This window comes from Schistocerca americana, unplaced genomic scaffold (genome assembly GCF_021461395.2).
Source record: "Schistocerca americana isolate TAMUIC-IGC-003095 unplaced genomic scaffold, iqSchAmer2.1 HiC_scaffold_41, whole genome shotgun sequence".
In the NCBI taxonomy this organism is placed as follows: Eukaryota; Metazoa; Arthropoda; class Insecta; order Orthoptera; family Acrididae; genus Schistocerca; species Schistocerca americana.
Genome location: NW_025726137.1, coordinates 1571312 through 1643400, shown reverse-complemented (window position 1 = coordinate 1643400; position 72089 = coordinate 1571312).

The following is a 72089-nucleotide window of genomic DNA, read 5'->3' as shown; positions in this document are numbered from 1 at the left end:
ATAGGTTTTCTGCAATCCTTGGACCTTCCCATTGACGATGAAACACAAAAATTGCATCTGAATTCTGTACAAAATGCACAATGCCGACTTAAGTACAAGAAGACTGACTTTTCTTAGTGTCTAGGTGTTGAGCTCTTCCTGTGAGACCAGTTTTATACTCCGATGCTTCACATCTGGTTTACTGTGTCCCTTGGACCTTTACATTTACGATGAAACACAGAAATTGGATCTGAATTAAATACAAAAGGCATAATGCCGACTTAAGGACTACAAGACTGAGTCATCTTACCGTCTAAGTTTTGAGCCTTACCTGTGAGACCAGTTTTAGATTCCGATGCTTCACTTCAGGTTCACTATATCCCTTGGACCTTCACTTTGACGATGAAACACAGAAAATGCATCCGAATTAAGTACAAAAGGCACAATGCCGACTTAAGTACAGGAGGACTGAGTCTACTTAACGTCTATGTTCTGAGCCTTTACTGTGAGACCAGTTTACGATTCCATTGCTTCTCTTCAGGTTTACTGTATCCCTAGGACCTTCACATTGACGATGAAACACAAAAATTGCAGCGGAATTAATTATAAAAGGCCGACTTAAGTACAAGAAAACTGACTTTTCTTAGTGTATATGTTTGAGCCTTTCCTGTGTCACCAGTTTTAGATTCCGATCCACAACTGCTGGTTTACAGTTCTTTTGGACCTTCACATTGACGATGACACACAGTATTTGCATCGGAATTTAATACAAAAGGCACAATGCCGACTTAAGTACAAGAAGACTGAGTCTTCTGACTGTCTATGTTGTGAGCCATCCCTGTGAGACCAGTTATAGATTCGGATGCTTCACTTCAGGTTTACTGTATCCCTTGGACCTTCACTTTGACGATGAAGCACAGTAATTGCATCGGAATTAAATACAAAAGGCACAATGCCGACTTAAGTACAAGATGATTGACTTTTCTTAGTGTCTATGTTTTGAGCATTTCCTGTGAGACCAGTTTTAGATTCCGATGCTTAACTTCAGGTTTACTGTATCCCTCGGATCTTAACTTTGACGAAGAAACACAGAAATTGCATCTGAATCAAATACAAAAGGCACAATGTCGACTTAAGTACGAGAAGACAGAGTCTTCTTACTGTCTATGTCGTGAGCATTTCCTGTGAGACCAGTTGTAGATTTCGATGCTTCACTTCAGGTTTACTGTATCCTTTGGAAATTCGCTTTGACGATGAAACACAGAAATTGAATCGGAATTAAATAGAAATGGCAGAATGCCAGCATAAGTACAAGAAGATTGAGTCCTCCTACTGTCTATATTTTGAGCCTTTCCTGTGTCACCAGTTTTAGTTTCCAAAGCTTTACTTCAGGTTTACTGTATTCCTTGGACCTTCACTTTGACGATGAAAAACAAAAATTGCATCGGAATTAGATACAAAAGGCACAATGCCGACTTAAGAACAAGAAGACTAAGTCATCTTACTGTCTATGTTTTGAGCCTTCCCTATGAGACCAGTTTTAGATTCCGATGCTTCACTTCAGATTTACTGTATCCTTTGGACCTTCCCTTTGACGATGAAACGCAGAAGGTTTACATGTAGTGGCATATTGCTCCTGCAGGACAGACCACAGTAATAATTAAAGGGTGGAAAGAAAGAAAGTAGGTCGAGCAGCTGGCAGCAGTAACTATGAGTCTCTTAAGGTAGCCAAATACCTCGTCACTCGGCGAAATTTATTTGAAAACTCGAGGAAATCGTCGTTGAAGTAACTCAGACGACGGTAACATGGACAGGTGGTGGCGTATCGCATCTGCAGGACACCACAGTACGAATTAAAGACAGGACAGATTCAAAGAAGGGGGAGCAGCTGGCTGCAGTAACAATGACGCTTATAAGGTAGCCAAATGCCTCGTCATCCGGCGAGGTACATTTGCTAACTCGAGAGACTCGTAGTGGCAGTAACAGAGACGACGTTAACGTGGACATATAGTGGCACATCGGTTCTGTAGGTCAGCCATAGCAAGATTGATAGAGAGAAAGGGCTTAGAAAAGTGGGAGCAGCAGGCAGGGGTACTATGACTCCCTTAAGGTAGCCAAATGCCTCGTCACTATGTAAAATTTTTTTTGAAAACTCGAGGATATTTTCGTTAAGGTAGCTCTGACAACGTTAAGGTTTACATGTAGTGGCATATTGCTCCTGAAGGACTGACCACAGTAATAATTAAAGAGTGGAAAGAAAGAAAGTAGGTCGAGCAGCTGGCAGCAGTAACTATGACTCTCTTAAGGTAGCCAAATGCCTCGTCACTCGGCGAAATTTATTTGAAAACTCGAGGAAATCGTCGTTGGAGTAACTCAGACAACGGTAACATGGACAGGTGGTGGCGTATCGCTTCTGCAGGACACCACAGTACGAATTAAAGAGAGGAAAGATTCAAAGAAGGGGGAGCAGCTGGCTGCAGTCACTATGACTCTCTTAAGGTAGCCAAATGCCTCGTCATCCGGCGGGGTACATTTGCTAACTCGAGAGACTCGTAGTGGGAGTAACAGTGACGACGTTAACGCGGACATATAGTGGCACATCGGTTCCGTAGGACAGGCCATAGCAAGAATGATAGAGAGAATGGGCTTAGAAAAGTGGGAGCAGCAGGCAGGAGTACTATGACTCTCATCAGGTAGCCAAATGCCTCGTCACCATGTGAAATTTTTTTTGAAAACTCGAGGATATCTTCGATAAGGTAGCTCAGACAACGTGAAGGTTTACATGTAGTGGCATATTGCTCCTGCAGGACTGACCACAGAAATAATTAAAGAGTGGAAAGAAAGAAAGTAGGTCGAGCAGCTATCAGCAGTAACTATGACTCTCTTAAGGTAGCCAAATGCCTCGTCACTCGGCGAAATTTATTTGAAAACTCGAGGAAATCGTCGTTGAAGTAACTCAGACAACGGTAACATGGACAGGTGGTGGCGTATCGCTTCTGCAAAACACCACAGTACAAATTAAAGAGAGGAAAGATTCAAAGAAGTGGGAGCAGCTGGCTGCAGTAACTATGACTCTCTTAAGGTAGCCAAATGCCTCGTCATCCGGCGACGTACATTTGCTAACTCGAGAGACTCGTAGTGGGAGTAACAGTGACGACGTTAACGTGGACATATAGTGGCACATCGGTTCCGTAGGACAGGCCATAGCAAGAATGATAGAGAGAATGGGCTTAGAAAAGTGGGAGCAGCAGGCAGGAGTACCATGACTCTCTTAAGGTTGCCAAATGCCTCGTCACCATGTGAAATTTTTTTTGAAAACTCGAGGATATCTTCGATAAGGTAGCTCAGACAGCGTTAAGGTTTACATGTAGTGGCATATTGCTCCTGCAGGACTGACCACAGAAATAATTAAAGAGTGGAAAGAAAGAAAGTAGGTCGAGCAGCTGGCAGCAGTAACTATGACTCTCTTAAGGTAGCCAAATGCCTCGTCACTCGGCGAAATTTATTTGAAAACTCGAGGAAATCGTCGTTGAAGTAACTCAGACAACGGTAACATGGACAGGTGGTGGCGTATCGCTTCTGCAAAACACCACAGTACGAATTAAAGAGAGGAAAGATTCAAAGAAGGGGGAGCAGCTGGCTGCAGTAATTATGACTCTCTTAAGGTAGCCAAATGCCTCGTCATCCGGCGACGTACATTTGCTAACTCAAGAGACTCGTAGTGGGAGTAACAGTGACGACGTTAACGTGGACATATAGTGGCACATCGGTTCCGTAGGACAGGCCATAGCAAGAATGATAGAGAGAATGGGCTTAGAAAAGTGGGAGCAGCAGGCAGGAGTACCATGACTCTCTTAAGGTAGCCAAATGCCTCGTCACCATGTGAAATTTTTTTTGAAAACTCGAGGATATCTTCGATAAGGTAGCTCAGACAGCGTTAAGGTTTACATGTAGTGGCATATTGCCCCTGCAGGACTGACCACAGTAATAATTAAAGAGTGGAAAGAAAGAAAGTAGGTCGAGCAGCTGGCAGCAGTAACTATGACTCTCTTAAGGTAGTCTAATGCCTCGTCACTCGGCGAAATTTATTTGAAAACTCGAGGAAATCGTTGTTGAAGTAACTCAGACAACAGTAACATGGACAGGTGGTGGCGTATCGCTTCTGCAGGACTGACCACAGTACGAATTAAAGACAGGAAAGATTCAAAGAAGGGGGAGCAGCTGGCTGCAGTAACTATGACGCTTATAAGGTAGCCAAATGCCTCGTCATCCGGCGAGGTACATTTGCTAACTCGAGAGACTCGTAGAGGGAGTAACAGAGACGACGTTAACCTGGACATATAGTGGCACATCGGTCCTGTAGGACAGCCATAGCAAGAATGATAGAGAGAAAGGGCTTAAAAAAGTGGGAGCAGCAGGCAGGGGTACTATGACTCTCTTAAGGCAGCCAAATGCCTATTCACCATGTGAAATTTTTTTTGAAAACTCGAGAATATCTTCGTTAAGGTAGCTCTGACAACGTTAAGGTTTACATGTAGTGGCATATTGCTCCTGCAGGACTGACCACAGTAATAATTAATGAGTGGAAAGAATGAAAGTAGGTCGAGCAGCTGGCGGCAGTAACTATGACTCTCTTAAGGTAGCCAAATGCCTCGTCACTCGGCGAGATTTATTTGAAAACTCAAGGAAATTAACGCTGAATAAATCAGACAACGGTAACATGCACAGGTGGTGGCGTATCGCTCTGCAGGACTGACCACAGTACGATTTAAAGGGAGGAAAGATTCAAAGAAGGGGGAGCAGCTGGCTGCAGTAACTATGACTCTCTTAAGGAAGCCAAATGCCTCGTCACCCGGCGAGGTACATTTGCTAACTCGAGAGAATCGTAGTGGGAGTAACAGTGACGACGTTAACGTGGACATATAGTGGCACATCGGTTCTGTAGGACAGCCATAGCAAGAATGATAGAGAGAATGGGCTTAGAAAAGTGCGAGCAGCAGGCAGGGGTACTATGACTCTCTTAAGGCAGCCAAATGCCTCGTCACCATGTGAAAATTTTTTTGAAAACTCGAGAATATCTCCGTTAAGGTAGCTCAGTCAACGTTAAGGTTTACATGTAGTGGCATATTGCTCCTGCAGGACTGACCACAGTAATAATTAATGAGTGGAAAGAATGAAAGTAGGTCGAGCAGCTGGCAGCAGTAACTATGACTCTCTTAAGGTAGCCAAATGCCTCGTCACTCGGCGAAATTTATTTGAAAACTCGAGGAAATCGTCGTCGAAGTAACTCAGACAACGGTAACATATGCGGGTGGTGGCGTATCGCTTCTGCAGGACACCAAGGTACGAATTAAAGAGAGGAAAGATTCAAAGAAGGGGGAGCAGCTGGCTGCAGTAACTATGACTCTCTTAAGGTAGCCAAATGCCTCGTCACTCGGCGAAATTTATTTGAAAACTCGAGGAAATCGTCGTTGAAGTAACTCAGACAGTGGTAACATGGACAGGTGGTGGCGTATCGCATCTGCAGGACACCACAGTACGAATTAAAGACAGGACAGATTCAAAGAAGGGGGAGCAGCTGGCTGCAGTAAGTATGACGCTTATAAGGTAGCCAAATGCCTCGTCATCCGGCGAGGTACATTTGCTAACTCGAGAGACTCGTAGTGGGAGTAACAGTGACGACGTTAACGTGGACATATGGTGGCACATCGGTTCCGTAGGACAGGCCATAGCAAGAATGATAGAGAGAATGGGCTTAGAAAAGTGGGAGCAGCAGGCAGGAGTACCATGACTCTCTTAAGGTTGCCAAATGCCTCGTCACCATGTGAAATTTTTTTTGAAAACTCGAGGATATCTTCGATAAGGTAGCTCAGACAGCGTTAAGGTTTACATGTAGTGGCATATTGCTCCTGCAGGACTGACCACAGAAATAATTAAAGAGTGGAAAGAAAGAAAGTAGGTCGAGCAGCTGGCAGCAGTAACTATGACTCTCTTAAGGTAGCCAAATGCCTCGTCACTCGGCGAAATTTATTTGAAAACTCGAGGAAATCGTCGTTGAAGTAACTCAGACAACGGTAACATGGACAGGTGGTGGCGTATCGCTTCTGCAAAACACCACAGTACGAATTAAAGAGAGGAAAGATTCAAAGAAGGGGGAGCAGCTGGCTGCAGTAGCTATGACTCTCTTAAGGTAGCCAAATGCCTCGTCATCCGGCGACGTACATTTGCTAACTCGAGAGACTCGTAGTGGGAGTAACAGTGACGACGTTAACGTGGACATATAGTGGCACATCGGTTCCGTAGGACAGGCCATAGCAAGAATGATAGAGAGAATGGGCTTAGAAAAGTGGGAGCAGCAGGCAGGAGTACCATGACTCTCTTAAGGTAGCCAAATGCCTCGTCACCATGTGAAATTTTTTTTGAAAACTCGAGGATATCTTCGATAAGGTAGCTCAGACAGCGTTAAGGTTTACATGTAGTGGCATATTGCTCCTGCAGGACTGACCACAGTAATAATTAAAGAGTGGAAAGAAAGAAAGTAGGTCGAGCAGCTGGCAGCAGTAACTATGACTCTCTTAAGGCAGCCAAATGCCTCGTCACTCGGCGAAATTTATTTGAAAACTCGAGGAAATCGTCGTTGAAGTAACTCAGACAACGTGTAACATGGACAGGTGGTGGCGTATCGCTTCTGCAAAACACCACAGTACGAATTAAAGAGAGGAAAGATTCAAAGAAGGGGGAGCAGCTGGCTGCAGTAACTATGACTCTCTTAAGGTAGCCAAATGCCTCGTCATCCGGCGAGGTACATTTGCTAACTCGAGAGACTCGTAGAGGGAGTAACAGAGACGACGTTAACCTGGACATATAGTGGCACATCGGTCCTGTAGGACAGCCATAGCAAGAATGATAGAGAGAAAGGGCTTAAAAAAGTGGGAGCAGCAGGCAGGGGTACTATGACTCTCTTAAGGCAGCCAAATGCCTATTCACCATGTGAAATTTTTTTTGAAAACTCGAGAATATCTTCGATAAGTTAGCTCTGACAACGTTAAGGTTTACATGTAGTGGCATATTGCTCCTGCAGGACTGACCACAGTAATAATTAATGAGTGGAAAGAATGAAAGTAGGTCGAGCAGCTGGCGGCAGTAACTATGACTCTCTTAAGGTAGCCAAATGCCTCGTCACTCGGCGAGATTTATTTGAAAACTCAAGGAAATTGTCGCTGAATAAATCAGACAACGGTAACATGCACAGGTGGTGGCGTATCGCTCTGCAGGACTGACCACAGTACGATTTAAAGGGAGGAAAGATTCAAAGCAGGGGGAGCAGCTGGCTGCAGTAACTATGACTCTCTTAAGGAAGCCAAATGCCTCGTCACCCGGCGAGGTACATTTGCTAACTCGAGAGAATCGTAGTGGGAGTAACAGTGACGACGTTAACGTGGACATATAGTGGCACATCGGTTCTGTAGGACAGCCATAGCAAGAATGATAGAGAGAATGGGCTTAGAAAAGTGCGAGCAGCAGGCAGGGGTACTATGACTCTCTTAAGGCAGCCAAATGCCTCGTCACCATGTGAAAATTTTTTTGAAAACTCGAGAATATCTTCGTTAAGGTAGCTCAGTCAACGTTAAGGTTTACATGTAGTGGCATATTGCTCCTGCAGGACTGACCACAGTAATAATTAATGAGTGGAAAGAATGAAAGTAGGTCGAGCAGCTGGCAGCAGTAACTATGACTCTCTTAAGGTAGCCAAATGCCTCGTCACTCGGCGAAATTTATTTGAAAACTCGAGGAAATCGTCGTCGAAGTAACTCAGACAACGGTAACATATGCGGGTGGTGGCGTATCGCTTCTGCAGGACACCAAGGTACGAATTAAAGAGAGGAAAGATTCAAAGAAGGGGGAGCAGCTGGCTGCAGTAACTATGACTCTCTTAAGGTAGCCAAATGCCTCGTCACTCGGCGAAATTTATTTGAAAACTCGAGGAAATCGTCGTTGAAGTAACTCAGACAGTGGTAACATGGACAGGTGGTGGCGTATCGCATCTGCAGGACACCACAGTACGAATTAAAGACAGGACAGATTCAAAGAAGGGGGAGCAGCTGGCTGCAGTAAGTATGACGCTTATAAGGTAGCCAAATGCCTCGTCATCCGGCGAGGTACATTTGCTAACTCGAGAGACTCGTAGTGGGAGTAACAGTGACGACGTTAACGTGGACATATGGTGGCACATCGGTTCCGTAGGACAGGCCATAGCAAGAATGATAGAGAGAATGGGCTTAGAAAAGTGGGAGCAGCAGGCAGGAGTACCATGACTCTCTTAAGGTTGCCAAATGCCTCGTCACCATGTGAAATTTTTTTTGAAAACTCGAGGATATCTTCGATAAGGTAGCTCAGACAGCGTTAAGGTTTACATGTAGTGGCATATTGCTCCTGCAGGACTGACCACAGAAATAATTAAAGAGTGGAAAGAAAGAAAGTAGGTCGAGCAGCTGGCAGCAGTAACTATGACTCTCTTAAGGTAGCCAAATGCCTCGTCACTCGGCGAAATTTATTTGAAAACTCGAGGAAATCGTCGTTGAAGTAACTCAGACAACGGTAACATGGACAGGTGGTGGCGTATCGCTTCTGCAAAACACCACAGTACGAATTAAAGAGAGGAAAGATTCAAAGAAGGGGGAGCAGCTGGCTGTAGTAACTATGACTCTCTTAAGGTAGCCAAATGCCTCGTCATCCGGCGACGTACATTTGCTAACTCGAGAGACTCGTAGTGGGAGTAACAGTGACGACGTTAACGTGAACATATAGTGGCACATCGGTTCCGTAGGACAGGCCATAGCAAGAATGATAGAGAGAATGGGCTTAGAAAAGTGGGAGCAGCAGGCAGGAGTACCATGACTCTCTTAAGGTAGCCAAATGCCTCGTCACCATGTGAAATTTTTTTTGAAAACTCGAGGATATCTTCGATAAGGTAGCTCAGACAGCGTTAAGGTTTACATGTAGTGGCATATTGCTCCTGCAGGACTGACCACAGTAATAATTAAAGAGTGGAAAGAAAGAAAGTAGGTCGAGCAGCTGGCAGCAGTAACTATGACTCTCTTAAGGTAGCCAAATGCCTCGTCACTCGGCGAAATTTATTTGAAAACTCGAGGAAATCGTCGTTGAAGTAACTCAGACAACGGTAACATGGACAGGTGGTGGCGTATCGCTTCTGCAAAACACCACAGTACGAATTAAAGAGAGGAAAGATTCAAAGAAGGGGGAGCAGCTGGCTGCAGTAACTATGACTCTCTTAAGGTAGCCAAATGCCTCGTCATCCGGCGAGGTACATTTGCTAACCCGAGAGACTCGTAGAGGGAGTAACAGAGACGACGTTAACCTGGACATATAGTGGCACATCGGTCCTGTAGGACAGCCATAGCAAGAATGATAGAGAGAAAGGGCTTAAAAAAGTGGGAGCAGCAGGCAGGGGTACTATGACTCTCTTAAGGCAGCCAAATGCCTATTCACCATGTGAAATTTTTTTTGAAAACTCGAGAATATCTTCGATAAGGTAGCTCTGACAACGTTAAGGTTTACATGTAGTGGCATATTGCTCCTGCAGGACTGACCACAGTAATAATTAATGAGTGGAAAGAATGAAAGTAGGTCGAGCAGCTGGCGGCAGTAACTATGACTCTCTTAAGGTAGCCAAATGCCTCGTCACTCGGCGAGATTTATTTGAAAACTCAAGGAAATTGTCGCTGAATAAATCAGACAACGGTAACATGCACAGGTGGTGGCGTATCGCTCTGCAGGACTGACCACAGTACGATTTAAAGGGAGGAAAGATTCAAAGCAGGGGGAGCAGCTGGCTGCAGTAACTATGACTCTCTTAAGGAAGCCAAATGCCTCGTCACCCGGCGAGGTACATTTGCTAACTCGAGAGAATCGTAGTAGGAGTAACAGTGACGACGTTAACGTGGACATATAGTGGCACATCGGTTCTGTAGGACAGCCAGAGCAAGAATGATAGAGAGAATGGGCTTAGAAAAGTGCGAGCAGCAGGCAGGGGTACTATGACTCTCTTAAGGCAGCCAAATGCCTCGTCACCATGTGAAAATTTTTTTGAAAACTCGAGAATATCTTCGTTAAGGTAGCTCAGTCAACGTTAAGGATTACATGTAGTGGCATATTGCTCCTGCAGGACTGACCACAGTAATAATTAATGAGTGGAAAGAATGAAAGTAGGTCGAGCAGCTGGCAGCAGTAACTATGACTCTCTTAAGGTAGCCAAATGCCTCGTCACTCGGCGAAATTTATTTGAAAACTCGAGGAAATCGTCGTCGAAGTAACTCAGACAACGGTAACATATGCGGGTGGTGGCGTATCGCTTCTGCAGGACACCAAGGTACGAATTAAAGAGAGGAAAGATTCAAAGAAGGGGGAGCAGCTGGCTGCAGTAACTATGACTCTCTTAAGGTAGCCAAATGCCTCGTCACTCGGCGAAATTTATTTGAAAACTCGAGGAAATCGTCGTTGAAGTAACTCAGACAGTGGTAACATGGACAGGTGGTGGCGTATCGCATCTGCAGGACACCACAGTACGAATTAAAGACAGGACAGATTCAAAGAAGGGGGAGCAGCTGGCTGCAGTAAGTATGACGCTTATAAGGTAGCCAAATGCCTCGTCATCCGGCGAGGTACATTTGCTAACTCGAGAGACTCGTAGTGGGAGTAACAGTGACGACGTTAACGTGGACATATGGTGGCACATCGGTTCCGTAGGACAGGCCATAGCAAGAATGATAGAGAGAATGGGCTTAGAAAAGTGGGAGCAGCAGGCAGGAGTACCATGACTCTCTTAAGGTTGCCAAATGCCTCGTCACCATGTGAAATTTTTTTTGAAAACTCGAGGATATCTTCGATAAGGTAGCTCAGACAGCGTTAAGGTTTACATGTAGTGGCATATTGCTCCTGCAGGACTGACCACAGAAATAATTAAAGAGTGGAAAGAAAGAAAGTAGGTCGAGCAGCTGGCAGCAGTAACTATGACTCTCTTAAGGTAGCCAAATGCCTCGTCACTCGGCGAAATTTATTTGAAAACTCGAGGAAATCGTCGTTGAAGTAACTCAGACAACGGTAACATGGACAGGTGGTGGCGTATCGCTTCTGCAAAACACCACAGTACGAATTAAAGAGAGGAAAGATTCAAAGAAGGGGGAGCAGCTGGCTGCAGTAACTATGACTCTCTTAAGGTAGCCAAATGCCTCGTCATCCGGCGACGTACATTTGCTAACTCGAGAGACTCGTAGTGGGAGTAACAGTGACGACGTTAACGTGGACATATAGTGGCACATCGGTTCCGTAGGACAGGCCATAGCAAGAATGATAGAGAGAATGGGCTTAGAAAAGTGGGAGCAGCAGGCAGGAGTACCATGACTCTCTTAAGGTAGCCAAATGCCTCGTCACCATGTGAAATTTTTTTTGAAAACTCGAGGATATCTTCGATAAGGTAGCTCAGACAGCGTTAAGGTTTACATGTAGTGGCATATTGCTCCTGCAGGACTGACCACAGTAATAATTAAAGAGTGGAAAGAAAGAAAGTAGGTCGAGCAGCTGGCAGCAGTAACTATGACTCTCTTAAGGTAGCCAAATGCCTCGTCACTCGGCGAAATTTATTTGAAAACTCGAGGAAATCGTTGTTGAAGTAACTCAGACAACAGTAACATGGACAGGTGGTGGCGTATCGCTTCTGCAGGACTGACCACAGTACGAATTAAAGACAGGAAAGATTCAAAGAAGGGGGAGCAGCTGGCTGCAGTAACTATGACGCTTATAAGGTAGCCAAATGCCTCGTCATCCGGCGAGGTACATTTGCTAACTCGAGAGACTCGTAGAGGGAGTAACAGAGACGACGTTAACCTGGACATATAGTGGCACATCGGTTCTGTAGGACAGCCATAGAAAGAATGATAGAGAGAAAGGGCTTAAAAAAGTGGGAGCAGCAGGCAGGGGTACTATGACTCTCTTAAGGCAGCCAAATGCCTATTCACCATGTGAAATTTTTTTTGAAAACTCGAGAATATCTTCGTTAAGGTAGCTCTGACAACGTTAAGGTTTACATGTAGTGGCATATTGCTCCTGCAGGACTGACCACAGTAATAATTAATGAGTGGAAAGAATGAAAGTAGGTCGAGCAGCTGGCGGCAGTAACTATGACTCTCTTAAGGTAGCCAAATGCCTCGTCACTCGGCGAGATTTATTTTAAAACTCAAGGAAATTGTCGCTGAATAAATCAGACAACGGTAACATGCACAGGTGGTGGCGTATCGCTCTGCAGGACTGACCACAGTACGATTTAAAGGGAGGAAAGATTCAAAGAAGGGGGAGCAGCTGGCTGCAGTAACTATGACTCTCTTAAGGAAGCCAAATGCCTCGTCACCCGGCGAGGTACATTTGCTAACTCGAGAGACTCGTAGTGGGAGTAACAGTGACGACGCTAACGTGGACATATAGTGGCACATCGGTTCTGTAGGACAGCCATAGCAAGAATGATAGAGAGAATGGGCTTAGAAAAGTGCGAGCAGCAGGCAGGGGTACTATGACTCTCTTAAGGCAGCCAAATGCCTCGTCACCATGTGAAAATTTTTTTGAAAACTCGAGAATATCTTCGTTAAGGTAGCTCAGTCAACGTTAAGGTTTAAATGTAGTGGCATATTGCTCCTACAGGACTGACCACAGTAATAATTAATGAGTGGAAAGAATGAAAGTAGGTCGAGCAGCTGGCAGCAGTAACTATGACTCTCTTAAGGTATCCAAATGCCTCGTCACTCGGCGAAATTTATTTGAAAACTCGAGGAAATCGTCGTCGAAGTAACTCAGACAACGGTAACATATGCGGGTGGTGGCGTATCGCTTCTGCAGGACACCAAGGTACGAATTACAGAGAGGAAAGATTCAAAGAAGGGGGAGCAGCTGGCTGCAGTAACTACGACTCTCTTAAGGTAGCCAAATGCCTCGTCATCCGGCGAGGTACATTTGCTAACTCGAGAGACTCGTAGTGGGAGTAACAGAGACGACGTTAACGTGGACATATAGTGGCACATCGGTTCTGTAGGACAGCCATAGCAAGAATGATAGAGAGAAAGGGCTTAGAAAAGTAGGAGCAGCAGGCAGGGGTACTATGACTCCCTTAAGGTAGCCAAATGCCTCGTCACCATGTAAAATTTATTTTGAAAACTCGAGGATATTTTCGTTAAGGTAGCTCAGACAACGTTAAGGATTACATGTAGTGGCATATTGCTCCTGCAGGACTGACCACAGTAATAATTAATGAGTGGAAAGAATGAAAGTAGGTCGAGCAGCTGGCAGCAGTAACTATGACTCTCTTAAGGTAGCCAAATGCCTCGTCACTCGGCGAAATTTATTTGAAAACTCGAGGAAATCGTCGTTGAAGTAACTCAGACAACGGTAACATGGACAGGTGGTGGCGTATCGCTTCTGCAGGACACCAAGGTACGAATTAAAGAGAGGAAAGTTTCAAAGAAGGGGGAGCAGCTGGCTGCAGTAAGTATGACTCTCTTAAGGTAGCCAAATGCCTCGTCACCCGGCGAGGTACATTTGCTAACTCGAGAGACTCGTGGTGGGAGTAACAGTGACGACGTTAACGTGGACATATAGTGGCACATCGGTTCTGTAGGACAGCCATAGCAAGAATGATAGAGAGAATGGGCTTAGAAAAGTGGGAGCAGCAGGCAGGGGTACTATGACTCTCTTAAGGCAGCCAAATGCCTCGTCACCATGTGAAATTTTTTTTGAAAACTCGAGAATATCATCGTTAAGGTAGCTCAGACAACGTTAAGGTTTACATGTAGTGGCATATTGCTCCTGCAGGACTGACCACAGTAATAATTAATGAGTGGAAAGAAAGAAAGTAGGTCGAGCAGCTGGCGGCAGTAACTATGACTCTCTTAAGGTAGCCAAATGCCTCGTCACTCGGCGAGATTTATTTGAAAACTCAAGGAAATCGTCGTTGAATAAATCAGACAATGGTAACATGCACAGGTGGTGGCGTATCGCTCTGCAGGACTGACCACAGTACGATTTAAAGGGAGGAAAGATTCAAAGAAGGGGGAGCAGCTGGCTGCAGTAACTATGACTCTCTTAAGGTAGCCAAATGCCTCGTCACCCGGCGAGGTACATTTGCTAACTCGAGAGACTCGTAGTGGGAGTAACAGTGACGACGTTAACGTGGACATATAGTGGCACATCGGTTCTGTAGGACAGCCATAGCAAGAATGATAGAGAGAAAGGGCTTAGAAAAGTAGGAGCAGCAGGCAGGGGTACTATGACTCAATTAAGGTAGCCAAATGCCTCGTCACCATGTAAAATTTTTTTTGAAAACTCGAGGATATTTTGCGTTAAGGTAGCTCAGACAACGTTAAGGATTACATGTAGTGGCATATTGCTCCTGCAGGACTGACCACAGTAATAATTAATGAGTGGAAAGAATGAAAGTAGGTCGAGCAGCTGGCAGCAGTAACTATGACTCTCTTAAGGTAGCCAAATGCCTCGTCACTCGGCGAAATTTATTTGAAAACTCGAGGAAATCGTCATCGAAGTAACTCAGACAACGGTAACATATACAGGTGGTGGCGTATCGCTTCTGCAGGACACCAAGGTACGAATTAAAGAGAGGAAAGATTCAAAGAAGGGGGAGCAGCTGGCTGCAGTAACTATGACTCTCTTAAGGTAGCCAAATGCCTCGTCACTCGGCGAAATTTATTTGAAAACTCGAGGAAATCGTCGTTGAAGTAACTCAGACAACGGTAACATGGACAAGTGGTGGCGTATCGCTTCTGCAGGACACCAAGGTACGAATTAAAGATAGGAAAGTTTCAAAGAAGGGGGAGCAGCTGGCTGCAGTAACTATGACTCTCTTAAGGTAGCCAAATGCCTCGTCACTCGGCGAGATTTATTTGAAAACTCAAGGAAATCGTCGTTGAATAAATCAGACAACGGTAACATGCACAGGTGGTGGCGTATCGCTCTGCAGGACTGACCACAGTACGATTTAAAGGGAGGAAAGATTCAAAGAAGGGGGAGCAGCTGGCTGCAGTAACTATGACTCTCTTAAGGTAGCCAAATGCCTCGTCACCCGGCGAGGTACATTTGCTAACTCGAGAGACTCGTAGTGGGAGTAACAGAGACGACGACAACGTGGACATATAGTGGCACATCGGTTCTGTAGGACAGCCATAGCAAGAATGATAGAGAGAAAGGGCTTAGAAAAGTAGGAGCAGCAGGCAGGGGTACTATGACCCCTTAAGGTAGCCAAAAGCCTCGTCACCATGTGAAATTTTTTTTGAAAACTCGAGGATATTTTCGTTAAGGTAGCTCAGACAACGTTAAGGATTACATGTAGTGGCATATTGCTCCTGCAGGACTGACCACAGTAATAATTAATGCGTGGAAAGAATGAAAGTAGGTCGAGCAGCTGGCAGCAGTAACTATGACTCTCTTAAGGTAGCCAAAGGCCTCGTCACTCGGCGAAATTTATTTGAAAACTCGAGGTAATCGTCGTCGAAGTAACTCAGACAACGGTAACATATACAGGTGGTGGCGTATCGCCTCTGCAGGACACCAAGGTACGAATTAAAGAGAGGAAAGATTCAAAGAAGGGGGAGCAGCTGGCTGCAGTAACTATGACTCTCTTTTAAGGTACCCAAATGCCTCGTCACTCGGCGAGATTTATTTGAAAACTCGAGGAAATCGTCGTCGAAGTAACTCAGACAACGGTAACATGGACAGGTGGTGGCGTATCGCCTCTGCAGGACTGACCACAGTACGATTTTAAGGGAGGAAAGATTCAAGGAACGGGGAGCAGCTGGCTGCAGTAACTATGACTCTCTTAAGGTAGCCAATTGCCTCTTCACCCGGCGAGATACATTAGCTAACTCGAGAGACTCGTAGTGGGAGTAACAGTGACGACGTTAACGTGGACATATAGTGGCACATCGGTTCTGTAGGACAGCCATAGCAAGAATGATAGAGAGAAAGGCCTTAGAAAAGTGGGAGCAGCAGGCAGGGGTACTATGACTCCCTTAAGGTAGCCAAATGCCTCGTCACCATGTGAATTTTTTTTTGGAAACTCGAGAATATCTCCGTTAAGGTAGCTCAGACAACGTTAAGGTTTACATGTAGTGGCATATTGCTCCTGCAGGACTGACCACAGTAATAATTAATGAGTCGAAAGAAAGAAAGTAGGTCGAGCAGCTGGCAGCAGTAACTATGACTCTCTTAAAGTAGCCAAATGCCTCGTCACTCGGTGAAATTTATTTGAAAACTCGAGGAAATCGTTGTTGAAGTAACTCAGACAACGGTAACATGGACAGGTTTTGGCGTATCGCTTCTGCAGGACACCACAGTACGAATTAAAGAGAGGAAAGATTCAAAGAAGGGGGAGCAGCTGGCTGCAGTAACTATGACTCTCTTAAGGTAGCCAAATGCCTCGTCATCTGGCGACGAACATTTGCTAACTCGAGAGACTCGTAGTGGGAGTAACAGTGACGACGTTAACGTGGACATATAGTGGCACATCGGTTCTGTAGGACAGCCATAGCAAGAATGATAGAGAGAAAGGTCTTAAAAAAGTGGGAGCAGAAGGCAGGGGTACTATGACTCTCTTAAGGCAGCCAAATGCCTCGTCACCATGTGAAATTTTTTTTGAAAACTCGAGAATATCTTCGTTAAGGTAGCTCAGACAACGTTAAGGTTTACATGTAGTGGCATATTGCTCCTGCAGGACTGACCACAGTAATAATTAATGAGTGGAAAGAAAGAAAGAAGGTCGAGCAGCTGGCGGCAGTAACTACGACTCTCTTAAGGTAGCCAAATGCCTCGTCACTCGGCGAGATTTATTTGAAAACTCAAGGAAATCGTCGTTGAAGTAACTCAGACAACGGTAACATGGACAGGTGGTGGCGTATCGCTCTGCAGGACTGACCACAGTACGATTTAAAGGGAGGAAAGATTCAAAGAAGGGGGAGCAGCTGGCTGCAGTAACTATGACTCTCTTCAGGTAGCCAAATGCCTCGTCACCCGGCGAGGTATATTTGCTAACTCGAGAGACTCGTAGTGGGAGTAACAGTGACGACGTTAACGTGGACATATAGTGGCACATCGGTTCTGTAGGACAGCCATAGCAAGAATGATAGAGAGAATGGGCTTAGAAAAGTGGGATCAGCAGGCAGGGGTACTATGACTCTCTTAAGGCAGCCAAATGCCTCGTCACCATGTGAAATTTTTTTTGAAAACTCGAGAATATCTTCGTTAAGGTAGCTCAGACTACGTTAAGGTTTACATGTAGTTGCATATTGCTCCTGCAGGACTGACCACAGTAATAATTAATGAGTGGAAAGAATGAAAGTAGGTCGAGCAGCTGGCAGCAGTAACTATGACTCTCTTAAGGTAGCCAAATGCCTCGTCTCTCGGCGAAATTTATTTGAAAACTCGAGGAAATCGTCGTCGAAGTAACTCAGACTACGGTAACATATACGGGTGGAGGCGTATCGCTTCTGCTGGACACCAAGGTACGAATTAAAGAGGAGAAAGATTCAAAGAAGGGGGAGCAGCTGGCTGCAGTAACTATGACTCGCTTAAGGTAGCCAAATGCCTCGTCATCCGGCGAGGTACATTTGCTAACTCGAGAGACTCGTAGTGGGAGTAACAGAGACGTCGTTAACGTGGACATATAGTGGCACATCGGTTCTGTAGGACAGCCATAGCAAGAATGATAGAGAGAAAGGGCTTAGAAAAATAGGAGCAGCAGGCAGGGGTACTATGACTCCCTTAAGGTAGCCAAATGCCTCGTCACCATGTGAAATTTTTTTTGAAAACTCGAGGATATTTTCGTTAAGGTAGCTCAGACAACGTTTAGGTTTACATGTAGTGGCATATTGCTCCTGCAGGACTGACCACAGTAATAATTAATGAGTCGAAAGGAAGAAAGTAGGTCGAGCAGCTGGCAGCAGTAACTATGACTCTCTTAAGGTAGCCAAATGCCTCGTCACTCGGCGAAATTTATTTGATAACTCGAGGAAATCGTCGTTGAAGTAACTCAGACAACGGTAACATGGACAGGTGGTTGCGTATCGCTTCTGCAGGACACCAAGGTACGAATTAAAGAGAGGAAAGATTCAAAGAAGGGGGAGCAGCTGGCAGCAGTAACTATGACTCTCTTAAGGTAGCCAAATGCCTCGTCACTCGGCGAAATTTATTTGAAAACTCGAGGAAATCATCGTTGAAGTAACTCAGACAACGGTAACATGGACAGGTGGTGGCGTATCGCTTCTGCAGGACTGACCACAGTACGATTTTAAGGGAGGAAAGATTCAAGGAAGGGGGAGCAGCTGGCTGCAGTAACTATGACTCTCTTAAGGTAGCCAAATGCCTCGTCACCCGGCGAGATACATTAGCTAACTCGAGAGACTCGTAGTGGGAGTAACAGAGACGACGTTAACGTGGACATATAGTGGCACATCGGTTCTGTAGGACAGCCATAGCAAGAATGATAGAGAGAAAGGGCTTAGAAAAGTAGGAGCAGCAGGCAGGGGTACTATGACTCCCTTAAGGTAGCCAAATGCCTCGTCACCATGTGAAATTTTTTTTGAAAACTCGAGGATATTTTCGTTAAGGTAGCTCAGACAACGTTAAGGATTACATGTAGTGGCATATTGCTCCTGCAGGACTGACCACAGTAATAATTAATGCGTGGAAAGAATGAAAGTAGGTCGAGCAGCTGGCAGCAGTAACTATGACTCTCTTAAGGTAGCCAAATGCCTCGTCACTCGGCGAAATTTATTTGAAAACTCGAGGAAATCGTCGTCGAAGTAACTCAGACAACGGTAACATATACAGGTGGTGGCGTATCGCTTCTGCAGGACACCAAGGTACGAATTAAAGAGAGGAAAGATTCAAAGAAGGGGGAGCAGCTGGCTGCAGTAACTATGACTCTCTTAAGGTACCCAAATGCCTCGTCACTCGGCGAGATTTATTTGAAAACTCGAGGAAATCGTCGTCGAAGTAACTCAGACAACGGTAACACGGACAGGTGGTGGCGTATCGCCTCTGCAGGACTGACCACAGTACGATTTTAAGGGAGGAAAGATTCAAGGAACGGGGAGCAGCTGGCTGCAGTAACTATGACTCTCTTAAGGTAGCCAATTGCCTCGTCACCCGGCGACATACATTAGCTAACTCGAGAGACTCGTAGTGGGAGTAACAGTGACGACGTTAACGTGGACATATAGTGGCACATCGGTTCTGTAGGACAGCCATAGCAAGAATGATAGAGAGAAAGGCCTTAGAAAAGTGGGAGCAGCAGGCAGGGGTACTATGACTCCCTTAAGGTAGCCAAATGCCTCGTCACCATGTGAATTTTTTTTTGGAAACTCGAGAATATCTCCGTTAAGGTAGCTCAGACAACGTTAAGGTTTACATGTAGTGGCATATTGCTCCTGCAGGACTGACCACAGTAATAATTAATGAGTCGAAAGAAAGAAACTAGGTCGAGTAGCTGGCAGCAGTAACTATGACTCTCTTAAGGTAGCCAAATGCCTCGTCACTCGGCGAGATTTATTTGAAAACTCAAGGAAATCGTCGTTGAATAAATCAGACAACGGTAACATGCACAGGTGGTGGCGTATCGCTCTGCAGGACTGACCACAGTACGATTTAAAGGGAGGAAAGATTCAAAGAAGGGGGAGCAGCTGGCTGCAGTAACTATGACTCTCTTAAGGTAGCCAAATGCCACGTCACCCGGCGAGGTACATTTGCTAACTCGAGAGACTCGTAGTGGGAGTAACAGAGACGACGTTAACGTGGACATATAGTGGCACATCGGTTCTGTAGGACAGCCATAGCAAGAATGATAGAGAGAAAGGGCTTAGAAAAGTAGGAGCAGCAGGCAGGGGTACTATGACTCCCTTAAGGTAGCCAAATGCCTCGTCACCATGTGAAATTTTTTTTGAAAACTCGAGGATATTTTCGTTAAGGTAGCTCAGACAACGTTAAGGATTACATGTAGTGGCATATTGCTCCTGCAGGACTGACCACAGTAATAATTAATGAGTGGAAAGAATGAAAGTAGGTCGAGCAGCTGGCAGCAGTAACTATGACTCCCTTAAGGTAGCCAAATGCCTCGTCATCTGGCAACGAGCATTTGCTAACTCGAGAGACTCGTAGTGGGAGTAACAGTGACGACGTTAACGTGGACATATAGTGGAACTTCGGTTCTGTAGGACAGCCATGACAAGAATGATAGAGAGAAAGGTCTTAAAAAAGTGGGAGCAGCAGGCAGGGGTACTATGACTCTCTTAAGGCAGACAAATGCCTCGTCACCATGTGAAATTTTTTTTGAAAACTCGAGAATATCTTCGTTAAGGTAGCTCAGACAACGTTAAGGTTTACATGTAGTGGCATATTGCTCCTGCAGGACTGACCACAGTAATAATTAATGAGTGGAAAGAAAGAAAGTAGGTCGAGCAGCTGGCGGCAGTAACTACGACTCTCTTAAGGTAGCCAAATGCCTCGTCACTCGGCGAGATTTATTTGAAAACTCAAGGAAATCGTCGTTGAAGTAACTCAGACAACGGTAACATGGACAGGTGGTGGCGTATCGCTCTGCAGGACTGACCACAGTACGATTTAAAGGGAGGAAATATTCAAAGAAGGGGGAGCAGCTGGCTGCAGTAACTATGACTCTCTTAAGGTAGCCAAATGCCTCGTCACCCGGCGAGGTATATTTGCTAACTCGAGAGACTCGTAGTGGGAGTAACAGTGACGACGTTAACGTGGACATATAGTGGCACATCAGTTCTGTAGGACAGCCATAGCAAGAATGATAGAGAGAATGGGCTTAGAAAAGTGGGAGCAGCAGGCAGGGGTACTATGACTCCCTTAAGGCAGCCAAATGCCTCGTCACCATGTGAAATTTTTTTTGAAATCTCGAGAATATCTTCGTTAAGGTAGCTCAGACAACGTTAAGGTTTACATGTAGTGGCATATTGCTCCTGCAGGACTGACCACAGTAATAATTAATGAGTCGAAAGAAAGAAACTAGGTCGAGCAGCTGGCAGCAGTAACTATGACTCTCTTAAGGTAGCCAAATGCCTCGTCAGTCGGCGAAATTTATTTGATAACTCGAGGAAATCGTCGTTGAAGTAACTCAGACAACGGTAACATGGACAGGTGGTGGCGTATCGCTTCTGCAGGACACCACAGTACGAATTAAAGAGAGGAAAGATTCAAAGAAGGGGGAGCAGCTCCCTGCAGAAACTATGACCCTCTTAAGGTAGCCAAATGCCTCGTCATCCGGCGACGTACATTTGCTAACTCGAGAGACTCGTAGTGGGAGTAACAGTGACGACGTTAACGTGGACATATAGTGGCACATCGGTTCCGTAGGACAGGCCATAGCAAGAATGATAGAGAGAATGGGCTTAGAAAAGTGGGAGCAGCAGGCAGGGGTACTATGACTCTCTTAAGGTAGCCAAATGCCTCGTCACCATGTGAAATTGTTTTTGAAAACTCGAGAATATCTTAGTTAAGGTAGCTCAGACAACGTTTAGGTTTACATGTAGTGGCATATTGCTCCTGCAGGACTGACCACAGTAATAATTAAAGAGTGGAAAGAAAGAAAGTAGGTCGAGCAGCTGGCAACAGTAACTATGACTCTCTTAAGGTAGCCAAATGCCTCGTCACTCGGCGAAATTTATTTGAAAACTCGAGGAAATCGTCCTTGAAATAACTCAGACAACGGTAACATATACGGGTGGTGGCGTATCGCTTCTGCAGGACACCAAGGTACGATTTAATGAGAGGAAAGATTCAAAGAAGGGGGAGCAGCCGGCTGCAGTAACTATGACTCTCTTAAGGTAGCCAAATGCCTCGTCACTCGGCGAAATTTATTTGAAAACTCGAGGAAATCGTTGTTGAAGTAACTCAGACAACAGTAACATGGACAGGTGGTGGCGTATCGCATCTGCAGGACTGACCACAGTACGAATTAAGGATAGGAAAGATTCAAAGAAGGGGGAGCAGCTGGCTGCAGTAACTATGACGCTTATAAGGTAGCCAAATGCCTCGTCATCCGGCGAGGTACATTTGCTAACTCGAGAGACTCGTAGTGGGAGTAACAGAGACGACTGTAACGTGGACATATAGTGGCACATCGGTTCTGTAGGACAGCCATAGCAAGAATGATAGAGAGAAAGAGCTTAGAAAAGTGGGAGCAGCAGGCAGGGAAACTATGATTCCCTTAAGGTAGCCAAAGGCCTCGTCACCATGTGAAATTTTTTTTTGAAAACTCGAGGATATTTTCGTTAAGGTAGCTCAGACAACGTTAAGGTTTACATGTAGTGGCATATTGCTCCTGCAGGAGTGACCACAGTAATAATTAATGAGTGGAAAGAAAGAAAGTAGGTCGAGCAGCTGGCGGCAGTACCTATGACTCTCTTAAGGTAGCCAAATGCCTCGTCACTCGGCGAGATTTATTTGAAAACTCAAGGAAATCGTCGTTGAATAAATCAGACAACGGTAACATGCACAGGTGGTGGCGTATCGCTCTGCAGGACTGACCACAGTACGAATTAAAGAGAGGAAAAATTCAAAGAAGGGGGAGCAGCTGGCTGCAGTTACTATGACTCTCTTAAGGTAGCCAAATGCCTCATCACTCGGCGAGATTTATTTGAAAACTCGAGGAAATCGTCGTTGAAGTACCTCAGACAACGGTAACATGGCGTATCGCTTCTGCAGGACTGACCACAGTACGATTTTAAGGGAGGAAAGATTCAATGAAGGGGGAGCAGCTGGCTGCAGTAACTATGACTCTCTTAAGGTAGCCAATTGCCTCTTCACCCGGCGAGGTACAATAGCTAACTCGGGAGACTCGTAGTGGGAGTAACAGTGACGACGTTAACGTGGACATATAGTGGCACATCTTTTCTGTAGGACAGCCATAGCAAGAATGATAGAGAGAATGGGCTTAGAAAAGTGGGAGCAGCAGGCAGGGGTACTATGACTCTCTTAAGGCAGCCAAATGCCTCGTCACCATGTGAAATTTTTTTTGAAAACTCGAGAATATCTTCGTTAAGGTAGCTCAGACAACGTTAAGGTTTACATGTAGTGGCATATTGGTCCTGCAGGACTGACCACAGTAATAATTAATGAGTGGAAAGAATGAAAGTAGGTCGAGCAGCCGGCAGCAGTAACTATGACTCTCTTAAGGTAGCCAAATGCCTCGTCACTCGGCGAAATTTATTTGAAAACTCGAGGAAATCGTCGTCGAAGTAACTCAGACAACGGTAACATATACAGGTGGTGGCGTATCGCTTCTGCAGGACACCAAGGTACGAATTAAAGAGAGGAAAGATTCAAAGAAGGGGGGGCAGCTGGCTGCAGTAACTATGACTCTCTTAAGGTACCCAAATGCCTCGTCACTCGGCGAGATTTATTTGAAAACTCGAGGAAATCGTCGTCGAAGTAACTCAGACAACGGTAACACGGACAGGTGGTGGCGTATCGCCTCTGCAGGACTGACCACAGTACGATTTTAAGGGAGGAAAGATTCAAGGAACGGGGAGCAGCTGGCTGCAGTAACTATGACTCTCTTAAGGTAGCCAATTGCCTCGTCACCCGGCGAGATACATTAGCTAACTCGAGAGACTCGTAGTGGGAGTAACAGTGACGACGTTAACGTGGACATATAGTGGCACATCGGTTCTGTAGGACAGCCATAGCAAGAATGATAGAGAGAAAGGCCTTAGAAAAGTGGGAGCAGCAGGCAGGGGTACTATGACTCCCTTAAGGTAGCCAAATGCCTCGTCACCTTGTGAATTTTTTTTTGGAAACTCGAGAATATCTCCGTTAAGGTAGCTCAGACAACGTTAAGGTTTACATGTAGTGGCATATTGCTCCTGCAGGACTGACCACAGTAATAATTAATGAGTCGAAAGAAAGAAACTAGGTCGAGCAGCTGGCAGCAGTAACTATGACTCTCTTAAGGTAGCCAAATGCCTCGTCACTCGGCGAGATTTATTTGAAAACTCAAGGAAATCGTCGTTGAATAAATCAGACAACGGTAACATGCACAGGTGGTGGCGTATCGCTCTGCAGGACTGACCACAGTACGATTTAAAGGGAGGAAATATTCAAAGAAGGGGGAGCAGCTGGCTGCAGTAACTATGACTCTCTTAAGGTAGCCAAATGCCTCGTCACCCGGCGAGGTATATTTGCTAACTCGAGAGACTCGTAGTGGGAGTAACAGTGACGACGTTAACGTGGACATATAGTGGCACATCAGTTCTGTAGGACAGCCATAGCAAGAATGATAGAGAGAATGGGCTTAGAAAAGTGGGAGCAGCAGGCAGGGGTACTATGACTCTCTTAAGGCAGCCAAATGCCTCGTCACCATGTGAAATTTTTTTTGAAATCTCGAGAATATCTTCGTTAAGGTAGCTCAGACAACGTTAAGGTTTACATGTAGTGGCATATTGCTCCTGCATGACTGACCACAGTAATAATTAATGAGTCGAAAGAAAGAAACTAGGTCGAGCAGCTGGCAGCAGTAACTATGACTCTCTTAAGGTAGCCAAATGCCTCGTCAGTCGGCGAAATTTATTTGATAACTCGAGGAAATCGTCGTTGAAGTAACTCAGACAACGGTAACATGGACAGGTGGTGGCGTATCGCTTCTGCAGGACACCACAGTACGAATTAAAGAGAGGAAAGATTCAAAGAAGGGGGAGCAGCTCCCTGCAGAAACTATGACCCTCTTAAGGTAGCCAAATGCATCGTCATCCGGCGACGTACATTTGCTAACTCGAGAGACTCGTAGTGGGAGTAACAGTGGCGACGTTAACGTGGACATATAGTGGCACATCGGTTCCGTAGGACAGGCCATAGCAAGAATGATAGAGAGAATGGGCTTAGAAAAGTGGGAGCAGCAGGCAGGGGTACTATGACTCTCTTAAGGTAGCCAAATGCCTCGTCACCATGTGAAATTGTTTTTGAAAACTCGAGAATATCTTAGTTAAGGTAGCTCAGACAACGTTTAAGTTTACATGTAGTGGCATATTGCTCCTGCAGGACTGACCACAGTAATAATTAAAGAGTGGAAAGAAAGAAAGTAGGTCGAGCAGCTGGCAACAGTAACTATGACTCTCTTAAGGTAGCCAAATGCCTCGACACTCGGCGAAATTTATTTGAAAACTCGAGGAAATCGTCCTTGAAATAACTCAGACAACGGTAACATATACGGGTGGTGGCGTATCGCTTCTGCAGGACACCAAGGTACGAATTAAAGAGAGGAAAGATTCAAAGAAGGGGGAGCAGCCGGCTGCAGTAACTATGACTCTCTTAAGGTAGCCAAATGCCTCGTCACTCGGCGAAATTTATTTGAAAACTCGAGGAAATCGTTGTTGAAGTAACTCAGACAACAGTAACATGGACAGGTGGTGGCGTATCGCATCTGCAGGACTGACCACAGTACGAATTAAGGACAGGAAAGATTCAAAGAAGGGGGAGCAGCTGGCTGCAGTAACTATGACGCTTATAAGGTAGCCAAATGCCTCGTCATCCGGCGAGGTACATTTGCTAACTCGAGAGACTCGTAGTGGGAGTAACAGAGACGACTGTAACGTGGACATATAGTGGCACATCGGTTCTGTAGGACAGCCATAGCAAGAATGATAGAGAGAAAGAGCTTAGAAAAGTGGGAGCAGCAGGCAGGGAAACTATGATTCCCTTAAGGTAGCCAAAGGCCTCGTCACCATGTGAAATTTTTTTTTGAAAACTCGAGGATATTTTCGTTAAGGTAGCTCAGACAACGTTAAGGTTTACATGTAGTGGCATATTGCTCCTGCAGGAGTGACCACAGTAATAATTAATGAGTGGAAAGAAAGAAAGTAGGTCGAGCAGCTGGCGGCAGTACCTATGACTCTCTTAAGGTAGCCAAATGCCTCGTCACTCGGCGAGATTTATTTGAAAACTCAAGGAAATCGTCGTTGAATAAATCAGACAACGGTAACATGCACAGGTGGTGGCGTATCGCTCTGCAGGACTGACCACAGTACGAATTAAAGAGAGGAAAAATTCAAAGAAGGGGGAGCAGCTGGCTGCAGTAACCATGACTCTCTTAAGGTAGTCAAATGCCTCGTCACTCGGCGAGATTTATTTGAAAACTCGAGGAAATCGTCGTTGAAGTACCTCAGACAACGGTAACATGGCGTATCGCTTCTGCAGGACTGACCACAGTACGATTTTAAGGGAGGAAAGATTCAATGAAGGGGGAGCAGCTGGCTGCAGTAACTATGACTCTCTTAAGGTAGCCAATTGCCTCTTCACCCGGCGAGGTACATTAGCTAACTCGGGAGACTCGTAGTGGGAGTAACAGTGACGACGTTAACGTGGACATATAGTGGCACATCTTTTCTGTAGGACAGCCATAGCAAGAATGATAGAGAGAATGGGCTTAGAAAAGTGGGAGCAGCAGGCAGGGGTACTATGACTCTCTTAAGGCAGCCAAATGCCTCGTCACCATGTGAAATTTTTTTTGAAAACTCGAGAATATCTTCGTTAAGGTAGCTCAGACAACGTTAAGGTTTACATGTAGTGGCATATTGGTCCTGCAGGACTGACCACAGTAATAATTAATGAGTGGAAAGAATGAAAGTAGGTCGAGCAGCCGGCAGCAGTAACTATGACTCTCTTAAGGTAGCCAAATGCCTCGTCACTCGGCGAAATTTATTTGAAAACTCGAGGAAATCGTCGTCGAAGTAACTCAGACAACGGTAACATATACAGGTGGTGGCGTATCGCTTCTGCAGGACACCAAGGTACGAATTAAAGAGAGGAAAGATTCAAAGAAGGGGGGGCAGCTGGCTGCAGTAACTATGACTCTCTTAAGGTACCCAAATGCCTCGTCACTCGGCGAGATTTATTTGAAAACTCGAGGAAATCGTCGTCGAAGTAACTCAGACAACGGTAACACGGACAGGTGGTGGCGTATCGCCTCTGCAGGACTGACCACAGTACGATTTTAAGGGAGGAAAGATTCAAGGAACGGGGAGCAGCTGGCTGCAGTAACTATGACTCTCTTAAGGTAGCCAATTGCCTCGTCACCCGGCGAGATACATTAGCTAACTCGAGAGACTCGTAGTGGGAGTAACAATGACGACGTTAACGTGGACATATAGTGGCACATCGGTTCTGTAGGACAGCCATAGCAAGAATGATAGAGAGAAAGGCCTTAGAAAAGTGGGAGCAGCAGGCAGGGGTACTATGACTCCCTTAAGGTAGCCAAATGCCTCGTCACCATGTGAATTTTTTTTTGGAAACTCGAGAATATCTCCGTTAAGGTAGCTCAGACAACGTTAAGGTTTACATGTAGTGGCGTATTGCTCCTGCAGGACTGACCACAGTAATAATTAATGAGTCGAAAGAAAGAAACTAGGTCGAGCAGCTGGCAGCAGTAACTATGACTCTCTTAAGGTAGCCAAATGCCTCGTCACTCGGCGAGATTTATTTGAAAACTCAAGGAAATCGTCGTTGAATAAATCAGACAACGGTAACATGCACAGGTGGTGGCGTATCGCTCTGCAGGACTGACCACAGTACGATTTAAAGGGAGGAAATATTCAAAGAAGGGGGAGCAGCTGGCTGCAGTAACTATGACTCTCTTAAGGTAGCCAAATGCCTCGTCACCCGGCGAGGTATATTTGCTAACTCGAGAGACTCGTAGTGGGAGTAACAGTGACGACGTTAACGTGGACATATAGTGGCACATCAGTTCTGTAGGACAGCCATAGCAAGAATGATAGAGAGAATGGGCTTAGAAAAGTGGGAGCAGCAGGCAGGGGTACTATGACTCTCTTAAGGCAGCCAAATGCCTCGTCACCATGTGAAATTTTTTTTGAAATCTCGAGAATATCTTCGTTAAGGTAGCTCAGACAACGTTAAGGTTTACATGTAGTGGCATATTGCTCCTGCAGGACTGACCACAGTAATAATTAATGAGTCGAAAGAAAGAAACTAGGTCGAGCAGCTGGCAGCAGTAACTATGACTCTCTTAAGGTAGCCAAATGCCTCGTCAGTCGGCGAAATTTATTTGATAACTCGAGGAAATCGTCGTTGAAGTAACTCAGACAACGGTAACATGGACAGGTGGTGGCGTATCGCTTCTGCAGGACACCACAGTACGAATTAAAGAGAGGAAAGATTCAAAGAAGGGGGAGCAGCTCCCTGCAGAAACTATGACCCTCTTAAGGTAGCCAAATGCCTCGTCATCCGGCGACGTACATTTGCTAACTCGAGAGACTCGTAGTGGGAGTAACAGTGACGACGTTAACGTGGACATATAGTGGCACATCGGTTCCGTAGGACAGGCCATAGCAAGAATGATAGAGAGAATGGGCTTAGAAAAGTGGGAGCAGCAGGCAGGGGTACTATGACTCTCTTAAGGTAGCCAAATGCCTCGTCACCATGTGAAATTGTTTTTGAAAACTCGAGAATATCTTAGTTAAGGTAGCTCAGACAACGTTTAGGTTTACATGTAGTGGCATATTGCTCCTGCAGGACTGACCACAGTAATAATTAAAGAGTGGAAAGAAAGAAAGTAGGTCGAGCAGCTGGCAACAGTAACTATGACTCTCTTAAGGTAGCCAAATGCCTCGACACTCGGCGAAATTTATTTGAAAACTCGAGGAAATCGTCCTTGAAATAACTCAGACAACGGTAACATATACGGGTGGTGGCGTATCGCTTCTGCAGGACACCAAGGTACGAATTAAAGAGAGGAAAGATTCAAAGAAGGGGGAGCCGCCGGCTGCAGTAACTATGACTCTCTTAAGGTAGCCAAATGCCTCGTCACTCGGCGAAATTTATTTGAAAACTCGAGGAAATCGTTGTTGAAGTAACTCAGACAACAGTAACATGGACAGGTGGTGGCGTATCGCATCTGCAGGACTGACCACAGTACGAATTAAGGACAGGAAAGATTCAAAGAAGGGGGAGCAGCTGGCTGCAGTAACTATGACGCTTATAAGGTAGCCAAATGCCTCGTCATCCGGCGAGGTACATTTGCTAACTCGAGAGACTCGTAGTGGGTGTAACAGAGACGACGTTAACGTGGACATATAGTGGCACATCGGTTCTGTAGGACAGCCATAGCAAGAATGATAGAGAGAAAGAGCTTAGAAAAGTGGGAGCAGCAGGCAGGGAAACTATGATTCCCTTAAGGTAGCCAAAGGCCTCGTCACCATGTGAAATTTTTTTTTGAAAACTCGAGGATATTTTCGTTAAGGTAGCTCAGACAACGTTAAGGTTTACATGTAGTGGCATATTGCTCCTGCAGGAGTGACCACAGTAATAATTAATGAGTGGAAAGAAAGAAAGTAGGTCGAGCAGCTGGCGGCAGTACCTATGACTCTCTTAAGGTAGCCAAATGCCTCGTCACTCGGCGAGATTTATTTGAAAACTCAAGGAAATCGTCGTTGAATAAATCAGACAACGGTAACATGCACAGGTGGTGGCGTATCGCTCTGCAGGACTGACCACAGTACGAATTAAAGAGAGGAAAGATTCAAAGAAGGGGGAGCAGCTGGCTGCAGTAACTATGACTCTCTTATGGTAGCCAAATGCCTCGTCTACCGGCGAGGTACATTTGCTAACTCGAGAGACTCGTAGTGGGAGTAACAGTGACGACGTTAACGTGGACATATAGTGGCACATCTTTTCTGTAGGACAGCCATAGCAAGAATGATAGAGAGAAAGGGCTTAGAAAAGTGGGAGCAGCAGGCAGGGGTACTATGACTCTCTTAAGGCAGCCAAATGCCTCGTCACCATGTGAAATTTTTTGAAAAAACTCGAGAATATCTTCGTTAAGGTAGCTCAGACAACGTTAAGGTTTACATGTAGTGGCATATTGGTCCTGCAGGACTGACCACAGTAATAATTAATGAGTGGAAAGAATGAAAGTAGGTCGAGCAGCCGGCAGCAGTAACTAAGACTCTCTTAAGGTAGCCAAATGCCTCGTCACTCGGCGAAATTTATTTGAAAACTCGAGGAAATCGTCGTCGAAGTAACTCAGACAACGGCAACATATACAGGTGGTGGCGTATCGCTTCTGCAGGACACCAAGGTACGAAATAAAGAGAGGAAAGATTCAAAGAAGGGGGAGAAGCTGGCTGCAGTAACTATGACTCTCTTAAGGTAGCCAAATGCCTCGTCACCCGGCGATGTACATTTGCTAACTCGAGAGACTCGTAGTGGGAGTAACAGTGACGATTTTAACGTGGACATATAGTGGCACATCGGTTCTGTAGGACAGCCATAGCAAGAATGATAGAGAGAAAGGGCTTAAAAAAGTGGGAGCAGCAGGCAGGGGTACTATGACTCTCTTAAGGCAGCCAAATGCCTCGTCAACATGTGAAATTTTTTTTGAAAACTCGAGAATATCTTCGTTAAGGTAGCTCAGACAACGTTAAGGTTTACATGTAGTGGCATATTGCTCCTGCAGGACTGACCACAGTAATAATTAATGAGTGGAAAGAAAGAAAGTAGGTCGAGCAGCTAGCGGCAGTAACTATGACTCTCTTAAGGTAGCCAAATGCCTCGTCACTCGGCGAGATTTATTTGAAAACTCAAGGAAATCGTCCTTGAAGTAAATCAGACAACGGTAACATGCACAGGTGGTGGCGTATCGCTCTGCAGGACTCACCACAGTACGATTTAAAGGGAGGAAAGGTTCAAAGAAGGGGGAGCAGCTGGCTGCAGTAACTATGACTCTCTTAAGGTAGCCAAATGCCTCGTCACTCGGCGAAATTTATTTGAAAACTCGAGGAAATCGTCGTTGAAGTAACTCAGACAACGGTAACATGGACAGGTGGTGGCGTATCGCTTCTGTAGGACACCACAGTACGAATTAAAGAGAGGAAAGATTCAAAGAAGGGGGAGCAGCTGGCTGCAGTAACTATGACTCTCTTAAGGTAGCCAAATGCCTCGTCACCCGGCGAGGTACATTTGCTAACTCGAGAGACTGGTAGTGGGAGTAACAGTGACGACGTTAACATGGACATATAGTGGCACATCGGTTCTGTAGGACAGCCATAGCAAGAATGATAGAGAGAATGGACCTAGAAAAGTGGGAGCAGCAGGCAGGGGTACTATGACTCCCTTAAGGCAGCCAAATGCCTCGTCACCATGTGAAATTTTTTTTGAAAACTCGAGAATATCTTCGTTAAGGTAGCTGAGACAACGTTAAGGTTTACATGTAGTGGCATATTGCTCCTGCAGGACTGACCACAGTAATAATTAATGAGTGGAAAGAAAGAAAGTAGGTCGAGCAGCTGGCAGCAGTAACTATGACTCTCTTAAGGTAGCCAAATACCTCGTCACTCGGCGAAATTTATTTGAAAACTCGAGGAAATCGTCATCGAAGTAACTCAGACAACGGTAACATGCACAGGTGGTGGCGTATCGCTCTGCAGGACTGACCACAGAACGATTTAAACGGAGGAAAGATTCAAAGAAGTTGGAGCAGCTGGCTGCAGTAACAATGACGCTTATAAGGTAGCCAAATGCCTCGTCATCCGGCGAGGTACATTTGCTAACTCGAGAGACTCGTAGTGGGAGTAACAGTGACGATTTTAACGTGGACATATAGTGGCACATCGGTTCTGTAGGACAGCCATAGCAAGAATGATAGAGAGAAAGGGCTTAAAAAAGTGGGAGCAGCAGGCAGGGGTACTATGACTCTCTTAAGGCAGCCAAATGCCTCGTCAACATGTGAAATTTTTTTTGAAAACTCGAGAATATCTTCGTTAAGGTAGCTCAGACAACGTTAAGGTTTACATGTAGTGGCATATTGCTCCTGCAGGACTGACCACAGTAATAATTAATGAGTGGAAAGAAAGAAAGTAGGTCGAGCAGCTAGCGGCAGTAACTATGACTCTCTTAAGGTAGCCAAATGCCTCGTCACTCGGCGAGATTTATTTGAAAACTCAAGGAAATCGTCCTTGAAGTAAATCAGACAACGGTAACATGCACAGGTGGTGGCGTATCGCTCTGCAGGACTGACCACAGTACGATTTAAAGGGAGGAAAGGTTCAAAGAAGGGGGAGCAGCTGGCTGCAGTAACTATGACTCTCTTAAGGTAGCCAAATGCCTCGTCACTCGGCGAAATTTATTTGAAAACTCGAGGAAATCGTCGTTGAAGTAACTCAGACAACGGTAACATGGACAGGTGGTGGCGTATCGCTTCTGTAGGACACCACAGTACGAATTAAAGAGAGGAAAGATTCAAAGAAGGGGGAGCAGCTGGCTGCAGTAACTATGACTCTCTTAAGGTAGCCAAATGCCTCGTCACCCGGCGAGGTACATTTGCTAACTCGAGAGACTGGTAGTGGGAGTAACAGTGACGACGTTAACATGGACATATAGTGGCACATCGGTTGTGTAGGACAGCCATAGCAAGAATGATAGAGAGAATGGGCCTAGAAAAGTGGGAGCAGCAGGCAGGGGTACTATGACTCTCTTAAGGCAGCCAAATGCCTCGTCACCATGTGAAATTTTTTTTGAAAACTCGAGAATATCTTCGTTAAGGTAGCTCAGACAACGTTAAGGTTTACATGTAGTGGCATATTGCTCCTGCAGGACTGACCACAGTAATAATTAATGAGTGGAAAGAAAGAAAGTAGGTCGAGCAGCTGGCAGCAGTAACTATGACTCTCTTAAGGTAGCCAAATACCTCGTCACTCGGCGAAATTTATTTGAAAACTCGAGGAAATCGTCATCGAAGTAACTCAGACAACGGTAACATGCACAGGTGGTGGCGTATCGCTCTGCAGGACTGACCACAGAACGATTTAAACGGAGGAAAGATTCAAAGAAGGGGGAGCAGCTGGCTGCAGTAACAATGACGCTTATAAGGTAGCCAAATGCCTCGTCATCCGGCGAGGTACATTTGCTAACTCGAGAGACTCGTAGTGGGAGTAACGGAGACGACGTTAACGTGGACATATAGTGGCACATCGGTTCTGTAGGACAGCCATAGCAAGAATGGTAGAGAGAAAGGGCTTAGAAAAGTGGGAGCAGCAGGCAGGTGTACTATGACTCCCTTAAGGTTGCCTAATGCCTCGTCACCATGTAAAATTTTTTTTGAAAACTCGAGGATATCTTCGTTAAGGTAGCTCAGACAACGTTAAGGTTTACATGTAGTGGCATATTGCTCCTGCAGGGCTGACCACAGTAATAATTAAAGAGTGGAAAGAAAGAAAGTAGGTCGGACAGCTGGCAGCAGTAACTATGACTCTCTTAAGGTAGCCAAATGCCTCGTCACTCGGCGAAATTTACTTGAAAACTCGAGGAAATCGTCGTTGAAGTAACTAATACAACGGTAACATGGACAGGTGGTGGCGTATCGCTTCTGCAGGACACCACAGTACGAATTAAAGAGAGGAAAGATTCAAAGAAGGGGGAGCAGCTGGCTGCAGTAACTATGACTCTCTTAAGGTAGCCAAATGCCTCGTCATCCGGCGAGGTACATTTGCTAACTCGAGAGACTCGTAGTGGGAGTAACAGAGACGACGTTAACGTAGACATATAGTGGCACATCGGTTCTGTAGGACAGCCATAGCAAGAATGGTAGAGAGAAAGGGTTTAGAAAAGTGGGAGCAGCAGGCAGGGGTACTATGACTCCCTTAAGGTAGCCAAATGCCTCGTCACCATGTAAAATTTTTTTTGAAAACTCGAGGACATTTTCGTTAAGGTAGCTCAGACAACGTTAAGGTTTACATTTAGTGGCATATTGCTCCTGCAGGACTGACCACAGTAATAATTAAAGAGTGGAAAGAAAGAAAGTAGGTCGAGCAGCTGGCAGCAGTAACTATGACTCTCTTAAGGTAGCCAAATGCCTCGTCACTCGGCGAAATTTATTTGAAAACTCGAGGAAATCGTCGTTGAAGTAGCTCAGACAACGGTAACATGGACAGGTGGTGGCGTATCGCTTCTGCAGGACACCAAGGTACGAATTAAAGAGAGGAAAGATTCAAAGAAGGGGGAGCAGCTGGCTGCAGTAACTGTGACTCTCTTAAGGTAGCCAAATGCCTCGTCATCCGGTGACGTACATTTGCTAACTCGAGAGACTCGTAGTGGGAGTAACAGTGACGACGTTAACGTGGACATATAGTGGCACATCGGTTCCGTAGGACAGGCCATAGCAAGAATGATAGAGAGAATGGGCTTAGAAAAGTGGGAGCAGCAGGCAGGAGTACTATGACTCTCTTAAGGTAGCCAAATGCCTCGTCACCATGTGAAATTGTTTTTGAAAACTCGAGGATATCATCGATAAGGTATCTCAGACAATGTTAAGGTTTACATGTGGTGGCATATTGCTCCTGCAGGACTGACCACAGTAATAATTAAAGAGTGGAAAGAAAGAAAGTAGGTCGAGCAACTGGCAGCAGTAACTATGAGTCTCTTAAGGTTGCCAAATGCCTCGTCACTCGGCGAAATTTATTTGAAAACTCGAGGTAATCGTCGTCGAAGTAACTCAGACAACGGTAACATATACAGGTGGTGGCGTATCGCCTCTGCAGGACACCAAGGTACGAATTAAAGAGAGGAAAGATTCAAAGAAGGGGGAGCAGCTGGCTGCAGTAACTATGACTCTCTTTTAAGGTACCCATATGCCTCGTCACTCGGCGAGATTTATTTGAAAACTCGAGGAAATCGTCGTCGAAGTAACCCAGACAACGGTAACATGGACAGGTGGTGGCGTATCGCCTCTGCAGGACTGACCACAGTACGATTTAAAGGGAGGAAAGGTTCAAAGAAGGGGGAGCAGCTGGCTGCAGTAACTATGACTCTCTTAAGGTAGCCAAATGCCTCGTCACTCGGCGAAATTTATTTGAAAACTCGAGGAAATCGTCGTTGAAGTAACTCAGACAACGGTAACATGGACAGGTGGTGGCGTATCGCTTCTGTAGGACACCACAGTACGAATTAAAGAGAGGAAAGATTCAAAGAAGGGGGAGCAGCTGGCTGCAGTAACTATGACTCTCTTAAGGTAGCCAAATGCCTCGTCACCCGGCGAGGTACATTTGCTAACTCGAGAGACTGGTAGTGGGAGTAACAGTGACGACGTTAACATGGACATATAGTGGCACATCGGTTCTCTAGGACAGCCATAGCAAGAATGATAGAGAGAATGGGCCTAGAAAAGTGGGAGCAGCAGGCAGGGGTACTATGACTCTCTTAAGGCAGCCAAATGCCTCGTCACCATGTGAAATTTTTTTTGAAAACTCGAGAATATCTTCGTTAAGGTAGCTGAGACAACGTTAAGGTTTACATGTAGTGGCATATTGCTCCTGCAGGACTGACCACAGTAATAATTAATGAGTGGAAAGAAAGAAAGTAGGTCGAGCAGCTGGCAGCAGTAACTATGACTCTCTTAAGGTAGCCAAATACCTCGTCACTCGGCGAAATTTATTTGAAAACTCGAGGAAATCGTCATCGAAGTAACTCAGACAACGGTAACATGCACAGGTGGTGGCGTATCGCTCTGCAGGACTGACCACAGAACGATTTAAACGGAGGAAAGATTCAAAGAAGGGGGAGCAGCTGGCTGCAGTAACAATGACGCTTATAAGGTAGCCAAATGCCTCGTCATCCGGCGAGGTACATTTGCTAACTCGAGAGACTCGTAGTGGGAGTAACGGAGACGACGTTAACGTGGACATATAGTGGCACATCGGTTCTGTAGGACAGCCATAGCAAGAATGGTAGAGAGAAAGGGCTTAGAAAAGTGGGAGCAGCAGGCAGGGGTACTATGACTCCCTTAAGGTAGCCTAATGCCTCGTCACCATGTAAAATTTTTTTTGAAAACTCGAGGATATCTTCGTTAAGGTAGCTCAGACAACGTTAAGGTTTACATGTAGTGGCATATTGCTCCTGCAGGGCTGACCACAGTAATAATTAAAGAGTGGAAAGAAAGAAAGTAGGTCGAGCAGCTGGCAGCAGTAACTATGACTCTCTTAAGGTAGCCAAATGCCTCGTCACTCGGCGAAATTTACTTGAAAACTCGAGGAAATCGTCGTTGAAGTAACTAATACAACGGTAACATGGACAGGTGGTGGCGTATCGCTTCTGCAGGACACCACAGTACGAATTAAAGAGAGGAAAGATTCAAAGAAGGGGGAGCAGCTGGCTGCAGTAACTATGACTCTCTTAAGGTAGCCAAATGCCTCGTCATCCGGCGAGGTACATTTGCTAACTCGAGAGACTCGTAGTGGGAGTAACAGAGACGACGTTAACGTAGACATATAGTGGCACATCGGTTCTGTAGGACAGCCATAGCAAGAATGGTAGAGAGAAAGGGTTTAGAAAAGTGGGAGCAGCAGGCAGGGGTACTATGACTCCCTTAAGGTAGCCAAATGCCTCGTCACCATGTAAAATTTTTTTTGAAAACTCGAGGACATTTTCGTTAAGGTAGCTCAGACAACGTTAAGGTTTACATTTAGTGGCATATTGCTCCTGCAGGACTGACCACAGTAATAATTAAAGAGTGGAAAGAAAGAAAGTAGGTCGAGCAGCTGGCAGCAGTAACTATGACTCTCTTAAGGTAGCCAAATGCCTCGTCACTCGGCGAAATTTATTTGAAAACTCGAGGAAATCGTCGTTGAAGTAACTCAGACAACGGTAACATGGACAGGTGGTGGCGTATCGCTTCTGCAGGACACCAAGGTACGAATTAAAGAGAGGAAAGATTCAAAGAAGGGGGAGCAGCTGGCTGCAGTAACTATGACTCTCTTAAGGTAGCCAAATGCCTCGTCATCCGGTGACGTACATTTGCTAACTCGAGAGACTCGTAGTGGGAGTAACAGTGACGACGTTAACGTGGACATATAGTGGCACATCGGTTCCGTAGGACAGGCCATAGCAAGAATGATAGAGAGAATGGGCTTAGAAAAGTGGGAGCCGCAGGCAGGAGTACTATGACTCTCTTAAGGTAGCCAAATGCCTCGTCACCATGTGAAATTGTTTTTGAAAACTCGAGGATATCATCGATGAGGTATCTCAGACAATGTTAAGGTTTACATGTGGTGGCATATTGCTCCTGCAGGACTGACCACAGTAATAATTAAAGAGTGGAAAGAAAGAAAGTAGGTCGAGCAACTGGCAGCAGTAACTATTAGTCTCTTAAGGTTGCCAAATGCCTCGTCACTCGGCGAAATTTATTTGAAAACTCGAGGTAATCGTCGTCGAAGTAACTCAGACAACGGTAACATATACAGGTGGTGGCGTATCGCCTCTGCAGGACACCAAGGTACGAATTAAAGAGAGGAAAGATTGAAAGAAGGGGGAGCAGCTGGCTGCAGTAACTATGACTCTCTTTTAAGGTACCCATATGCCTCGTCACTCGGCGAGATTTATTTGAAAACTCGAGGAAATCGTCGTCGAAGTAACTCAGACAACGGTAACATGGACAGGTGGTGGCGTATCGCCTCTGCAGGACTGACCACAGTACGATTTTAAGGGAGGAAAGATTCAAGGAACGGGGAGCAGCTGGCTGCAGTAACTATGACTCTCTTAAGGTAGCCAATTGCCTCGTCACCCGGCGAGATACATTAGCTAACTCGAGAGACTCGTAGTGGGAGTAACAGTGACGACGTTAACGTGGACATATAGTGGCACATCGGTTCTGAAGGACAGCCATAGCAAGAATGATAGAGAGAAAGGCCTTAGAAAAGTGGGAGCAGCAGGCAGGGGTACTATGACTCCCTTAAGGTAGCCAAATGCCTCGTCACCATGTGAATTTTTTTTTGGAAACTCGAGAATATCTCCGCTAAGGTAACTCAGACAACGTTAAGGTTTACATGTAGTGGCATATTGCTCCTGCAGGCCTGACCACAGTAATAATTAATGAGTCGAAAGAAAGAAAGTAGGTCGAGCAGCTGGCAGCAGTAACTATGACTCTCTTAAAGTAGCCAAATGCCTCGTCACTCGGTGAAATTTATTTGAAAACTCGAGGAAATCGTTGTTGAAGTAACTCAGACAACGGTAACATGGACAGGTGGTGGCGTATCGCTTCTGCAGGACACCACAGTACGAATTAAAGAGAGGAAAGATTCATAGAAGGGGGAGCAGCTGGCTGCAGTAACTATGACTCTCTTAAGGTAGCCAAATGCCTCGTCATCTGGCGACGAACATTTGCTAACTCGAGAGACTCGTAGTGGGAGTAACAGTGACGACGTTAACGTGGACATATAGTGGCACATCGGTTCTGTAGGACAGCCATAGCAAGAATGATAGAGAGAAAGGTCTTAAAAAAGTGGGAGCAGCAGGCAGGGGTACTATGACTCTCTTAAGGCAGACAAATGCCTCGTCACCATGTGAAATTTTTTTTGAAAACTCGAGAATATCTTCGTTAAGGTAGCTCAGACAACGTTAAGGTTTACATGTAGTGGCATATTGCTCCTGCAGGACTGACCACAGTAATAATTAATGAGTGGAAAGAAAGAAAGTAGGTCGAGCAGCTGGCGGCAGTAACTACGACTCTCTTAAGGTAGCCAAATGCCTCGTCACTCGGCGAGATTTATTTGAAAACTCAAGGGAATCGTCGTTGAAGTAACTCAGACAACGGTAACATGGACAGGTGGTGGCGTATCGCTCTGCAGGACTGACCACAGTACGATTTAAAGGGAGGAAAGATTCAAAGAAGGGGGAGCAGCTGGCTGCAGTAACTATGACTCTCTTAAGGTAGCCAAATGCCTCGTCACCCGGCGAGGTATATTTGCTAACTCGAGAGACTCGTAGTGGGAGTAACAGTGACGACGTTAACGTGGACATATAGTGGCACATCGGTTCTGTAGGACAGCCATAGCAAGAATGATAGAGAGAATGGGCTTAGAAAAGTGGGAGCAGCAGGCAGGGGTACTATGACTCTCTTAAGGCAGCCAAATGCCTCGTCACCATGTGAAATTTTTTTTGAAATCTCGAGAATATCTTCGTTAAGGTAGCTCAGACAACGTTAAGGTTTACATGTAGTGGCATATTGCTCCTGCAGGACTGACCACAGTAATAATTAATGAGTCGAAAGAAAGAAACTAGGTCGAGCAGCTGGCAGCAGTAACTATGACTCTCTTAAGGTAGCCAAATGCCTCGTCAGTCGGCGAAATTTATTTGATAACTCGAGGAAATCGTCGTTGAAGTAACTCAGACAACGGTAACATGGACAGGTGGTGGCGTATCGCTTCTGCAGGACACCACAGTACGAATTAAAGAGAGGAAAGATTCAAAGAAGAGGGAGCAGCTCCCTGCAGAAACTATGACCCTCTTAAGGTAGCCAAATGCCTCGTCATCCGGCGATGTACATTTGCTAACTCGAGAGACTCGTTGTGGGAGTAACAGTGACGACGTTAACGTGGACATATAGTGGCACATCGGTTCCGTAGGACAGGCCATAGCAAGAATGATAGAGAGAATGGGCTTAGAAAAGTGGGAGCAGCAGGCAGGGGTACTATGACTCTCTTAAGGTAGCCAAATGCCTCGTCACCATGTGAAATTGTTTTTGAAAACTCGAGAATATCTTAGTTAAGGTAGCTCAGACAACGTTTAGGTTTACATGTAGTGGCATATTGCTCCTGCAGGGCTGACCACAGTAATAATTAAAGAGTGGAAAGAAAGAAAGTAGGTCGAGCAGCTGGCAGCAGTAACTATGACTCTTAAGGTACCCAAATGCCTCGTCACTCGGCGAAATTTACTTGAAAACTCGAGGAAATCGTCGTTGAAGTAACTGATACAACTTTAACATGGACAGGTGGTGGCGTATCGCTTCTGCAGGACACCAAGGTACGAATTAAAGAGAGGAAAGATTCAAAGAAGGGGGAGCAGCTGGCTGCAGTAACTATGACTCTCTTAAGGTAGCCAAATGCCTCGTCATCCGACGAGGTACATTTGCTAACTCGAGAGACTCGTAGTGGGAGTAACAGAGACGACGTTAACGTAGACATATAGTGGCACATCGGTTCTGTAGGACAGCCATAGCAAGAATGGTAGAGAGAAAGGGTTTAGAAAAGTGGGAGCAGCAGGCAGGGGTACTATGACTCCCTTAAGGTAGCCAAATGCCTCGTCACCATGTAAAATTTTTTTTGAAAACTCGAGGACATTTTCGTTAAGGTAGCTCAGACAACGTTAAGGTTTACATTTAGTGGCATATTGCTCCTGCAGGACTGACCACAGTAATAATTAAAGAGTGGAAAGAAAGAAAGTAGGTCGAGCAGCTGGCAGCAGTAACTATGACTCTCTTAAGGTAGCCAAATGCCTCGTCACTCGGCGAAATTTATTTGAAAACTCGAGGAAATCGTCGTTGAAGTAACTCAGACAACGGTAACATGCACAGGTGGTGGCGTATCGCTTCTGCAGGACACCAAGGTACGAATTAAAGAGAGGAAAGATTCAAAGAAGGGGGAGCAGCTGGCTGCAGTAACTATGACTCTCTTAAGGTAGCCAAATGCCTCGTCACCATGTGAAATTGTTTTTGAAAACTCGAGGATATCGTCGATAAGGTATCTCAGACAATGTTAAGGTTTACATGTGGTGGCATATTGCTCCTGCAGGACTGACCACAGTAATAATTAAAGAGTGGAAAGAAAGAAAGTAGGTCGAGCAACTGGCAGCAGTAACTATGAGTCTCTTAAGGTTGCCAAATACCTCGTCACTCGGCGAAATTTATTTGAAAACTCGAGGAAATCGTCATCGAAGTAACTCAGACAAAGGTAACATGCACAGGTGGTGGCGTATCGCTCTGCAGGACTGACCACAGTACGATTTAAAGGGAGGAAAGATTCAAAGAAGATGGAGCAGCTGGCTGCAGTAACAATGACGCTTATAAGGTAGCCAAATGCCTCGTCATCCGGCGAGGTACATTTGCTAACTCGAGAGACTCGTAGTGGGAGTAACGGAGACGACGTTAACGTGGACATATAGTGGCACATCGGTTCTGTAGGACAGCCATAGCAAGAATGGTAGAGAGAAAGGGCTTAGAAAAGTGGGAGCAGCAGGCAGGGGTACTATGACTCCCTTAAGGTAGCCAAATGCCTCGTCACCATGTAAAATGTTTTTTGAAAACTCGACGATATTTTCGTTAAGGTAGCTCAGACAACGTTAAGGTTTACATGTAGTGGCATATTGCTCCTGCAGGACTGACCACAGTAATAATTAAAGAGTGGAATGAAAGAAAGTGGGTCGAGCAGCTGGCAGCAGTAACTATGACTCTCTTAAGGTAGCCAAATGCCTCGTCACTCGGCGAAATTTATTTGAAAACTCGAGGAAATCGTCGTTGAAGTAACTCAGACAAGGGTAACATGGACAGGTGGTGGCGTATCGCTTATGCAGGACACCAAGGTACGAATTAAAGAGAGGAACGATTCAAAGAAGGGGGAGCAGCTGGCTGCAGTAACTATGACTCTCTTAAGGTTACCAAATGCCTCGTCACCCGGCGAGGTACATTTGCTAACTCGAGAGACTCGTAGTGGGAGTAACAGAGACGACGTTAACGTGGACATATAGTGGCACATCGGTTCTGTAGGACAGCCATAGCAAGAATGATAGAGAGAATGGGCTTAGAAAAGTGGGAGCAGCAGGCAGGGAAACTATGACTCCCTTAAGGTAGCCAAATGCCTCGTCACCATGTGAAATTTTTTTTTGAAAACTCGAGGATAATTTCGTTAAGGTAGCTCAGACAACGTTAAGGTTTACATGTAGTGGCATATTGCTCCTGCAGGAGTGACCACAGTAATAATTAATGAGTGGAAAGAAAGAAAGTAGGTCGAGCAGCTGGCGGCAGTAACTATGACTCTCTTAAGGTAGCCAAATGCCTCGTCACTCGGCGAGATTTATTTGAAAACTCAAGGAAATCGTCGTTGAATAAATCAGACAACGGTAACATGCACAGGTGGTGGCGTATCGCTCTGCAGGACTGACCACAGTACGAATTAAAGAGAGGAAAGATTCAAAGAAGGGGGAGCAGCTGGCTGCAGTATCCATGACTCTCTTAAGGTAGCCAAATGCCTCGTCACTCGGTGAGATTTATTTGAAATTTCGAGGAAATCGTCGTTGAAGTACCTCAGACAACGGTAACATGGCGTATCGCTTCTGCAGGACTGACCACAGTACGATTTTAAGGGAGGAAAGATTCAATGAAGGGGGAGCAGCTGGCTGCAGTAACTATGACTCTCTTAAGGTAGCCAATTGCCTCTTCACCCGGCGAGGTACATTAGCTAACTCGAGAGACTCGTAGTGGGAGTAACAGTGACGACGTTAACGTGGACATATAGTGGCACATCGGTTCTGTAGGACAGCCATAGCAAGAATGATAGAGAGAATGGGCTTAGAAAAGTGGGAGCAGCAGGCAGGGGTACTATGACTCTCTTAAGGCAGCCAAATGCCTCGTCACCATGTGAAATTTTTTTTGAAAACTCGAGAATAACTTCGTTAAGGTAGCTCAGACAACGTTAAGGTTTACATGTAGTGGCATATTGGTCCTGCAGGACTGACCACAGTAATAATTAATGAGTGGAAAGAATGAAAGTAGGTCGAGCAGCCGGCAGCAGTAACTAAGACTCTCTTAAGGTAGCCAAATGCCTCGTCACTCGGCGAAATTTATTTGAAAACTCGAGGAAATCGTCGTCGAAGTAACTCAGACAACGGTAACACATACAGGTGGTGGCGTATCGCTTCTGCAGGACACCAAGGTACGAAATAAAGAGAGGAAAGATTCAAAGAAGGGGGAGCACCTGGCTGCAGTAACTATGACTCTCTTAAGGTAGCCAAATGCCTCGTCACTCGGCGAAATTTATTTGAAAACTCGAGGAAATCGTCGTTGAAGTAACTCAGACAACGGTAACATGGACAGGTGGTGGCGTATCGCTTCTGCAGGACTGGCCACAGTACGATTTAAAGGGAGGAAAGATTCAAAGAAGGGGGAGAAGCTGGCTGCAGTAACTATGACTCTCTTAAGGTAGCCAAATGCCTCGTCACCCGGCGATGTACATTTGCTAACTCGAGAGACTCGTAGTGGGAGTAACGGAGACGACGTTAACGTGGACATATAGTGGCACATCGGTTCTGTAGGACAGCCATAGCAAGAATGATAGAGAGAATGGGCCTAGAAAAGTGGGAGCAGCAGGCAGGGGTACTATGACTCTCTTAAGGCAGCCAAATGCCTCGTCACCATGTGAAATTTTTTTTGAAAACTCGAGAATATCTTCGTTAAGGTAGCTCAGACAACGTTAAGGTTTACATGTAGTGGCATATTGCTCCTGCAGGACTGACCACAGTAATAATTAATGAGTGGAAAGAAAGAAAGTAGGTCGAGCAGCTGGCAGCAGTAACTATGACTCTCTTGGGCGGGAGTAACTATGACTCTCTTAAGGTGGCCAAGTGGCGGCGGTGTGGCTGCATCCGGACTTGGCTTCTCGAAGTGCGGTCTTGATGTAGTCGTGCTGCTGCGGCGAGGTGCCTTCCTTGGGTTATAGTTACAGGGAGAGTGATGCGCAATACATGGGCCTAGCCCTCTTAGCCTCTCCTCTCCTGCGGTCTTCTCCCCTTCTCGTGGGCCCGCTGATTTTCGCAGAGTGGAAGACCGCACCAGGGGCTTGGGGGGGTTACCAGCCCCCCCTCGCACTATCCCTTTTTTAGTTGGGGGCAGTAATCAGAGAATAAGTGGTGGCCCTTCCGCTGAAGGTGCCACCCCAACTCCCCCAGCACCTAGCCGGCCAACCGGCCGTGCCGAAAATTTTGTAACTTTTGCAGCTATGTATACCTGTAGTGAGTGCCACCGCAGCTTTACAACCAAGAACGGTCTCGGGGTCCATCGCCGCCGCCAACATCTTGCGGCCGCCAACGCGGAGATCGTCACGGAGAGGCATCGCGCGAGGTGGACGGAGGAAGAAGTCCTGTCGCTCGCCAAGGCGGAGGCCGAACTGTTCCTTGAGAGGGACGCCCGGTTCTTCTTCGTCAATCAAGAACTCATCAGGATGTTCCCCGACCGAACGCTCGAGGCAATCAAGTGCCGACGGCGGCAAGCTGCCCACAAGCAGCTTGTCCGCCAATTCATGGAGGCGCTTGAGATCGGTCGGGGGGAAGAGCCGGCGTCCCGCCGGGGAGCAGCGAGCCCGCTGCCTGACGCGGGCGAGGCCGCTGCGCCGCCCGTTGACGCAGCCGAGGACTTCGCGGCCGACACCACCGGGCCGCCGCCGGAGGGGCCGACTGACGCCGCCATCTGGGAGCACCTGGCGGGGCTACCTGCTTCCGCCCAGCGTTTCTCTGCCCTGGATCGAGTCATTGGTCTGGGGCGGGGCACGCCGCCCGATGTCATCCTGGGCATGCTCCCGGATGCCCTTGCGTCAGTCGGGTCCAGAGGGGAGAGATCGATCACCAGGACACAGCGGCCGCGCCAACCATCGAAGCGGCCGCCCGCCGCGCCGCCGACGCAGAAGCGCAACCGGCGCCGCTGGGAATACGCGAGAACGCAGGATGCCTTCCGACGGTCGCGTGCACGTTGCGTGCGCGGCCTTTTGGATGGCACCCTGCTCCAGCCGCCACCTGCCATCCCTGGTCTGCTGGACTTCTGGGCGGACCTCTTCACTAAGAAGCCCGTCTCCACCGCGGGCTTCATTCGTGACCGCCTCCTCCCGCACTCGGAGCCTGTCGCTCCCGAGTGCCTATGGGGGCCGGTCACACATGAGGAGGTCGCCGCCGCGTTGCCGCCCAGGGGATCAGCAGCCGGGCCGGACGGCCTTACCCCAGCGGAGTTGCGGCGCCTGCCGCACGAAGTCCTGGTGAAAGTGATGAATCTCTTCCTTCTGGCCCGCGCCCTTCCGGAACGCCTGCTTCGCGCGCGGACGTCCCTTCTCCCGAAAACGGCTGCACCAACATCCCCCGCTGACTTTCGCCCCATTACGGTCTGCTCGGTGTTGGCGCGGACCTTTCACAAGGTTCTCGCGTCACGCCTGATGCGCGCATGTGCTGTGGACGAACGTCAGCGGGCATTCATCCCTCGGGATGGGATGTTGGAAAATACTTTCATCTTGGACACTGCTCTCACCGACGCAGTTCGCTCCTGCCGCTCTGTCTTTGTGGCATCGATCGACGTATCTAAGGCATTCGATTCGGTGGATCATGCTGCCCTTCGCCCCGTGCTGAAGGCGCATGGCCTACCGGATTGCTTTGTCGAGTACGTCGAGCGGTGCTACGAGGGCAGCACGACAGTGATAGCGGACGGCGCCGGCGTGGGCGTGTCTGTGCAGCCAGCACGGGGCGTTCGCCAGGGCGATCCCCTCTCCCCCCTCCTGTTCAACTTTGCGGTGGACTACTTTTTAGGCCAACTGCCCTCCCACATCGGAGCTCGGATCCTCGGTCGCAGAGTCAACGCTGCGGCCTTTGCAGATGACGTCTTGCTGTTTGCAGCGACCCCGAGGGGCTTGCAGTCCCTCATCGACGCAGCTACCACAGCCCTCGCCCACCTGGGGCTGCAGATCAACGCCCGGAAGTGTTTCACCCTCGCCTTAGTCGCGTCAGGGCGCGAGAAGAAGGTGAAGGTGGACAGCAATGTCACCTTCACAGCAGGCAATACCACCATGCCTGCCCTGCGTGTGGGTGAAACCTTCCGGTACCTGGGGCTGCAATTCTCCACGGCGGGTCGCTGTGTCTTCAATCCACGTCGCCACCTGGTGGAGCAGCTTGACGTCATCTCCCGAGCTCCGCTGAAGCCGCAACAGCGCCTCCACGCTCTCACCAACGTACTTCTCCCTGGCCTGTACCACGGGCTGGCCCTCAGCCGCACCCGGGTGGGTGCATTGAAGTCGGCCGACGTCACCATCCGGGCCGCCGTCAGGAGATGGTTCCGCCTTCCGGCGGACACCCCCCTGGGATACTTCCACGCTCCTGTTGCCCAGGGGGGCCTCGGCATTCCATCTTGCCGATGGATGGGTCCAACCCTCCGTCGGTCCCGTCTCCTGGCGCTGAAGAAGATAGGGCCAGCCTGCGACGGTGCAGGCATGGATGAGGTGCAGCGTGAGATCGAGGTGCTGGAGCGCCACCTAATGTGGGAGGGCCACCTCCTCAAATCGTCAGCGCAGGTTGGGGAAATGTGGGCGGCGCGCCTACACATCGCCATTGACGGTGCGGCGCTGTCATCTTCTGCCGCCGTCAGTGGCCAACATCAGTGGGTCGCCGACACCAGTCGCCTGCTATCTGGGCGTGAATACATCGACGCCCTCCGCGCCCGCATCAACGCCTTCCCTACGAAGGCACGGCGCAGTCGCGGGCGGGAGGCGGACACCAGATGCCGCGCGGGGTGCCAGGCCGTGGAGACCGCCAACCACGTACTTCAGGCTTGCTTTAGGACGCACGGGTCCCGGGTCAAGCGCCATGACGCTGTAGTGCGTTATGTCGCCCGTGGACTCGCGCAGAGGGGCTTCAATGTCTCCGTGGAGCCCCACCTCCGAACACCTGAGGGCATCCGCAAGCCTGACGTGGTGGCGGTCAAAGACGGCATCGCCCGCGTGGTCGACGCCCAGATAGTCGGAGACCACCTCCGGCTCGACTGGTGTCACTCCCAGAAGGCGGCCTACTACGACACGCCGTCCATCCGGCGTGCCATCTCCAACCTGCACCATGACGTTGAGGAGGTGATTGTGTCCACCGCGACGTTGAACTGGAGGGGTGTATGGTCTCCAGCGTCGGCGAGGGATCTCGCCGCCTTAGGCTTCCGACCCCGAGAACTGGCGGTGCTGAGCACCAGAACACTACAGAGCTGCTGCAAAAGTTACAAAATTTTCGAGCGTATGACGGCTCCTAGCCCGAAGCAGCGTGTCGGCGTCGGCTAGGCTGCTGGTTATTTTCTTCGCCTTGACTCCTGGGGCCTATCCACAGGAGGAATAACCCGTCTTTGTTCTTTCTTCTATTTGTCTGTAATCTGTGTTGTTCTTGTTTTCCTTTCCGCACTTATATATGTACATATATGTTAGTTTTATACTTTTATTGTGGCTTCGCCCTTGTAAGTCCCCACCTCGGTGGCGGACATGGCGAGTAACACCCGCCACACATGTATATGTATATATTTGTGTTATTCAGTTACTGAATAAAGACGGCTGTTGAATAGCCAAATACCTCGTCACTCGGCGAAATTTATTTGAAAACTCGAGGAAATCGTCATCGAAGTAACTCAGACAACGGTAACATGCACAGGTGGTGGCGTATCGCTCTGCAGGACTGACCACAGTACGATTTAAACCGAGGAAAGATTCAAAGAAGGGGGAGCAGCTGGCTGCAGTAACAATGACGCTTATAAGGTAGCCAAATGCCTCGTCATCCGGCGAGGTACATTTGCTAACTCGAGAGACTCGTAGTGGGAGTAACGGAGACGACGTTAACGTGGACATATAGTGGCACATCGGTTCTGTAGGACAGCCATAGCTAGAATGGTAGAGAGAAAGGGCTTAGAAAAGTGGGAGCAGCAGGCAGGGGTACTATGACTCCCTTAAGGTAGCCAAATGCCTCGTCACCATGTAAAATTTTTTTTGAAAACTCGAGGATATTTTCGTTAAGGTAGCTCAGACAACGTTAAGGTTTACATGTAGTGGCATATTGCTCCTGCAGGGCTGACCACAGTAATAATTAAAGAGTGGAAAGAAAGAAAGTAGGTCGAGCAGCTGGCAGCAGTAACTATGACTCTCTTAAGGTAGCCAAATGCCTCGTCACTCGGCGAAATTTACTTGAAAACTCGAGGAAATCGTCGTTGAAGTAACTGATACAACGGTAACATGGACAGGTGGTGGCGTATCGCTTCTGCAGGACACCAAGGTACGAATTAAAGAGAGGAAAGATTCAAAGAAGGGGGAGCAGCTGGCTGCAGTAACTATGACTCTCTTAAGGTAGCCAAATGCCTCGTCATCCGGCGAGGTACATTTGCTAACTCGAGAGACTCGTAGTGGGAGTAACAGAGACGACGTTAACGTAGACATATAGTGGCACATCGGTTCTGTAGGACAGCCATAGCAAGAATGGTAGAGAGAAAGGGTTTAGAAAAGTGGGAGCAGCAGGCAGGGGTACTATGACTCCCTTAAGGTAGCCAAATGCCTCGTCACCATGTAAAATTTTTTTTGAAAACTCGAGGATATTTTCGTTAAGGTAGCTCAGACAACGTTAAGGTTTACATTTAGTGGCATATTGCTCCTGCAGGACTGACCACAGTAATAATTAAAGAGTGGAAAGAAAGAAAGTAGGTCGAGCAGCTGGCAGCAGTAACTATGACTCTCTTAAGGTAGCCAAATGCCTCGTCACTCGGCGAAATTTATTTGAAAACTCGAGGAAATCGTCGTTGAAGTAACTCAGACAACGGTAACATGGACAGGTGGTGGCGTATCGCTTCTGCAGGACACCAAGGTACGAATTAAAGAGAGGAAAGATTCAAAGAAGGGGGAGCAGCTGGCTGCAGTAACTATGACTCTCTTAAGGTAGCCAAATGCCTCGTCATCCGGTGACGTACATTTGCTAACTCGAGAGACTCGTAGTGGGAGTAACAGTGACGACGTTAACGTGGACATATAGTGGCACATCGGTTCCGTAGGACAGGCCATAGCAAGAATGATAGAGAGAATGGGCTTAGAAAAGTGGGAGCAGCAGGCAGGAGTACTATGACTCTCTTAAGGTAGCCAAATGCCTCGTCACCATGTGAAATTGTTTTTGAAAACTCGAGGATATCATCGATAAGGTATCTCAGACAATGTTAAGGTTTAAATGTGGTGGCATATTGCTCCTGCAGGACTGACCACAGTAATAATTAAAGAGTGGAAAGAAAGAAAGTAGGTCGAGCAACTGGCAGCAGTAACTATGAGTCTCTTAAGGTTGCCAAATACCTCGTCACTCGGCGAAATTTATTTGAAAACTCGAGGAAATCGTCATCGAAGTAACTCAGACAAAGGTAACATGCACAGGTGGTGGCGTATCGCTCTGCAGGACTGACCACAGTACGATTTAAAGGGAGGAAAGATTCAAAGAAGGGGGAGCAGCTGGCTGCAGTAACAATGACGCTTATAAGGTAGCCAAATGCCTCGTCATCCGGCGAGGTACATTTGCTAACTCGAGAGACTCGTAGTGGGAGTAACGGAGACGACGTTAACGTGGACATATAGTGGCACATCGGTTCTGTAGGACAGCCATAGCAAGAATGGTAGAGAGAAAGGGCTTAGAAAAGTGGGAGCAGCAGGCAGGGGTACTATGACTCCCTTAAGGTAGCCAAATGCCTCGTCACCATGTAAAATTTTTTTTGAAAACTCGAGGATATTTTCGTTAAGGTAGCTCAGACAACGTTAAGGTTTACATGTAGTGGCATATTGCTCCTGCAGGACTGACCACAGTAATAATTAAAGAGTGGAATGAAAGAAAGTGGGTCGAGCAGCTGGCAGCAGTAACTATGACTATCTTAAGGTAGCCAAATGCCTCGTCACTCGGCGAAATTTATTTGAAAACTCGAGGAAATCGTCGTTGAAGTAACTCAGACAACGGTAACATGGACAGGTGGTGGCGTATCGCTTATGCAGGACACCAAGGTACGAATTAAAGAGAGGAACGATTCAAAGAAATGGGAGCAGCTGGCTGCAGTAACTATGACTCTCTTAAGGTTGCCAAATGCCTCGTCACCCGGCGAGGTACATTTGCTAACTCGAGAGACTCGTAGTGGGAGTAACAGTGACGACGTTAACGTGGACATATAGTGGCACATCGGTTCTGTAGGACAGCCATAGCAAGAATGATAGAGAGAATGGGCTTAGAAAAGTGGGAGCAGAAGGCAGGGGTACTATGACTCTCTGAAGGCAACCAAATGCCTCGTCACCATGTGAAATTTTTTTTGAAAACTGGAGAATATCTTCGTTAAGGTAGCTCAGACAACATTAAGGTTTACATGTAGTGGCATACTGCTTCTGCAGGACTGACCACAGTAATAATTAATGAGTGGAAAGAATGAAAGTAGGTCGAGCAGTTGGCAGCAGTAACTATGACCCTCTTAAGGTAGAGAAATGCCTCGTCACTCGGCGAAATTTATTTGAAAACTCGAGGAAATCGTTGTTGAAGTAACGCAGACAACGGTAACATGGACAGGTGGTGGCGTATCGCTTCTGCAGGACTGACCACAGTACGAATTAAAGACAGGAAAGATTCAAAGAAGGGGGAGCAGCTGGCTGCAGTAACTATGATGCTTATAAGGTAGCCAAATGCCTCGTCATCCGGCGAGGTACATTTGCTAACTCGAGAGACTCGTAGTGGGAGTAACAGAGACGACGTTAACGTGGACATATAGTGGCACATCGGTTCTGTAGGACAGCCATAGCAAGAATGGTAGAGAGAAAGGGCTTAGAAAAGTGGGAGCAGCAGGCAGGGGTACTATGACTCCCTTAAGGTAGACAAATGCCTCGTCACCATGTAAAATTTTTTTTGAAAACTCGAGGATATTTTCTTTAAGGTAGCTCAGACAACGTTAAGGTTTACATGTAGTGGCATATTGCTCCTGCAGGGCTGACCACAGTAATAATTAAAGAGTGGAAAGAAAGAAAGTAGGTCGAGCAGCTGGCAGCAGTAACTATGACTCTCTTAAGGTAGCCAAATGCCTCGTCACTCGGCGAAATTTACTTGAAAACTCGAGGAAATCGTCGTTGAAGTAACTGATACAACGGTAACATGGACAGGTGGTGGCGTATCGCTTCTGCAGGACACCAAGGTACGAATTAAAGAGAGGAAAGATTCAAAGAAGGGGGAGCAGCTGGCTGCAGTAACTATGACTCTCTTAAGGTAGCCAAATGCCTCGTCATCCGGCGAGGTACATTTGCTAACTCGAGAGACTCGTAGTGGGAGTAACAGAGACGACGTTAACGTAGACATATAGTGGCACATCGGTTCTGTAGGACAGCCATAGCAAGAATGGTAGAGAGAAAGGGTTTAGAAAAGTGGGAGCAGCAGGCAGGGGTACTATGACTCCCTTAAGGTAGCCAAAAGCCTCGTCACCATGTAAAATTTTTTTTGAAAACTCGAGGATATTTTCGTTAAGGTAGCTCAGACAACGTTAAGGTTTACATTTAGTGGCATATTGCTCCTGCAGGACTGACCACAGTAATAATTAAAGAGTGGAAAGAAAGAAAGTAGGTCGAGCAGCTGGCAGCAGTAACTATGACTCTCTTAAGGTAGCCAAATGCCTCGTCACTCGGCGAAATTTATTTGAAAACTCGAGGAAATCGTCGTTGAAGTAACTGATACAACGGTAACATGGACCGGTGGTGGCGTATCGCTTCTGCAGGACTGACCACAGTACGAATTAAAGACAGGAAAGATTCAAAGAAGGGGGAGCAGCTGGCTGCAGTAACTATGACGCTTATAAGGTAGCCAAATGCCTCGTCATCCGGCGAGGTACATTTGCTAACTCGAGAGACTCGTAGTGGGAGTAACAGAGACGACGTTAACGTGGACATATAGTGGCACATCGGTTCTGTAGGACAGCCATAGCCAGAATGGTAGAGAGAAAGGGCTTAGAAAAGTGGGAGCAGCAGGGAGGGGTACTATGACTCCCTTAAGGTAGCCAAATGCCTCGTCACCATGTAAAATTTTTTTTGAAAACTCGAGGATATTTTCGTTAAGGTAGCTCAGACAACGTTAAGGTTTACATGTAGTGGCATATTGCTCCTGCAGGACTGACCACAGTAATAATTAAAGAGTGGAATGAAAGAAAGTGGGTCGAGCAGCTGGCAGCAGTAACTATGACTCTCTTAAGGTAGCCAAATGCCTCGTCACTCGGCGAAATTTATTTGAAAACTCGAGGAAATCGTCGTTGAAGTAACTCAGACAACGGTAACATGGACAGGTGGTGGCGTATCGCTTATGCAGGACACCAAGGTACGAATTAAAGAGAGGAACGATTCAAAGAAGGGGGAGCAGCTGGCTGCAGTAACTATGACTCTCTTAAGGTAGCCAAATGCCTCGTCATCCGGCGAGGTACATTTGCTAACTCGAGAGACTCGTAGTGGGAGTAACAGAGACGACGTTAACGTAGACATATAGTGGCACATCGGTTCTGTAGGACAGCCATAGCAAGAATGGTAGAGAGAAAGGGTTTAGAAAAGTGGGAGCAGCAGGCAGGGGTACTATGACTCCCTTAAGGTAGCCAAATGCCTCGTCACCATGTAAAATTTTTTTTGAAAACTCGAGGATATTTTCGTTAAGGTAGCTCAGACAACGTTAAGGTTTACATTTAGTGGCATATTGCTCCTGCAGGACTGACCACAGTAATAATTAAAGAGTGGAAAGAAAGAAAGTAGGTCGAGCAGCTGGCAGCAGTAACTATGACTCTCTTAAGGTAGCCAAATGCCTCGTCACTCGGCGAAATTTATTTGAAAACTCGAGGAAATCGTCGTTGAAGTAACTCAGACAACGGTAACATGGACAGGTGGTGGCGTATCGCTTCTGCAGGACACCAAGGTACGAATTAAAGAGAGGAAAGATTCAAAGAAGGGGGAGCAGCTGGCTGCAGTAACTATGACTCTCTTAAGGTAGCCAAATGCCTCGTCATCCGGTGACGTACATTTGCTAACTCGAGAGACTCGTAGTGGGAGTAACAGTGACGACGTTAACGTGGACATATAGTGGCACATCGGTTCCGTAGGACAGGCCATAGCAAGAATGATAGAGAGAATGGGCTTAGAAAAGTGGGAGCAGCAGGCAGGAGTACTATGACTCTCTTAAGGTAGCCAAATGCCTCGTCACCATGTGAAATTGTTTTTGAAAACTCGAGGATATCATCGATAAGGTATCTCAGACAATGTTAAGGTTTAAATGTGGTGGCATATTGCTCCTGCAGGACTGACCACAGTAATAATTAAAGAGTGGAAAGAAAGAAAGTAGGTCGAGCAACTGGCAGCAGTAACTATGAGTCTCTTAAGGTTGCCAAATACCTCGTCACTCGGCGAAATTTATTTGAAAACTCGAGGAAATCGTCATCGAAGTAACTCAGACAAAGGTAACATGCACAGGTGGTGGCGTATCGCTCTGCAGGACTGACCACAGTACGATTTAAAGGGAGGAAAGATTCAAAGAAGGGGGAGCAGCTGGCTGCAGTAACAATGACGCTTATAAGGTAGCCAAATGCCTCGTCATCCGGCGAGGTACATTTGCTAACTCGAGAGACTCGTAGTGGGAGTAACGGAGACGACGTTAACGTGGACATATAGTGGCACATCGGTTCTGTAGGACAGCCATAGCAAGAATGGTAGAGAGAAAGGGCTTAGAAAAGTGGGAGCAGCAGGCAGGGGTACTATGACTCCCTTAAGGTAGCCAAATGCCTCGTCACCATGTAAAATTTTTTTTGAAAACTCGAGGATATTTTCGTTAAGGTAGCTCAGACAACGTTAAGGTTTACATGTAGTGGCATATTGCTCCTGCAGGACTGACCACAGTAATAATTAAAGAGTGGAATGAAAGAAAGTGGGTCGAGCAGCTGGCAGCAGTAACTATGACTATCTTAAGGTAGCCAAATGCCTCGTCACTCGGCGAAATTTATTTGAAAACTCGAGGAAATCGTCGTTGAAGTAACTCAGACAACGGTAACATGGACAGGTGGTGGCGTATCGCTTATGCAGGACACCAAGGTACGAATTAAAGAGAGGAACGATTCAAAGAAATGGGAGCAGCTGGCTGCAGTAACTATGACTCTCTTAAGGTTGCCAAATGCCTCGTCACCCGGCGAGGTACATTTGCTAACTCGAGAGACTCGTAGTGGGAGTAACAGTGACGACGTTAACGTGGACATATAGTGGCACATCGGTTCTGTAGGACAGCCATAGCAAGAATGATAGAGAGAATGGGCTTAGAAAAGTGGGAGCAGAAGGCAGGGGTACTATGACTCTCTGAAGGCAACCAAATGCCTCGTCACCATGTGAAATTTTTTTTGAAAACTGGAGAATATCTTCGTTAAGGTAGCTCAGACAACATTAAGGTTTACATGTAGTGGCATACTGCTTCTGCAGGACTGACCACAGTAATAATTAATGAGTGGAAAGAATGAAAGTAGGTCCAGCAGTTGGCAGCAGTAACTATGACCCTCTTAAGGTAGAGAAATGCCTCGTCACTCGGCGAAATTTATTTGAAAACTCGAGGAAATCGTTGTTGAAGTAACGCAGACAACGGTAACATGGACAGGTGGTGGCGTATCGCTTCTGCAGGACTGACCACAGTACGAATTAAAGACAGGAAAGATTCAAAGAAGGGGGAGCAGCTGGCTGCAGTAACTATGATGCTTATAAGGTAGCCAAATGCCTCGTCATCCGGCGAGGTACATTTGCTAACTCGAGAGACTCGTAGTGGGAGTAACAGAGACGACGTTAACGTGGACATATAGTGGCACATCGGTTCTGTAGGACAGCCATAGCAAGAATGGTAGAGAGAAAGGGCTTAGAAAAGTGGGAGCAGCAGGCAGGGGTACTATGACTCCCTTAAGGTAGACAAATGCCTCGTCACCATGTAAAATTTTTTTTGAAAACTCGAGGATATTTTCTTTAAGGTAGCTCAGACAACGTTAAGGTTTACATGTAGTGGCATATTGCTCCTGCAGGGCTGACCACAGTAATAATTAAAGAGTGGAAAGAAAGAAAGTAGGTCGAGCAGCTGGCAGCAGTAACTATGACTCTCTTAAGGTAGCCAAATGCCTCGTCACTCGGCGAAATTTACTTGAAAACTCGAGGAAATCGTCGTTGAAGTAACTGATACAACGGTAACATGGACAGGTGGTGGCGTATCGCTTCTGCAGGACACCAAGGTACGAATTAAAGAGAGGAAAGATTCAAAGAAGGGGGAGCAGCTGGCTGCAGTAACTATGACTCTCTTAAGGTAGCCAAATGCCTCGTCATCCGGCGAGGTACATTTGCTAACTCGAGAGACTCGTAGTGGGAGTAACAGAGACGACGTTAACGTAGACATATAGTGGCACATCGGTTCTGTAGGACAGCCATAGCAAGAATGGTAGAGAGAAAGGGTTTAGAAAAGTGGGAGCAGCAGGCAGGGGTACTATGACTCCCTTAAGGTAGCCAAAAGCCTCGTCACCATGTAAAATTTTTTTTGAAAACTCGAGGATATTTTCGTTAAGGTAGCTCAGACAACGTTAAGGTTTACATTTAGTGGCATATTGCTCCTGCAGGACTGACCACAGTAATAATTAAAGAGTGGAAAGAAAGAAAGTAGGTCGAGCAGCTGGCAGCAGTAACTATGACTCTCTTAAGGTAGCCAAATGCCTCGTCACTCGGCGAAATTTATTTGAAAACTCGAGGAAATCGTCGTTGAAGTAACTGATACAACGGTAACATGGACCGGTGGTGGCGTATCGCTTCTGCAGGACTGACCACAGTACGAATTAAAGACAGGAAAGATTCAAAGAAGGGGGAGCAGCTGGCTGCAGTAACTATGACGCTTATAAGGTAGCCAAATGCCTCGTCATCCGGCGAGGTACATTTGCTAACTCGAGAGACTCGTAGTGGGAGTAACAGAGACGACGTTAACGTGGACATATAGTGGCACATCGGTTCTGTAGGACAGCCATAGCCAGAATGGTAGAGAGAAAGGTCTTAGAAAAGTGGGAGCAGCAGGGAGGGGTACTATGACTCCCTTAAGGTAGCCAAATGCCTCGTCACCATGTAAAATTTTTTTTGAAAACTCGAGGATATTTTCGTTAAGGTAGCTCAGACAACGTTAAGGTTTACATGTAGTGGCATATTGCTCCTGCAGGACTGACCACAGTAATAATTAAAGAGTGGAAAGAAAGAAAGTAGGTCGAGAAGCTGGCAGCAGTAACTATGACTCTCTTAAGGTAGCCAAATGCCTCGTCACTCGGCGAGATTTATTTGAAAACTCGAGGAAATCGTTGTTGAAGTAAATCAGACAACGGTAACATGCACAGGTGTTGGGGTATCGCTTTGCAGGACTGACCACAGTACGATTTAAAGGGAGGAAAGATTCAAAGAAGGGGGAGCAGCTGCTGCAGTAACTATGATGCTTATAAGGTAGCCAAATGCCTCGTCATCCGGCGAGGTACATTTGCTAACTCGAGAGACTCGTAGTGGGAGTAACAGAGACGACGTTAACGTGGACATATAGTGGCACATCGGTTCTGTAGGACAGCCATAGCAAGAATGATAGAATGGGCTTAGAAAAGTGGGAGCAGCAGGCAGGGATACTATGACTCCCTTAAGGTAGCCAAATGCTTCGTCACCATGTAAAATTTTTTTTGAAAACTCGAGGATATTTTCGTTAAGGTAGCTCAGACAACGTTAAGGTTTACATGTAGTGGCAAATTGCTCCTGCAGGACTGACCACAGTAATAATTAAAGAGTGGAAAGAAAGAAAGTAGGTCGAGAAGCTGGCAGCAGTAACTATGACTCTCTTAAGGTAGCCAAATGCCTCGTCACTCGGCGAAATTTATTTGAAAACTCGAGGAAATCGTCGTTGAAGTAACTCAGACAACGGTAACATGGACAGGTGGTGGCGTATCGCTTATGCAGGACACCAAGGTACGAATTAAAGAGAGGAACGATTCAAAGAAGGGGGAGCAGCTGGCTGCAGTAACTATGACTCTCTTAAGGTTGCCAAATGCCTCGTCACCCGGCGAGGTACATTTGCTAACTCGAGAGACTCGTAGTGGGAGTAACAGTGACGACGTTAACGTGGACATATAGTGGCACATCGGTTCTGTAGGACAGCCATAGCAAGAATGATAGAGAGAATGGGCTTAGAAAAGTGGGAGCAGCAGGCAGGGGTACTATGACTCTGTGAAGGCAACCAAATGCCTCGTCACCATGCGAAATTTTTTTTGAAAACTGGAAAATATCTTCGTTAAGGTAGCTCAGACAACATTAAGGTTTACATGTAGTGGCATACTGCTTCTGCAGGACTGACCACAGTAATAATTAATGAGTGGAAAGAATGAAAGTAGGTCGAGCAGCTGGCAGCAGTAACTATGACTCTCTTAAGGTAGCCAAATGCCTCGTCACTCGGCGAGATTTATTTGAAAACTCGAGGAAATCGTTGTTGAAGTAAATCAGACAACGGTAACATGCACAGGTGTTGGGGTATCGCTTTGCAGGACTGACCACAGTACGATTTAAAGGGAGGAAAGATTCAAAGAAGGGGGAGCAGCTGCTGCAGTAACTATGATGCTTATAAGGTAGCCAAATGCCTCGTCATCCGGCGAGGTACATTTGCTAACTCGAGAGACTCGTAGTGGGAGTAACAGAGACGACGTTAACGTGGACATATAGTGGCACATCGGTTCTGTAGGACAGCCATAGCAAGAATGATAGAATGGGCTTAGAAAAGTGGGAGCAGCAGGCAGGGATACTATGACTCCCTTAAGGTAGCCAAATGCTTCGTCACCATGTAAAATTTTTTTTGAAAACTCGAGGATATTTTCGTTAAGGTAGCTCAGACAACGTTAAGGTTTACATGTAGTGGCAAATTGCTCCTGCAGGACTGACCACAGTAATAATTAAAGAGTGGAAAGAAAGAAAGTAGGTCGAGAAGCTGGCAGCAGTAACTATGACTCTCTTAAGGTAGCCAAATGCCTCGTCACTCGGCGAAATTTATTTGAAAACTCGAGGAAATCGTCGTTGAAGTAACTCAGACAACGGTAACATGGACAGGTGGTGGCGTATCGCTTCTGCAGGACACCAAGGTAAAAATTAAAGAGAGGAAAGATTCAAAGAAGGGGGAGCAGCTGGCTGCAGTAACTATGACTCTCTTAAGGTAGCCAAATGCCTCGTCACTCGGCGAAATTTATTTGAAAACTCGAGGAAATCGTCGTCGAAGTATCTCAGACAACGGTAACATATACGGGTGGTGGCGTATCGCTTCTGCATGACACCAAGGTACGAATTAAAGAGAGGAAAGATTCAAAGAAGGGGGAGCAGCTGGCTGCAGTAATTACGACTCTCTTAAGGTAGCCAAATGCCTCGTCACTCGGCGAAATTTATTTGAAAACTCGAGGAAATCGTTGTTGAAGTATCGCAGACAACGGTAACATGGACAGGTGGTGGCGTATCGCTTCTGCAGGACTGACCACAGTACGAATAAAGACAGGAAAGATCCAAAGATGGGGGAGCAGTTGGCTGCAGTAACTATGATGCTTTTAAGGTAGCCAAATGCCTCGTCATCCGGCGAGGTACATTTGCTAACTCGAGTGACTCGTAGTGGGAGTAACAGAGACGACGTTAACGTGGACATATAGTGGCACATCGGTTCTGTAGGACAGCCATAGCAAGAATGGTAGAGAGAAAGGGCTTAGAAAAGTGGGAGCAGCAGGCAAGGGTACTATGACTCCCTTAAGGTAGCCAAATGCCCCGTCACCATGTAAGATTTTTTTTGAAAACTCGAGGATATTTTCTTTAAGGTAGCTCAGACAACGTTAAGGTTTACATTTAGTGGCATATTGCTCCTGCAGGACTGACCACAGTAATAATTAAAGAGTGGAAAGAAAGAAAGTAGGTCGAGCAGCTGGCAGCAGTAACTATGACTCTCTTAAGGTAGCCAAATGCCTCGTCACTCGGCGAAATTTATTTGAAAACTCGAGGAAATCGTCGTTGAAGTAACTCAGACAACGGTAACATGGACAGGTGGTGGCGTATCGCTTCTGCAGGACACCAAGGTACGAATTAAAGAGAGGAAAGATTCAAAGAAGGGGGAGCAGCTGGCTGCAGTAACTATGACTCTCTTAAGGTAGCCAAATGCCTCGTCATCCGGCGACGTACATTTGCTAACTCGAGAGACTCGTAGTGGGAGTAACAGTGTCGACGTTAACGTGGACATATAGTGGCACATCGGTTCCGTAGGACAGGCCATAGCAAGAATGATAGAGAGAATGGGCTTAGAAAAGTGGGAGCAGCAGGCAGGAGTACTATGACTCTCTTAAGGTAGCCAAATGCCTCGTCACCATGTGAAATTGTTTTTGAAAACTCGAGGATATCATCGATAAGGTATCTCAGACAATGTTAAGGTTTACATGTAGTGGCATATTGCTCCTGCAGAACTGACCACAGTAATAATTAAAGAGTGGAAAGAAAGAAAGTAGGTCGAGCAGCTGGCAGCAGTAACTATGACTCTCTTAAGGTAGCCAAATGGCTCGTCACTCGGCGTGATTTATTTGAAAACTCGAGGAAATCGTTGTTGAAGTAAATCAGACAACGGTAACATGCACAGGTGTTGGGGTATCGCTTTGCAGGACTGACCACAGTACGATTTAAAATGAGGAAAGATTCAAAGAAGGGGGAGCAGCTGCTGCAGTAACTATGATGCTTATAAGGTAGCCAAATGCCTCGTCATCCGGCGAGGTACATTTGCTAACTCGAGAGACTCGTAGTGGGAGTAACAGAGACGACGTTAACGTGGACATATAGTGGCACATCGGTTCTGTAGGACAGCCATAGCAAGAATGATAGAATGGGCTTAGAAAAGTGGGAGCAGCAGGCAGGGGTACTATGACTCCCTTAAGGTAGCCAAATGCTTCGTCACCATGTAAAATTTTTTTTCAAAACTCGAGGATATTTTCGTTAAGGTAGCTCAGACAACGTTAAGGTTTACATGTAGTGGCAAATTGCTCCTGCAGGACTGACCAAGTAATAATTAAAGAGTGGAAAGAAAGAAAGTAGGTCGAGCAGCTGGCAGCAGTAACTATGACTCTCTTAAGGTAGCCAAATGCCTCGTCACTCGGCGAAATTTATTTGAAAACTCGAGGAAATCGTCGTTGAAGTAACTCAGACAACGGTAACATGGACAGGTGGTGGCGTATCGCTTCTGCAGGACACCAAGGTAAAAATTAAAGAGAGGAAAGATTCAAAGAAGGGGGAGCAGCTGGCTGCAGTAACTATGACTCTCTTAAGGTAGCCAAATGCCTCGTCACTCGGCGAAATTTATTTGAAAACTCGAGGAAATCGTCGTCGAAGTATCTCAGACAACGGTAACATATACGGGTGGTGGCGTATCGCTTCTGCATGACACCAAGGTACGAATTAAAGAGAGGAAAGATTCAAAGAAGGGGGAGCAGCTGGCTGCAGTAATTACGACTCTCTTAAGGTAGCCAAATGCCTCGTCACTCGGCGAAATTTATTTGAAAACTCGAGGAAATCGTTGTTGAAGTAACGCAGACAACGGTAACATGGACAGGTGGTGGCGTATCGCTTCTGCAGGACTGACCACAGTACGAATAAAGACAGCAAAGATCCAAAGATGGGGGAGCAGCTGGCTGCAGTAACTATGATGCTTATAAGGTAGCCAAATGCCTCGTCATCCGGCGAGGTACATTTGCTAACTCGAGTGACTCGTAGTGGGAGTAACAGAGACGACGTTAACGTGGACATATAGTGGCACATCGGTTCTGTAGGACAGCCATAGCAAGAATGGTAGAGAGAATGGGCTTAGAAAAGTGGGAGCAGCAGGCAGGGGTACTATGACTCCCTTAAGGTAGCCAAATGCCTCGTCACCATGTAAAATTTTTTTTGAAAACTCGAGGATATTTTCGTTAAGGTAGCTCAGACAACGTTAAGGTTTACATGTAGTGGCATATTGCTCCTGCAGGACTGACCACAGTAATAATTAAAGAGTGGAAAGAAAGAAAGTAGGTCGAGCAGCTGGCAGCAGTAACTATGACTCTCTTAAGGTAGCCAAATGCCTCGTCACTCGGCGAAATTTACTTGAAAACTCGAGGAAATCGTCGTTGAAGTAACTGATACAACGGTAACATGGACCGGTGGTGGCGTATCGCTTCTGCAGGACACCAAGGTACGAATTAAAGAGAGGAAAGATTCAAAGAAGGGGGAGCAGCTGGCTGCAGTAACTATGACTCTCTTAAGGTAGCTAAATGCCTCGTCATCCGGCGAGGTACATTTGCTAACTCGAGAGACTCGTAGTGGGAGTAACAGAGACGACGTAACGTATACATATAGTGGCACATCGGTTCTGTAGGACAGCCATAGCAAGAATGGTAGAGAGAAAGGGCTTAGAAAAGTGGGAGCAGCAGGCAGGGGTACTATGTCTCCCTTAAGGTAGCCAAATGCCTCGTCACCATGTAAAATTTTTTTTGAAAACTCGAGGATATTTTCTTTAAGGTAGCTCAGACAACGTTAAGGTTTACATTTAGTGGCATATTTCTCCTGCAGGACTGACCACAGTAATAATTAAAGCGTGGAAAGAGAGAAAGTAGGTCGAGCAGCTCTCAGCAGTAACTATGACTCTCTTAAGGTAGCCAAATGCCTCGTCACTCGGCGAAATTTATTTGAAAACTCGAGGAAATCGTCGTTGAAGTAACTCAGACAACGGTAACATGGACAGGTGGTGGCGTATCGCTTCTGCAGGACACCAAGGTAGGAATTAAAGAGAGGAAAGATTCAAAGAAGGGGGAGCAGCTGGCTGCAGTAACTATGACTCTCTTAAGGTAGCCAAATGCCTCGTCATCCGGCGACGTACATTTGCTAACTCGAGAGACTCGTAGTGGGAGTAACAGTGACGACGTTAACGTGGACATATAGTGGCACATCGGTTCCGTTGGACAGGCCATAGCAAGAATGATAGAGAGAATGGGCTTAGAAAAGTGGGAGCAGCAGGCAGGAATACTATGACTCTCTTAAGGTAGCCAAATGCCTCGTCACCATGTGAAATTGTTTTTGAAAACTCGAGGATATCATCGATAAGGTAGCTCAGACAATGTTAAGGTTTACATGTAGTGGCATATTGCTACTGCAGAACTGACCACAGTAATAATTAAAGAGTGGAAAGAAAGAAAGTAGGTCGAGCAGCTGGCAGCAGTAACTATGACTCTCTTAAGGTAACCAAATGCCTCGTCACTCGGCGAGATTTATTTGAAAACTCGAGGAAATCGTCGTTGAAGTAAATCAGACAACGGTAACATGCACAGGTGTTGGGGTATCGCTCTGCAGGACTGACCACAGTACGATTTAAAGGGAGGAAAGATTCAAAGAAGGGGGAGCAGCTGGCTGCAGTAACTATGACTCTCTTAAGGTAGCCAAATGCCTCGTCACCCGGCGAGGTACATTTGCTAACTCGAGAGACTCGTAGTGGGAGTAACGGTGACGACGTTAACGTGGACATATAGTGGCACATCGGTTTTGTAGGACAGCCATAGCAAGAATGACAGAGAGAATGGGCTTAGAAAAGTGGGAGCAGCAGGCAGGGGTACTATGACTCTCTTAAGGCAGCCAAAAGCCTCGTCACGATGTGAAATTTTTTTTGAAAACTCGAGCATATCTTCGTTAAGGTAGCTCAGACAACGTTAAGGTTTACATGTAGTGGCATATTGCTTCTGCAGGACTGACCACAGTAATAATTAATGAGTGGAAAGAATGAAAGTAGGTCGAGCAGTTGGCAGCAGTAACTATGACCCTCTTAAGGTAGAGAAATGCCTCGTCACTCGGCGAAATTTATTTGAAAACTCGAGGAAATCGTTGTTGAAGTAACGCAGACAACGGTAACATGGACAGGTGGTGGCGTATCGCTTCTGTAGGACACCAAGGTACGAATTAAAGAGAGGAAAGATTCAAAGAAGGGGGAGCAGCTGGCTGCAGTAACTATGACTCTCTTAAGGTAGCCAAATGCCTCGTCATCCGGCGAGGTACATTTGCTAACTCGAGAGACTCGTAGTGGGAGTAACAGAGACGACGTTAACGTAGACATATAGTGGCACATCGGTTCTGTAGGACAGCCATAGCAAGAATGGTAGAGAGAAAGGGTTTAGAAAAGTGGGAGCAGCAGGCAGGGGTACTATGACTCCCTTAAGGTAGCCAAATGCCTCGTCACCATGTTAAATTTTTTTTGAAAACTCGAGGATATTTTCGTTAAGGTAGCTCAGACAACGTTAAGGTTTACATTTAGTGGCATATTGCTCCTGCAGGACTGACCACAGTAATAATTAAAGAGTGGAAAGAAAGAAAGTAGGTCGAGCAGCTGGCAGCAGTAACTATGACTCTCTTAAGGTAGCCAAATGCCTCGTCACTCGGCGAAATTTATTTGAAAACTCGAGGAAATCGTCGTTGAAGTAACTCAGACAACGGTAACATGGACAGGTGGTGGCGTATCGCTTCTGCAGGACACCAAGGTACGAATTAAAGAGAGGAAAGATTCAAAGAAGGGGGAGCAGCTGGCTGCAGTAACTATGACTCTCTTAAGGTAGCCAAATGCCTCGTCATCCGTCGATGTACATTTGCTAACTCGAGAGACTCGTAGTGGGAGTAACAGTGTCGACGTTAACGTGGACATATAGTGGCACATCGGTTCCGTAGGACAGGCCATAGCAAGAATGATAGAGAGAATGGGCTTAGAAAAGTGGGAGCAGCAGGCAGGAGTACTATGACTCTCTTAAGGTAGCCAAATGCCTCGTCACCATGTGAAATTGTTTTTGAAAACTCGAGGATATCATCGATAAGGTATCTCAGACAATGTTAAGGTTTACATGTAGTGGCATATTGCTCCTGCAGAACTGACCACAGTAATAATTAAAGAGTGGAAAGAAAGAAAGTAGGTCGAGCAGCTGGCAGCAGTAACTATGACTCTCTTAAGGTAGCCAAATGCCTCGTCACTCGGCGAGATTTATTTGAAAACTCGAGGAAATCGTCGCTGAAGTAAATCAGACAACGGTAACATGCACAGGTGTTGGGGTATCGCTCTGCAGGACTGACCACATTACGATTTAAAGGGAGGAAAGATTCAAAGAAGGGGGAGCAGCTGGCTGCAGTTACTATGACTCTCTTAAGGTAGCCAAATGCCTCATCACTCGGCGAGATTTATTTGAAAACTCGAGGAAATCGTCGTTGAAGTAAATCAGACAACGGTAACATGCACAGGTGTTGGGGTATCGCTTTGCAGGACTGACCACAGTACGATTTAAAGGGAGGAAAGATTCAAAGAAGGGGGAGCAGCTGCTGCAGTAACTATGATGCTTATAAGGTAGCCAAATGCCTCGTCATCCGGCGAGGTACATTTGCTAACTCGAGAGACTCGTAGTGGGAGTAACAGAGACGACGTTAACGTGGACATATAGTGGCACATCGGTTCTGTAGGACAGCCATAGCAAGAATGATAGAATGGGCTTAGAAAAGTGGGAGCAGCAGGCAGGGGTACTATGACTCCCTTAAGGTAGCCAAATGCTTCGTCACCATGTACAATTTTTTTTGAAAACTCGAGGATATTTTCGTTAAGGTAGCTCAGACAACGTTAAGGTTTACATGTAGTGGCAAATTGCTCCTGCAGGACTGACCAAGGAATAATTAAAGAGTGGAAAGAAAGAAAGTAGGTCGAGCAGCTGGCAGCAGTAACTATGACTCTCTTAAGGTAGCCAAATGCCTCGTCACTCGGCGAAATTTATTTGAAAACTCGAGGAAATCGTTGTTGAAGTAACGCAGACAACGGTAACATGGACAGGTGGTGGCGTATCGCTCTGCAGGACTGACCACAGTACGATTTAAAGGGAGGAAAGATTCAAAGAAGGGGGAGCAGCTGGCTGCAGTAACTATGACTCTCTTAAGGTAGCCAAATGCCTCGTCACCCGGCGAGGTACATTTGCTAACTCGAGAGACTCGTAGTGGGAGTAACGGTGACGACGTTAACGTGGACATATAGTGGCACACCGGTTTTGTAGGACAGCCATAGCAAGAATGACAGAGAGAATGGGCTTAGAAAAGTGGGAGCAGCAGGCAGGGGTACTATGACTCTCTTAAGGCAGCCAAAAGCCTCGTCCCCATGTGAAATTTTTTTTGAAAACTCGAGCATATCTTCGTTAAGGTAGCTCAGACAACGTTAAGGTTTACATGTAGTGGCATATTGCTTCTGCAGGACTGACCACAGTAATAATTAATGAGTGGAAAGAATGAAAGTAGGTCGAGCAGTTGGCAGCAGTAACTATGACCCTCTTAAGGTAGAGAAATGCCTCGTCACTCGGCGAAATTCATTTGAAAACTCGAGGAAATCGTTGTTGAAGTAACGCAGACAACGGTAACATGGACAGGTGGTGGCGTATCGCTTCTGTAGGACACCAAGGTACGAATTAAAGAGAGGAAAGATTCAAAGAAGGGGGAGCAGCTGGCTGCAGTAACTATGACTCTCTTAAGGTAGCCAAATGCCTCGTCATCCGTCGATGTACATTTGCTAACTCCAGAGACTCGTAGTGGGAGTAACAGTGTCGACGTTAACGTGGACATATAGTGGCACATCGGTTCCGTAGGACAGGCCATAGCAAGAATGATAGAGAGAATGGGCTTAGAAAAGTGGGAGCAGCAGGCAGGAGTACTATGACTCTCTTAAGGTAGCCAAATGCCTCGTCACCATGTGAAATTGTTTTTGAAAACTCGAGGATATCATCGATAAGGTATCTCAGACAATGTTAAGGTTTACATGTAGTGGCATATTGCTCCTGCAGAACTGACCACAGTAATAATTAAAGAGTGGAAAGAAAGAAAGTAGGTCGAGCAGCTGGCAGCAGTAACTATGACTCTCTTAAGGTAGCCAAATGCCTCGTCACTCGGCGAGATTTATTTGAAAACTCGAGGAAATCGTCGTTGAAGTAAATCAGACAACGGTGACATGCACAGGTGTTGGGGTATCGCTCTGCAGGACTGACCACATTACGATTTAAAGGGAGGAAAGATTCAAAGAAGGGGGAGCAGCTGGCTGCAGTTACTATGACTCTCTTAAGGTAGCCAAATGCCTCATCACTCGGCGAGATTTATTTGAAAACTCGAGGAAATCGTCGTTGAAGTAAATCAGACAACGGTAACATGCACAGGTGTTGGGGTATCGCTTTGCAGGACTGACCACAGTACGATTTAAAGGGAGGAAAGATTCAAAGAAGGGGGAGCAGCTGCTGCAGTAACTATGATGCTTATAAGGTAGCCAAATGCCTCGTCATCCGGCGAGGTACATTTGCTAACTCGAGAGACTCGTAGTGGGAGTAACAGAGACGACGTTAACGTGGACATATAGTGGCACATCGGTTCTGTAGGACATCCATAGCAAGAATGATAGAATGGGCTTAGAAAAGTGGGAGCAGCAGGCAGGGGTACTATGACTCCCTTAAGGTAGCCAAATGCTTCGTCACCATGTACAATTTTTTTTGAAAACTCGAGGATATTTTCGTTAAGGTAGCTCAGACAACGTTAAGGTTTACATGTAGTGGCAAATTGCTCCTGCAGGACTGACCAAGTAATAATTAAAGAGTGGAAAGAAAGAAAGTAGGTCGAGCAGCTGGCAGCAGTAACTATGACTCTCTTAAGGTAGCCAAATGCCTCGTCACTCTGCGAAATTTATTTGAAAACTCGAGGAAATCGTTGTTGAAGTAACGCAGACAACGGTAACATGGACAGGTGGTGGCGTATTGCTCTGCAGGACTGACCACAGTACGATTTAAAGGGAGGAAAGATTCAAAGAAGGGGGAGCAGCTGGCTGCAGTAACTATGACTCTCTTAAGGTAGCCAAATGCCTCGTCACCCGGCGAGGTACATTTGCTAACTCGAGAGACTCGTAGTGGGAGTAACGGTGACGACGTTAACGTGGACATATAGTGGCACACCGGTTTTGTAGGACAGCCATAGCAAGAATGACAGAGAGAATGGGCTTAGAAAAGTGGGAGCAGCAGGCAGGGGTACTATGACTCTCTTAAGGCAGCCAAAAGCCTCGTCACCAAGTGAAATTTTTTTTGAAAACTCGAGAATATCTTCGTTAAGGTAGCTCAGACAACGTTAAGGTTTACATGTAGTGGCATATTGCTCCTGCAGGACTGACCACAGTAATAGTTAACGAGTGGAAAGAAAGAAAGTAGGTCGAGCAGCTGGCAGCAGTAACTATGACTCTCTTAAGGTAGCCAAATGCCTCGTCACTCGGCGAAATTTATTTGAAAACTCGAGGAAATCGTCGTCGAAGTAACTCAGACAACGGTAACATATACAGGTGGTGGCGTATCGCTTCTGCAGGACACCAAGGTACGAATTAAAGAGAGGAAAGATTCAAAGAAGGGGGAGCAGCTGGCTGCAGTAACTATGACTCTCTTAAGGTAGCCAAATGCCTCGTCATCCGGCGAGGTACATTTGCTACCTCGAGAGACTCGTAGTGGGAGTAACAGTGACGACGTTAACGTGGACATATAGTGGCACATCGGTTCTGTAGGGCAGCCATAGCAAGAATGATAGAGAGAATGGGCTTAGAAAAGTGGGAGCAGCAGGCAGGGGTACTATGACTCTCTTAAGGTAGCCAAATGCCTCGTCACCATGTGAAATTGTTTTTGAAAACTCGAGAATATCTTAGTTAAGGTAGCTCAGACAACGTTTAGGTTTACATGTAGTGGCATATTGCTCCTGCAGGACTGACCACAGTAATAATTAATGAGTGGAAAGAAAGAAAGTAGGTCGAGCAGCTGGCAGCAGTAACTATGACTCTCTTAAGGTAGCCAAATGCCTCGTCACTCGGCGAGATTTATTTGAAAACTCGAGGAAATCGTCGTTGAAGTAACTCAGACAACGGTAACATGGACGGGTGGTGGCGTATCGCTTCTGCAGGACTGACCACAGTACGAATTAAAGACAGGAAAGATTCAAGGAAGGGGGAGCAGCTGGCTGCAGTAACTATGACTCTCTTAAGGTAGCCAATTGCCTCGTCACGCGGCGAGGTACATTAGCTAACTCGAGAGACTCGTAGTGGGAGTAACAGTGACGACGTTAACGTGGACATACAGTGGCACATCGGTTCTGTAGGACAGCCATAGCAAGAATGATAGAGAGAATGGGCTTAGAAAAGTGGGAGCAGCAGGCAGGGGTACTATGACTCTCTTAAGGTAGCCAAATGCCTCGTCACCATGTGAAATTGTTTTTGAAAACTCGAGAATATCTTAGTTAAGGTAGCTCAGACAACGTTTAGGTTTACATGTAGTGGCATATTGCTCCTGCAGGACTGACCACAGTAATAATTAATGAGTGGAAAGAAAGAAAGTAGGTCGAGCAGCTGGCAGCAGTAACTATGACTCTCTTAAGGTAGCCAAATGCCTCGTCACTCGGCGAGATTTATTTGAAAACTCGAGGAAATCGTCGTTGAAGTAACTCAGACAACGGTAACATGCACAGGTGGTGGCGTATCGCTTCAACAGGACTGACCTCAGTACGATTTAAAGGGAGGAAAGATTCAAAGAAGGGGGAGCAGCTGGCTGCAGTAACTATGACTCTCTTAAGGTAGCCAAATGCCTCGTCATCCGGCGAGGTACATTTGCTACCTCGAGAGACTCGTAGTGGGAGTAACAGTGACGACGTTAACGTGGACATATAGTGGCACATTGGTTCCGTAGGACAGGCCATAGCAAGAATGATAGAATGGGCTTAGAAAAGTGGGAGCAGCAGGCAGGAGTACTATGAATCTCTTAAGGTAGCCAAATGCCTCGTCACCATGTGAAATTGTTTTTGAAAACTCGAGGATATCATCGATAAGGTAGCTCAGACAACGTTAAGGTTTACATGTAGTGGCATATTGCTCCTGCAGAACTGACCACAGTAATAATTAAAGAGTGGAAAGAAAGAAAGTAGGTCGAGCAGCTGGCCGCAGTAACTATGACTCTCTTAAGGTAGCCAAATGCCTCGTCACCCGGCGAGGTACATTTGCTAACTCGAGAGACTCGTAGTGGGAGTAACAGTGACGACGTTAACGTGGACATATAGTGGCACATCGGTTCTGTAGGACAGGCCATAGCAAGAATGATAGAGAGAATGGGCTTAGAAAAGTGATAGCAGCAGGCAGGGGTACTATGACTCTCTTAAGGCAGCCAAAAGCCTCGTCACCATGTGAAATTTTTTTTGAAAACTCGAGAATATCTTCGTTAAGGTAGCTAAGACAACGTTAAGGTTTACATGTAGTGGCATATTGCTCCTGCAGGACTGACCACAGTAATAATTAAAGAGTGGAAAGAAAGAAAGTAGGTCGAGCAGCTGGCAACAGTAAGTATGACTCTCTTAAGGTAGCCAAATGCCTCGTCACTCGGCGAAATTTATTTGAAAACTCGAGGAAATCGTTGTTGAAGTAACTCAAACAACGGTAACATGGTCATGTGGTGGCGTATCGCTTCTGCAGGACTGAACACAGTACGAATTAAAGACAATAAAGATTCAAAGAAGGGGGAGCAGCTGGCTGCAGTAACTATGACGCTTATAAGGTAGCCAAATGCCTCGTCATCCGGCGAGGTACATTTGCTAACTCGAGAGACACGTAGTGGGAGTAACAGAGACGACGTTAACGTGGACATATAGTGGCACATCGGTTCTGTAGGACAGCCATAGCAAGAATGATAGAGAGAATGGGCTTAGAAAAGTGGGAGCAGCAGGCAGGAGTACTATGACACTCTTAAGGTAGCCTAATGGTTCGTCACCATGTGAAATTTTTTGTTGAAAACTCGAGGATATCTTCGATAAGGTTGCTCAGACAACGTTAAGGTTTACATGTAGTGGCATATTGCTCCTGCAGGACTGACCACAGTAATAATTAAAGAGTGGAAAGAAAGAAAGTAGGTCGAGCAGCTGGCAACAGTAAGTATGACTCTCTTAAGGTAGCCAAATGGCTCGTCACTCGGCGAAATTTATTTGAAAACTCGAGGAAATCGTTGTTGAGGTAACTCAGACAACGGTAACATGGACAGGTGGTGGCGTATCGCTTCTGCAGGACTGACCACAGTACGAATTAAAGACAGGAAAGATTCAAAGAAGGGGGAGCAGCTGGCTGCAGTAACATAGACTCTCTTAAGGTAGCCAAATGCCTCGTCATCCGGCGAGGTTCATTTGCTAATTCGAGAGACTCGTAGTGGGAGTAACAGTGACTACGTTAACGTATACATATAGTAGCACATCGGTTCCGTAGGACAGGCCATAGCAAGAATGATAGAGAGAATGGGCTTAGAAAAGTGGGAGCAGCAGGCAGGAGTACTATGACTCTCTTAAGGTAGCCAAATGCCTCGTCACCATGTGAAATTGTTTTTGAAAACTCGAAGATATCATCGATAAGGTAGCTCAGACAACGTTAAGGTTTACATGTAGTGGCATATTGCTCCTGCAGAACTGACCACAGTAATAATTAAAGAGTGGAAAGAAAGAAAGTAGGTCGAGCAGCTGGCCGCAGTAACTATGACTCTCTTAAGGTAGCCAAATGCCTCGTCACCTGGCGAGGTACATTTGCTAACTCGAGAGACTCGTAGTGGGAGTAACAGTGACGACGTTAACGTGGACATATAGTGGCACATCGGTTCTGTAGGACAGCCATAGCAAGCATGATAGAGAGAATGGGCTTAGAAAAGTGATAGCAGCAGGCAGGGGTAGTATGACTCTCTTAAGGCAGCCAAAAGCCTCGTCACCATGTGAAATTTTTTTTGAAAACTCGAGAATATCTTCGTTAAGGTAGCTCAGACAACGTTAAGGTTTACATGTAGTGGCATATTGCTCCTGCAGGACTGACCACAGTAATAGTTAACGAGTGGAAAGAAAGAAAGTAGGTCGAGCAGCTGGCAGCAGTAACTATGACTCTCTTAAGGTAGCCAAATGCCTCGTCACTCGGCGAAATTTATTTGAAAACTCGAGGAAATCGTCGTCGAAGTAACTCAGACAACGGTAACATATACAGGTGGTGGCGTATCGCTTCTGCAGGACACCAAGGTACGAATTAAAGAGAGGAAAGATTCAAAGAAGGGGGAGCAGCTGGCTGCAGTAACTATGACTCTCTTAAGGTAGCCAAATGCCTCGTCATCCGGCGAGGTACATTTGCTACCTCGAGAGACTCGTAGTGGGAGTAACAGTGACGACGTTAACGTGGACATATAGTGGCACATTGGTTCCGTAGGACAGGCCATAGCAAGAATGATAGAATGGGCTTAGAAAAGTGGGAGCAGCAGGCAGGAGTACTATGAATCTCTTAAGGTAGCCAAATGCCTCGTCACCATGTGAAATTGTTTTTGAAAACTCGAGGATATCATCGATAAGGTAGCTCAGACAACGTTAAGGTTTACATGTAGTGGCATATTGCTCCTGCAGAACTGACCACAGTTATAATTAATGGGTGGAAAGAAAGAAAGTAGGTCGAGCAGCTGGCAGCAGTAACTATGACTCCCTTAAGGTAGCCAAATGCCTCGTCACTCGGCGAGATTTATTTGAAAACTCGAGGAAATCGTCGTTGAAGTAACTCAGACAACGGTAACATGGACAGGTGGTGGCGTATCGCTTCTGCAGGACTGACCACAGTACGAATTAAAGACAGGAAAGATTCAAGGAAGGGGGAGCAGCTGGCTGCAGTAACTATGACTCTCTTAAGGTAGCCAATTGCCTCGTCACCCGGCGAGGTACATTAGCTAACTCGAGAGACTCGTAGTGGGAGTAACAGTGACGACATTAACGTGGACATACAGTGGCACATCGGTTCTGTAGGACAGCCATAGCAAGAATGATAGAATGGGCTTAGAAAAGTGGGAGCAGCAGGCAGGGGTACTATGACTCCCTTAAGGTAGCCAAATGCTTCGTCACCATGTACAATTTTTTTTGAAAACTCGAGGATATTTTCGTTAAGGTAGCTCAGACAACGTTAAGGTTTACATGTAGTGGCAAATTGCTCCTGCAGGACTGACCAAGGAATAATTAAAGAGTGGAAAGAAAGAAAGTAGGTCGAGCAGCTGGCAGCAGTAACTATGACTCTCTTAAGGTAGCCAAATGCCTCGTCACTCGGCGAAATTTATTTGAAAACTCGAGGAAATCGTTGTTGAAGTAACGCAGACAACGGTAACATGGACAGGTGGTGGCGTATCGCTCTGCAGGACTGACCACAGTACGATTTAAAGGGAGGAAAGATTCAAAGAAGGGGGAGCAGCTGGCTGCAGTAACTATGACTCTCTTAAGGTAGCCAAATGCCTCGTCACCCGGCGAGGTACATTTGCTAACTCGAGAGACTCGTAGTGGGAGTAACGGTGACGACGTTAA